The sequence below is a fragment of the Camelus dromedarius genome, unplaced genomic scaffold (assembly GCF_036321535.1).
Source record: "Camelus dromedarius isolate mCamDro1 unplaced genomic scaffold, mCamDro1.pat HAP1_SCAFFOLD_28, whole genome shotgun sequence".
Taxonomy (NCBI): domain Eukaryota; kingdom Metazoa; phylum Chordata; class Mammalia; order Artiodactyla; family Camelidae; genus Camelus; species Camelus dromedarius.
The window spans coordinates 812,568-884,656 of NW_026989775.1; the positions used below are offsets into that span (position 1 = coordinate 812,568).

The 72,089-nt window shown below is 41.7% G+C and overlaps 2 long non-coding RNA genes across 4 annotated transcripts; both read left to right on the top strand.

Annotated features, from left to right (window-relative positions):
• Nucleotides 1–7,009: 7,009 nt before the first annotated feature.
• On the top strand, nucleotides 7,010–11,126 carry LOC135320627 (uncharacterized). 2 transcript variants are annotated; one of them, XR_010379871.1, is made up of 5 exons: nucleotides 7,010–7,141; nucleotides 8,621–8,706; nucleotides 8,991–9,106; nucleotides 9,212–9,293; nucleotides 10,594–11,126. It is a non-coding gene; the product is annotated as an uncharacterized LOC135320627 (long non-coding RNA). The 2 variants fall into 2 exon arrangements; XR_010379870.1 differs by lacking the exon at nucleotides 7,010–7,141 and having other exon boundaries at nucleotides 7,182–8,706; nucleotides 10,594–11,125.
• A 185-nt stretch (nucleotides 11,127–11,311) lies between these two features.
• On the top strand, nucleotides 11,312–58,015 carry LOC135320626 (uncharacterized). 2 transcript variants are annotated; one of them, XR_010379868.1, is made up of 10 exons: nucleotides 11,312–11,532; nucleotides 12,898–12,965; nucleotides 14,922–15,053; nucleotides 16,400–16,507; nucleotides 18,383–18,497; nucleotides 18,878–18,940; nucleotides 21,170–32,273; nucleotides 39,701–39,853; nucleotides 40,603–40,710; nucleotides 57,966–58,015. It is a non-coding gene; the product is annotated as an uncharacterized LOC135320626 (long non-coding RNA). The 2 variants fall into 2 exon arrangements; XR_010379869.1 differs by lacking the exons at nucleotides 11,312–11,532; nucleotides 12,898–12,965 and having other exon boundaries at nucleotides 15,042–15,126.
• Nucleotides 58,016–72,089: the final 14,074 nt, after the last annotated feature.

Sequence of the window (72,089 nt, forward strand, 5' to 3'; positions counted from 1 at the left end):
AACACATCTGAAGGAAAAACAAAAGAAAGTCACACAAAAAAATGAGAATAAATGAACAAAGTTTTATGTGGAAAACAAAATAGACAGTCATAAATAAATTAGTCAATAATACATATGGATAAGCCTAAATTGAGTCAATTTTCCTATTAAAAGACATTAAAATGCATAGATTCTCAGATATTTGGGGGGAATCTCTATGATATTTGCAAGAGGAACACTTAAACATGCTACAAAAATTATTGAAAATAAAATATGGAAAAAGAAACACCAGAAAGAAATACCTATTACTATAAAAAGTAGTTATATCAGTTTTAGATTTAAGCAACATAAAAGAGCAAGGGTAAATATATTGGAAATGTCATGTTTTATTTCTCAGTTTGGGTGGTAGAGTAATGGATATATATTTTATAATCATAACCTGTATGTATCAAATGTTTCATAATTTAGAAATGCAAATAAAAAATATAATCAAATCTTACTGTAATGTAACAAATAATTAAACATTTTTTTGCATGTAATTCCTGGGTATTAGTTATGTGTGTGTATGTTATATATATGAATGCTTTTGTCCTAGAATCAAATTATGCACACAATTTTGCTCTATGAACATTAGACATTCTATATTGAGAATCCCTTATGGTTTTAAAAGACTTTAAATATAATTAATAACAAAGTAAATTTTTATTTGTGAAAACCATAAGAAATATAATTACTCAGCTTTACTGATGCTGTTACATTGTTTTTAATGCTTCACACTGGCATTTTTCTATTAAAATAACCATTCTAATATCTCTTTATTTATGCATTTGAAACGACTTTAACTTTGTAATTAAGTTCTCAAAAATCTTTAGTGAATAATATAGGTTATGAAATTTAGAGACAGAAAAAATATTACTCACAAGCCCATAATTAACTAAATTTAATCTTTGATATAGAGACTTCCAGAACGGAATCATTAAAAATATACTCAATATTGTAATCATAAATCTTGCACAGAAATTTTAAAATATTTTACATATCCAAGAAGTCATTAACTCTGTTTTCCTTTTCTTCTTTTTCCCCACTACTTATACCTGATATGGATCAGTCTTGAAGGGATCATCAAGAGGACATGACTGCTGGAATGTGTTTCACTTGCCTTCTCTGAAGAAGCCCCACCAAGTACTCAGCCTTGTGACAGTAATGTGCTTGTTGCCAAGACTACCTGGACAGTATTTTAAGGCTTCTATATAAACTTTTAAGATTCTGGTGGGGTTGAGAGGAGACTCTTGTGGCTGCTCAAGACAAGTCTCATAAGTAAGTTATCTTGCTGATAAGACCTGCCACCCACTAAACTGCAGTGCTCTGCTTCTTCCTATGGTCTCTCCTTCCCCTCTGTGTTGGACCAGTTCGTGGATCATCAAGCAGACTGGGCTGAAGTACATCCTCCAGCAATTCTCTCTGTGAAGATGTCTGGGTGTAAATTTTTTGGCATCCTTTTTATTTCTAGAAGTATATTTGGTTATCACTCTCACAACTGCTAATTTGTCCAGATGCATAGTTTTAAGCTTAGAGTGATTTATCTTCCATTCATCATGATGAAAATGTCTCTCCTTACACAGATTCATTATCACGGTGGCCCAGTTTTTTTTTTTTTATTTCAATTCGAAATTATATAGGCAGAGGTATCTTTTCATCAATTGTGACATCAATGTTTTGGACAATTTTAATATACATGCTGTTTACTGAAATAAAATTGTATAACGTAAGAGTTGTGGGTTAAGTTTTATTTGGGGCTAAATGAGGACTATAATCTAAGAGACAGCATCTCAGGTGGCTCTGAGGAACTTTTCTGAAGAGGCAGGGGGAAACTCAGTATTATATATGTAATTTTAGTGAAGGGGAGTATGTGCAGTCAAACACACATTGAGTTCTTTTGCCAGTTATGAGGAGCAGACATCACTGTTAATGAATTTAGTGCTCTTCTAGATATAAGGAGATGCAAGAATTGGGGCTCATAAAATTTTCTCCTGAAAACATCTATCTGAATCTCTATTTTGTCAGTTTTCCCACAGCACAAAGTGCCCCATTCCTAATCTCCACCGTGAACTTTCAGGGAGTGTTGGAGGTCAGCGGCTACAGTGGCTCGTGATTGGTTACAGTACCAAGCAGAGGTAGATGGCAAATGGTATAAATGATTATTCTACTTAACATTTTTATTTGAATTATTTTTGATTACTTTTTTCTCCATTATAATTTTATATTTTACTTGAAAATATAAAGACTTATGATTGATAAAAATTCACTGTTAAATCTTTTATTTGTAAATATTAGAAAAGAAAGTTATTTTTGCTATCTCAAGTTTTTTATACATTTTCTTTTAATTGTATCTGTGTTATTAACCATATAATAATCAATAATGCAAATTGATATAAAGTAACATGCATTTACAAAATCAAACAAGTTAGACTGAAATATCATTTTAAGAATTATTTTTATTTATTGGCATTTATTTTGAAATATTTTCAAAATAGACGTGATCCTCACTTTGTCTACCTGTAGATTCAATACCCTTTAACATAGCATTTATATAATCTTGTCTTACTTCTTACATTTTAAAAAATGTATCCTTTTCTTAGTACTTACTATTATTTTTTTAGGATAAATATATAGTTACCATTCCTTCTGATTCTTTGAATGTCTTAGTATTACTTTGGCTTAACTACAAACATAACAACCTTAGTGGTAACACAATTATAGAATTATAATATTTTCCTCAAAGCTTTATAGCTATTTCCATAATATATTGTGGCTAGTCAGTCTTTAATAGAAGAAGACAAGGCTATTCTTTGTTTTCTCTAGAGAAGTAATTTTGTTTATATTTTTTTCTGGTCCACTTTTAAATTTAACATTTTGAAATAGATATAGATAAATATCTATTTTGCATTATAATTAAGCTTTAAACATGGTATATTCTTTTACTTATGTTGATATGCCTATTTCCCTGCCCTGGGAACAGATCTGGGTATCCAACAGTTTGGCACATTTTCTTGGTTGTTCTCTGCTAAGAGTCAGGTCATACCCATACTTTAGCAACTGCACTGGATGACTGAATTTCTAATGTTATTTCCTTCTTTTGAGCTGCAGTTTCATTAAATTTATGTATTATTTATTGTAGAAGCAAATAAAAGCTTATATTTATAGGTAAATGGCATAAGTTTTAGTGGAATGTGGAGGTCACAATACACATGTTTAGTTGATATAGATCTTTACTCTAAATAATGATGAAATTTTTTGATGTTAAGTTGCCTTCCTGCTTTCCTTTTCTCTTTTCTTTCTTTTTGATTGGTATTTTTTGCTCTAAAGTTTATTTTTTTGGCAAAATCTTATTTGAATTGATACAGAGATGAAGGATACACACACACACATAAATGTCTATATAAACTCTACTAAATAAATAATCATAAAATCCCTGTTTCTCAAATCAATTCAAAATATTTTAAGAATGCTGCTTTCCTTGAATTAAACTTAATTCTTCTCCTCACTTATTTATTAAGCAGCATTCCTTTGTCATGCAGTGACTATAGCCTTGTTCTTCCTGTAAGTAATTGTGTTTTATAAATTTGTAAGCAACCAGAGTGATTTCAGAATTTGTTAAAGATTTACAAAAAATTGACATGATCTTAACCACATGCTGCTATTGCCAATATGCCCTTTAGAGTGATGTTTTTACTAAAAGCAATGTCTGACTCCTTCACATTCCTACAATAATGGCCTTATTATACTACAAAAGATGACATCTTCAAACAAAAAATGTCTAACTCTATAACAATATTCCATGAATTCACTTATTACACAATATTAACAAACTGCTTAAAGAATGAATCAAAACCATATAAGATATTATTTCTCATGTATTGGAAAAAAATTATACGATGAAGTAAATTAAATCTAGTAGTGTGAAAACATTCTAAGCCTTTCTAATGATAAAAACTTTAAACATAAAATATTCTACTTCAAAAATGCTTTCAGAGATGTTATAAATGGTGAGAGGATGTATATATCATATATAGTTTTCTGTTTATGAATTTGATTATATTATAGCAATGGAACAGTGTAATATTAAATTTTAAAAAATGCATATCAATTGAAGATATAAATTAACCTCAAATTTGGGTTGTAAATAATTTTATATTTAGCTTTCAGTTTTCTTTATGTGTTTTTATATAATTTCAGGAAAATAATTATCATATATAAATGTACACATCTGAGTCTTTATCTAATATGTCTCAATCTCAAGAGTTCTAAAACCCCTCAATTTCCTTCTTTCCTTCCTTCCTCTTTCCTTCTTTCCTTTCTTCTTTTCTCCCTTCTTTCCTATTCCTTTATTGGTAATTTGGGGTATAAAAGTTAATTGTTGGCAATATTTTATCAGAACTTTTAATGTGAATGAAGGATGAGAGATATATACATATATACACACACACATATAGTGATGATCCAACTTGGAATAAATATTCCCATATTTCTATGAAAAATTATGAATGCACTTAACTATAGTATGTTATTCCTTAACATTTTTCATAATATACAGTATATGTACTTACAACTTTATACTGTGAACTTAATTGTTTAATATCTACCTTCATGCATGGAAGAGTTTTTATGTTATTATAACGTATACTTTAATAATGTGATAAAGGAGAATGACATGGTGTTAAGAAATTATGTTAATGTAATGGGCTTTATGAATTCACAAATTAGCTGAGCACTGAGAGTGATTGGAATTAGATAGGCAAATCTCTTGAGGGGAGTAGGGCATTGATGTGTAAAAGATTATTTCTGAGAGTGAGAATAGCATGTGTATGGCCCTGTAGCATGAGGGAACATAGTAAGTACGAGGATTGTAAGACGTATATCTATGGTAATGATCATGAAGGTGAACAAGGAGTGATTTGAGGCAACTAACAAGGGTAAGGCCAAATATATAACAGTCAGCATATTACAGCAGGCTGTCCGGCGAGCCGGCCCTCCGCCCGCGCCGCGGGGTGGGCTAGCGCCCCGCGGGGGTCTCGGGCTCCCAGCCCACTGCCCCGCCTCCCCGCCACCCGCTAGGCGTCGTCCGGGGACGCCCCTCGCCGAGAGAGACCCTCAATCACAAGTCACCCCGCCCTCCCCACCCTCCTCGCCGTGCCACGCAACCCCGCCCCCGAACCGCCCTCCCGATCTCCCTGCAGTACCCCTCGCCCCTCGCCGGGAAGAAGTGACTCCAGCAGCCGTGGCGGCTCTTTGGGCCCAAGGGGCGGGCGCGGCAGCCATTGGCGGAGGCCGCTGCCTCCGGCTGTCAATCCCGCGGCCCGGCCCCGCCCCACCGGCGGAGCGTGGCAGGACGCAGGGCCGCGGGGGCTGTCGGGACGGCTCCAAGATGGCCGCGCGCTTGGGGTCCGCACCTGCTGGCGGCCCCGAGCACCGTTAACTGCCACCGCTGCTGACCAGAGCCGCCGGTCGGCCTGGCGACTCCGTGGGCTGTCCCCGCGGGGCGGGAGGCCGCCATGGCGACCCTGGAAAAGCTGGCGAAGGCCTTCGAGTCCCTCAAGTCCTTCCAGCGGCCGCCGCCTCAGCCCCCTCAGCCGGCACCGCAGCCGCCGCCGCCTCACCCGGTGCCGCCGCCGCTTCAGCCCCGTCAGCCGGCACCGCAGCCGCCGCCGCCGCCGCCTCAGCCGGCACCGCAGCCTCAACCGCCGCCGCCGCCGCCTCAGCCCCCTCAGCCGGCACCGCCGCCGCCGCCGCCGCCTCACCCGGTGCCGCCGCCGCTTCAGCCCCCTCAGCCGGCACCGCAGCCGCCGCCGCCGCCGCCTCAGCCGGCACCGCAGCCTCAACCGCCGCCGCCGCCGCCTCAGCCCCCTCAGCCGGCACCGCAGCCGCCGCCGCCTCAGCCCCCTCAGCCAGCACCGCAGCCGCCGCCGCCTCAGCCCCCTCAGCCAGCACCGCAGCCGCCGCCGCCGCCGCCTCAGCCCCCTCAGCCAGCACCGCAGCCGCCGCCGCCTCAGCCCCCTCAGCCGGCACCGCAGCCGCCGCCGCCTCAGCCCCCTCAGCCGGCACCGCAGCCGCCGCCGCCTCAGCCCCCTCAGCCAGCACCGCAGCCGCCGCCGCTTCAGCCCCCTCAGCCAGCACCGCAGCCGCCGCCGCCGCCGCCGCTTCAGCCCCCTCAGCCAGCACCGCAGCCGCCGCCGCCGCCGCCGCCTCAGCAGGCACCGCAGCCTCAACCGCCGCCGCCGCCTCAGCCCCCTCAGCCGGCACCGCAGCCGCCGCCTCAGCCGGCACCGCCGCCGCTTCAGCCCCTTCAGCCAGCACCGCAGCCGCCGCCGCCGCCGCCGCCTCAGCAGGCACCGCAGCCTCAACCGCCGCCGCCGCCTCAGCCCCCTCAGCCGGCACCGCAGCTGCCGCCGCCTCAGCCCCCTCAGCCGGCACCGCAGCCTCAACCGCCGCCGCCGCCGCCGCCGCCTCAGCCGGCACCGCAGCCTCAACCCCCGCCGCCGCCGCCTCAGCCGGTACCGCCGCCGCCTCAGCCCCTTCAGCCAGCACCGCAGCCGCCGCCGCCGCCGCCTCAGCCCCCTCAGCCGGCACCGCAACCGCCGCCGCCTCAGCCGGTACCGCCGCCGCCTCAGCTCCCTCAGCCGGTACCGCCGCCGCCGCCGCCTCAGCCCCCTCAGCCGGCACCGCAGCCGCCGCCGCTTCAGCCGGACCCGCAGCCGCCGCCGCCTCAGCCCCCTCAGCCGGCACCGCAGCCGCCGCCGCCTCAGCCGGTACCGCCGCCGCCTCAGCCCCCTCAGCCAGCACCGCAGCCGCCGCCGCCGCCGCCGCCGCCTCAGCCCCCTCAGCCGGTACCGCCGCCGCCTCAGCCGGCACCGCAGCCTCAACCCCCGCCGCCTCAGCCGGTACCGCCGCCGCTTCAGCCCCCTCAGCCAGCACCGCAGCCGCCGCCGCCGCCGCCTCAGCCCCCTCAGCCGCACCGCAGCCGCCGCCGCCTCAGCCTGTACCGCCGCCGCCTCAGCCCCCTCAGCCGGTACCGCCGCCGCCGCCGCCGCCGCCTCAGCCGGCACCGCAGATTCAACCGCCACCGCCGCCCGTCCACCGTGGGTCAGGAGCCGCTGCACAGACGGTGAGTCCCTGCGGGTCCCTCCCCAGCCCTGCGCGGGTCTCCGTCCCTCCCTCGGCCTCCCCCGAAGGCCCCGAGGCGGTCCGGGCCCCAGGCCTCTGCTTTCCCGGCTGCGAAACTCGGGAAGGAACGGGGCTGTGTTGTGATCCGAGGCCGCGCGTCCCGTTCGGCTTCCTCTGGGCCACTCCCCACCCCTCTCCTTCTCCGGGCCAGGTGTAACATTTTGTCTTCCCTTTTCAACTGAGGGTTTAAAACAGTGTTTCAGATAACTGTCAAAACGCTATGCATGCAAAACCCTAGGTTAACTTAAGGGAAGGAGTAGGAGAGAAGAGGGGAAGGAGCGAAGTTCACTGGTCACTTCTGTGGGGGTGGGTTAGATGGTCACAGTGGTGAACGCTTAACTGCTACATGGCCCCGTGCGCTTACCAGCATAGTCGTTACTGTTACTAACCCCGGACAGCACTGGTGTTAAGGAGGCATGACCACGGACCGTGTGCTCATTGAGCTTAATTTTACACAAACTAAGATTTCCACAGAATCAAGACAGGCAGTAAACGCCAGCTGCGGAGGACAGCTTGTGCAGGGTTGGGGAACAGCATGGCATGATCAGAACTTTAGTTTGACTGGCTTGAAATGTAGAGGGAAAGGGAAATTTCACACTGATGAATCAGAGAGGAGATAGCTGTTTTTATTAAACTAAAATGGTTAAATGAGCCTTGTTGGTTAATGATTTGCCTTAGCAATGTGAATTTGGATTCTGCAAGTATTTTATAAGTTCTGTAAGAAGCTTGTTTTAAAATTTCAAAACTCTTAAGATATTAGAAGTTCAGTTTTATTTTATAAGAATTTTTTAAAAAGTGTTTATTTAACTCAATTAGAACTGAGTTCCTTTAACATAGACTTTATTATCTCATGTATTAATACCCTCTAGAGGTACACAATGAAAAATGTGATTTATAAACAGACACATACAGACACAAGGAAAACAGAGTATATAGCTTCAGTAACAGTTTAAGAGAAAAGTCAGAAACAGAAATTTTCCCTGGTCAAAATATCAAAAAAAGCATCTGGGGCTTATATCCTTTAATTGATTTGAGCTCTAAATGGACAAATACACATTTTTTTTTTTTAAATTGCTAAGAACAAGATCCTTTTTCACGTTGAATAATGATTTTGAAGTTTAAATAAATACCAACAATAGAGCTATGAGGGAGGAAAAATATAAAATACTGATTTTTTTTTTAATCTCACTGTAAGGTGCATTCTTAAATACATAGGAGAGAACTGTCATGATTTGCGCAACTCGCTTGCAAATAGTTCAACAGTATTAACAATGATTGAATTTAGATGGTGGGCATATGGGAATTTATCATCCTATTAAACAGTTTTCTGTACTTCTGAGACTTAGAATAAAACATTGGAAGGAACCTGTTAGACATAATGCTCTATGTGAAGTAATTTGTTCCCTTTGTGAAATTCTAGGAAGGTTAAAATGCATGTTCATAACATCAAGAAAATCACAAGCATTTACGATGTAATCAGAACTACCTGAGGATCTGTGAAACTTGGTGAGTTGGTGAATTTTTTAAAATGTCTTAAAACATTTTGTTTTTACAAAGATTACAGGAATAAGAGAAGATAAATTTTAATCAACTCTTAATATTTTTTTCCTGGTTGATGTGATATAATTAAATGTGGGGAAAAAAGGTAAATTCTAAAAGGAGACACTACCTTGATGGTTTTCTATGGAGGAAACTCAAGCAGGAGGAAGTTTAATTTAAAAACATAAATTACTGCTCTTTATAATACATTCTAAGTTGTCATTCTTTTAAATGCCTTCCTTTCCAAACAGATGTGTTATTCTGGGAGATCATCAGGACTTCTGGGTATTTGGAGGTACTGACCTAACCAGTGGAACTGCTGATTTATAAGAAGTTGTCCAGAATTTTGGAAAACTGATTAGTAGAGGTAAATAATGTTTCCTTGGCAAGTGATGACAGAAAGTGACTTGAGTGAATTTTCCTTTGTTTTTAGGCAGATGTACCTAACCATGTATGTTAACAATGATTACAGGCTGGAGACCGAGAAGAACTACCATTTTTGCCAGCTGGGATGCAGAAAAATTTGGACTTCTGGGTTCCATAAATGGGCTGAGGTAACTAAGACAGAAAACGTATCTTCTTGGTCAACATGTATCTCAGGGTAATCACAGATGTGTTCCATTACCTGATATTGTTTTAATTTGGATAAATACTCAAGAAAATTTAAGAAATAGAGTTTGCTTTTGCTTTTACATCAGTTTGGTAAAACAGAACAACCTCTTAATTACTAAGTACAAACCAAGTTTTTCATTATTTTAAAAATATTTTAGTTTCTATTTGTATTTGTTTTGTGATAATTAAGTAAAATCTGTAAGCTCAGAAAATAGTCAAACCTAGGAAGCTGCTTCTGACAAGTGAATTAGCTTATTGAAAATCTGATATAGATCCTTGGCATTAATTTTCAAGTTTTTACAGTTTCCTTGGATTTCTTCTATCTAGGAAAACAACATGCTCTTTTAAGATGACTATACTCTGATTATAGTCTCTCCTTTATGGATTCCGTACTAAATTGTAACCATAGGTATATTTTACCATTTACAAAAGTGCCTGATTGGGAAGTATAATACAATGATTTTGTAAATTGAATTACTCTAAAATTTCAAAGATTTATTTTTAATTCAATTATGATTAATTTTCATTTGTCACTGGCTCTTAATGCTTTATTTTAAAGTGTCTTTCATAGGCCCCCTTCTTTCGTCTTCTTCCCTTAGGCTCTCTGTCCAGTAACTCTAAGTTCTTACATGTTCATGGTAGGCTTGTGTGTTTTTTTTAAAGGCAGGTGCACCAAAAAGCACTTTCCTGTGACTATCCTCTGTTTTGTTCATCATTTATGAGTCCAAATTTTATAGAATTGATTTGAAGAATGTCATATCTTTCTTATCATTGTGTCTGGTTTTTAAAATGCTTTCCTTCTGACTCATTTCTGCATACTTTAAAATAATAATACGAATCAAATAAGTATGGGAATAAAATCACAGTTACTTGTATCACATTTGATTCCATGTATATTGCAAAGTCTTATTATTATGTTGGTGTTATGAACATGCATTTCATAATACAGTTATTTACATGAATCAGATCTTATTCATTAAGGTCATTTACTTTTAGAAATATGTAATTTCTTGTGAATACATGTATATAGAAATACATGTGTCTTTCTATAATTTAAGCAGCTTAGAATACAGATAAAATAAATCCAAGATACAAGATAATATGCCTTACATTAATTTAAATTCATGTGAGTTAAAAGACAATTTGAATATTGTTTCCCATTTTCTACTAGCTTCTTGATCATATTCAGCAGCACATTTACCTTTACATATATTTAAGGAATCTTTTTTATTTCTACTGTAGCTCTGTCATAATGGAAACTCTGCAGCAGAATCAGCTGTCATCTATCCCGTGTGGCCAAGTGCAGAGGTGAGAATTCTCATTTGTGGGATGACCACTCACAGCTTTAAATGTTTTTACTGTAACTGCTCTTATAAGGTAGCAAGCTAGAGAGAGAGAGAGAGAGAAACAGAGAGAAGAAAAGAGTTCTCTCTGCATATTCCCATGTGTGTGATGGCATTAGTCTTCTTCTGCTGTATTTTTCTAGAATGTGTGTGCGTGTGTGCATGTATGTGTGAGAGAGAAATGTCTTGTCTTTGTCCTAATAGCCACTCTTCTCTCCCTCTAGTTTTTTCTCTATCCTCCCCTCCTTTCTTTTTCTTTTTCATCAATATCTTCTCTTTCAAAAAATTCTTGATAAATCAAATTTCCAACTTCCTCACTTTTAATATGGTAAAGTTACTTGGATCCCCAACGTCAAGGGATCTCATACTTTAATGTCTGTAAGGATTGCCAGGGACACCATTTAAAAGTACAGATTTCCAGGCCTTACTTTGAGCAGTTCTCTTCCAGTAGATCCAGGGTGAGGCTGAGCATCTCTGAGCCTTCCCCCTTCATATTATGGTGCAGGGGATCAGGGGCAGTTTTCCTCTGGGTCTCTGTGCTGTTGCTATGAAAAGTGGCTACAGCATCACTAATATTTTTCTTTCTTGTTTTAATTGCATTAATATTATCAAGCAGTTAATAGCATTTTCATAAAATTATGGTCAAAGGCATAGGCGTTTGATTTATAATGGTACCTGCAAACCACTCTTTTACTGAATTAATTTGTTTGTTTTGCTTGTATTTCCACAATTGTAAATGCTGTGAGTTAAGTGACTGCTTTGCTTCAACTACAGGAGAATGTGAAAACACTCCAGGAGAGAGAGGTTGCATATATCAATGCAGACTCATACACAGAAGGTAAATTTTATTTCAGATTGTCATTAAATAGTATACCAGTATTTAAGTCTATCAACTCCAACTCATAAACTAGGATTATCCTCTTTCTATGAGATGCCTCAATAATACCTCCACTTCTCCATTTTACCAGAGAGAACATTATTATGATTCAAATGAATCAATATGATTCATAACTAAGCTATTGATCCTAATTTCTTTAGAATATTTACCATTTGCCTATCTTGGATTACTACTTAAAACTTTAGTACTTTTGACATTCTTCCTGTGGAGCTATTTTTAAAAGTTGGGGTAAAATATTTCATACAGAAATAGTTCCTGTATGTATTGGACCAACTCTGAAATAAGCACCCACTACAGACTTCCTTTTGACCCTGACATGTGGCATGTGCATCTGTAGGCTTTCATCATATTATGGTTATTTCTAGGTAAGTGTCACAGGACACATGTTAGTTACTGACATGCTCTAGTCTAAAGTCTTGATATTGAATTGAATGAATGAATAAAAACATGAACATTATGGCCTTACCACTTCCTTTGCCAAAGACCCCTAGGTACTGCTGCCGTAATGAGCAATGGCCCTTAGTGTTACTGCAGGAGCTGCGGCCTTAGCAGCAGAGTCCGCCTCTGCAGCCTCCTATCCTGAGTGTGTGCTGCAGCCTCTCTGGCTCCTGAAGAGTTATTTCCACCTTGTGTTTTAGTTTTAGCCAGACTGTTTGTCTGTCTGTCTATTTATCTACCTACCTATCTATCTATTCTAAAATCTTATTTATTTGTTTTTACTGAAGTACATTTGATTTATAATATTAGTTTCAGGTGTACAGCAAAGTTACACAGTTATATACATATACATATACATATACATATACATATACATATACATATACATATACATATACATTTTTAGATTCTTTTCCATTATAGGTTATAATAAGATACTGAATATAATTCCCTGTGCTATACAGTAGGTCCTTGTTGTTTATCTTTTTCATATATAATAGTGTATATCTGTTAATCCTGAACTCCTAACATCTCTCTTCCCTTCCCCCTTTCTCCTTGGGTAACCATAGTTTCTTTTCTATGTCGTGAATCTATTTCTGGTTTGTAAATAAGTTCATTTGTATCATTTTTTTGTTTGTTTATATTCCACATATAAGTGATATAATTTGATATTTGCCTTTCTCTGTCTGACATACTTCACTGAATATGATAATCTGTAGGGTCCACCCTATTTTTAATTCTCCAGGAATGATGCCTTCAATTTGAAATCTGTTATATCTTGTTTATAATTAGAAAATAAAGTTAGAATTAAATACAGGTTTGAAGTCCATTTGGAGGTATTAAAATACTCTCTTATTTATTTTGCAGGCAATTATACCCTCAGAGTTGACTGTACACCTCTTCTTTTCCAGTTGGTATATAAACTGACAGAAGAGGTATGTAAATAGATTTGTCATAATGTTTTCTGATGAGTAGATAAGTCAATAACTTTTGTTTTCTAAATTACTAATATTTAAACTGGTGACAGACATAGCTGATTTGTATAAATAACAAATCAGAACGAGCTTTAATACACTTTTTATGTGACATAACTATGAGAACAGTAGTGCTAGTCTCTGTTCTAATAATAGTTCCTAATAATTGTATACATTTGTTAAAATGTGCAGGGTCTGTTGTTTCATGGGGCAGAGTCTCTTTGATGTAACAGAAAGAATACTGAGCTGGGATGGGGAAGCCTTGGCTGTGAAGATTGCCTTGGCTATTCATTCATTCATTCAGCAAGTATTTACTGTGTGGTTACTATGTATCAGGTCCTATGAAATGAATTCTAGCAGCAACAGTGATAAAAGGACAAGGTTACTGAATCCAAATACTTTGTAATCTAGAGAGGCCACAGACCTGTAAATGAGGACTCATACTTCACTTGAATATTGGATACTATGTACAGTGGAGGACAGTTGCGGAAGAGAGAAGCTAAGACCCTGGGGTAGCTGGTGAGGTTGGAAAGCATTAGAAGGTGTTCACAGAAGGATTAGTGGTTAGGCTGTAAAATGGAAGGATGTGAAAGTGGGGAGGTTTCTCCTCAGAGGACACAAGACCAAATAAAGACATGGATGTGTGAAAGAACATTTCCTGACCTCTGGGTAATGCAATATAACCTAATTGTAAGGTGTTGGTGAAAAAGCTGGTAAGAAACGGGGCCTGACACATAGGCCTAAATGTTCATAAATCTGGTGATGGAGAAATTAAAGAATCTTTAACAAGTTTGTACATTATCATTTTTATTCATTAGAAAAATTACTCTGTATCAGTGCAGTGAATAGGTTAAGCTGTAGTAAGTCTAAAAGCAAAATGGAAATAATTCCACATACTTATTTAGCACACAGGAATTTATAAATACTAGTTATTGATGTAAAAAGTACTCTGAAAATGCTAATGCACTCTAAATCTCTAAAAATTAGGTGATCTACTCATTGAGAATATGTGTGCTTCATTTAAATAACCCCCTATTATAGAATTTAACTGTAGAAATGTTTCTTTCAAGTAGGTATCACTTAGATGACAGTGGGAAGTAGATGTCACATCTCTGTGGTCCTGTTTCCCAATCGCCCTTCATCTTGCCCTGTCCTTTTCACTGTTAGTGTCTTTAACATCTCATCCTCCCAAGTGAGCATCCTCCCATGCCCATCACAACTCCCACCATACTGGGAAGCTTAGGTCCTTGATCCTTTTATTGAAATGTCCCATAAAAACATCTTATCTAAAAGCACGCTGTAAAGACAGCCCTTGTTGTGGAATCCTTCTCAGGAGATACATTTACACTCTGTCCTACAGAGGAGGCTCCTGCCTTTATAGGAGGGGTAGTAAGAATTTTAGGACCAAGAAGGAGAAGCTTAGGTCTATCCCCTTTGTACATTTATTTAATAAGTATTAAATGTGTAAGTGGTTACCATAATGACAGGATAAATCAAACAGAGATTCTGCTATTAGTGTGTTACCTGTGTAGCCAGGAGAGACTATGATCAAGAATTTTCAAATCCAAGATAGAGATTAAAATCACCAAAGTGAATACAGATAAAAGTGTGGGAAGCAAAAAATAAATATCTTAGTTTATTATTTTACATGTTGGAATTAAACAGCCTGCTTAATGGGAAATTGCAAATTTTTTTCCAATTTTAAAGCCTCTTTTATGTTAATTTGAATTTAATTTGTATGCCACTTGTATTAGATACAATATATTTGTCTTTCAGAGTTTTTGTTTTAGGTAGTTTTTTAACAGTTTAACTGGGAAATTAAAATGTATCTTTTGAAGTTACATTATCAGGATGAACTAATTAATTGTCCAGAAGAGAAGAGTGAGATTTTATAATCTTTTTTGATTTGATTGTCAGTGGAGGAATCAGACATCATTCATCTGGAGAAATGCTGTTGGTTGCTGAGGGCTCAATCCCGAACTGGATGATTTGATTTAGAGACATTTGGCCCATTGGCTTCACCACCAATTCGTCCATCTCTGAGTGAAGGTGGGAATCCTTCTATTTTCTACAAATGTTCTTTGGTAAACACGTGAGCCTTGTTCCACCTTTGGAGCCTTGTGTAAGTCGGTTTACCTTTCTGCACCTGAATATTCTCATATATAAAATCAGTTTGACCAAGACAATCATTATGAAACTGTGCTCCAGTGCGGTGCCTCAGCATCTGGTGCAAGGTCAGGGTGGTGGACACTAAATAGGCAAAGCTCTAGCTTCCACACGTGACCTCACCTCTTCCTCAGCTGAGTAGTGTCTATTGTATTTCTTTTATATAGAAGAAGGTTCCACTGCTGTATCCTTCCCCCACCCTTAAAAAATTAAGAAACCACTGGACTAGACCATCTCTAAGGTCCTCACTTAGCTCTAAACTTTTCACTACTATATATATATATATATTAAATGAGGTTTACAAGGAGTAGTTGTGGCTGATAATCATAAAAACTGTATTTGAAATCTGAAAGCTTGGGTTCTGCTTCTGATTCAGACATTTTTAAAAAAATTTCTTACTTTTAGCAAGTCATTTAACTACTTCTTAGCTTCAATTTTCTGCTCTTTGAGGGCACAGAATTAGATTCTTGAAATAGTCTGTATTCTTCAGGTTTCTAGTGTGTTTTAGAAATATTTGTTAGGGGAGCTAGAACAGACAGGGCTTCCACTTCAGCAGTGCAGTTATGTTTTTACCTTTTTAGAATTAGAGATTGAGAAATCATTTCATTTGAAAACAAAATGATTCCATTTATTTTTTATGAAAAGTTTAAAATCCACAGGATTAGATTATAAATTGCCCTTTATTTCTGAAATTTAATATATTTATATATACAGATTAAGTAGTACAATGAAGACTGCAGTACAGAATTTCTTTCTCTTATAATATAGTGTGTTAGTTTTCTTTGCTTCATGAAGGAGTTGTATGAAGCTTGTTAATAACAACACAGTATATCTTTGATAGAGTTCAACTTTTCTTCTTTTTTCTTTTTTCTTCTTAGTCTTTCCAAATTAGGATAATTGTGGTCTCTGACTTTTTTCCAGTTAAATTTTTAAAATATATTTTTATTTTTTACATTCTACAATCACTTTTGACTTTTGGAATTAATATAAGATAGAGACAGGTAGGCAGACAAAACCAAACACTAAATGATAGTATTTTCTTCTAGAAAGTTAAATTTTGGTTATAATTATTACAGGGGGGAAAAAAAAAAACTTCCTAAGACAGTGGAAACTACTGATAACTTTTAAAAACTAAGTCAGTTTATGCGAGTCATGCCTCCTTTCATAAGCATGTCATTATTAACAGGAAGTTTGTTGGCTGTGATTTATTCTGTGTTCCTATTTTACAGGTTTATTTAATGCTTTTGGTGAAAATCATGACAGCCACATAGATTTTAAGGAGATATCCTGTGGGTTATCAGCTTGTTGCAGAGGACCTCTGGCTGAAAGACAGAAATGTAAGTGTGTTAAACATCACAAAATTTGGAAGCTATGCAGAGAAAAAAATTAGCATCCATTCATGTAAAAAGTCATCTGATTAAGGCTTGAATTTTCATCCCTTTGGCAAATAGCAATCTCTTGCTGAGGTTTTACTGAGGTCAGTGTAAAGGTTCAATCATCTATTCTTTTTTACTGTGGAGTAACTTAAGATCTTTGTTATTAATAATGGTTGATTTTCTAGATGAATGTACAATTCATGATAAATGAACTACATCATTCATGATGTGTTTGAAAATGTTAAGCATATAGAAAATATTTTCTGGTAGTCTATATAGAAAATTTGTCTTGCTTAACTTGAATTCCAACTTATTTTCTAGCACTGTGTATATTGATATTAGCAAAATTAAATTTATGATAAAACAATTTTATTAAATACTAAATTTATCTTTTAAACCTAGCTAAAATATTATAGCGTAATTTATAAGCATATTACATTAATAAATCTTAACCATATTTGGTTAGGAAAATGCAGCAGTTTACATTTAATTGGAACCTAATTCTTATATATTCACTAGGGTCATTATCTCTGCATATTTCTAAAATACAGCTTCACAAATACTGCGTATTTTGGGTATGATACTTATTAGTTCAATATTCTTTAGTAATGTTGTACTGTGATGTACTCAGTTAATTTAATAGCATAATTAATACATAATTATTACACACACAGGTGTGTGAAGTAGATAATTATTTAATCTTAAAAATTTAGATTTCTTTTATCTTCCCTGATAGTATACCATTACTCTAACCTGGCTTTGTGATAGATTATTTGTTCACATTAAAGTTCTGGTATTAAAGAGGCTGAAGTCTTTGTTTCTCAATTGAGGTTAATTATTGTCTTAAATTTTTTTTTAATTTATTTTTTGCCAGTGGACTAGTGGAAGTTAACTAACTAGACTAACGAGCAATTTTGCTGATATTGATGTTAATTAGCAAAGTGCTGATATTTCGGATTTTTAGCTTGTTGTATATAAACTTCATTGAAGATTTGAGATTGTTCTTAGGCAAAAATATTGGGTGCACATTAATTACACTGGAGAGGCAAAATCTTTATACAGTCATCTCTCATTATCTGCTGAGGATTGGTTCTGAGACCCCCTGAGATACCAAATCCATGGATGCTCAAGTCCTTATGTAAAATGGCATAGTATTTGCATATAACCTATGCACATCCTCCTGTATACTTTCAATCATCTCTAGGTTACTTGTAATACCTAATACAATGTAATTATTTGTAAATACAATGTAAATGATATGTAAATAGTTGTCAGTGAATAGCAAATTCAAGTTTTGCTTTTGAGAACTTTCTGGGAAAATTTATATATATATATATATGTATATATATATAATTTTTGATCTATTGTCTATACCTGTGAATGCAGAACCAATGGATACAGGGGGCTGACTGTACCAGCTTTTTGTTGATTCTTAATGTAGATGGAATATTTTCAACATTGTAAGAATCAACTCTGAAGTGATCAGTTTTAAATATTAGAAATTAATTTAAAAGCTTGAATTACCTTCTCAAAATCTGTGAGATATTGTATAGTAACTTGGCCCTTCTTTTTCAGTTTGCAAGAAATTTAACTTTAGATTTAGGTGAAGGATACAGTTCTCTAAGCTGGCTAATGATATAAGGAGAGAGACTTGTGAAGTGTACAGGAATTCCTACAAGTACAAAGGACTTTAATGACACAATCTCCTCCAAATAAGAACTTAATCCAGAATGTAATTGAGGAACTAAGTAATTTTACTAGGGCAGCTTGTAATAAAATGTATTATACTTCAGAATATGAAAGTAATTTCCCTCCATAAGAATTTCTTTTCTTTAGTTTGCTTCAAGGTATTTGATGTTGACGGTGATGGAGTTCTCTCTAGGGTTGAACTGAGAGACACGTGGTTGCACATTTAGAGGTCTGGAAGGACAACTGCACCGATGATACCCTGGTAAAGTCTGATTGTATACATCTTCTTGAATGTAAACTTCCAACAGGAACATAGAGTGAAGAACTTTTTAAAACAGGTTGAGAAAAAGATTTCTTACTACTTCTAGGTTCTATATTATGCTACTCAAAATATTCATAGCCAAAGATGCAAAATTGGGAAGAGAATTTGCCTTAGAAAATTTAATAAGCTGAATGTATTATATTAAAAAAATGAAACCACTGGAAAATTGTCATAAATTTTTAAGGCAAACAAGCAACCTATTTCTGTAATTAAAAAAAGAAAAAAAAAGTTGACCGAAAATACTTTATACTTCAGCTACTGGCTAATAAAAATGATACCTTCTCTATCCTAACTACTGATTTGGGTTTCTGGTTTTAAAGGAATTACATGTGGATGTATCCAACATTGTAGAAGACACATAGAATGCACATGACACCACAAAGGTGAGTCTAGCAGAGACTAATTTATTCTTTTCTAAAAATACATTATATTCTGAATTGGTATACATACCTTACATATACATACTTGAATCTCTTCTACATCATCCCTGCTAAATGCTTATTTGGACCTGTGGTTACAATTCCTCCAAGTTGTCCCTAAGGAAAGCCCATTCCACCTTTAAACAACTCCATTAAGTGTTATTTACATAAAAACATTATATTTTATAAGCTAGGCATTTTATAAAAATTAAGTAGAGACAGCCCTTGACATCTGTAGTTTATAATCTTTACTTCTCCCATTTTAATACATTATGGCAAGACAAAGCTTATATTGAGCAAAAGAAGCCACAGAATAAAAGAACACATTGTACAATTCAATTTATACGAAGTTCTAGAACAGAGACAACTCATGTTAATAATTGTTACAATAGTGATTTTGGAGATGGGTCATTTAACTGGGAAGGACCATAGGATATCTGGGATGATGGAAATTATTTTTTATCTCAGTCTGGGTGGTGTATATAGTTTTAAAATTTTTTTTCAATAATATTGGTGAGGGTCTGTTCTAAGTTTTTTAATAGCAGCCAGAATAAGTGTATAATAGCGGAAACAAGCATGTACTTTACAAAGAATAAAGCCTTGAATTTTTTTTAGTTTCACAACATTTATTAAAGATATTATAATAGGTTTGCCTTAATGTCTATGTATCCCTGTGAAACTGAAGATAATCCATATATGTGAGACACATATGAGTTAATTTGACCCTTTCTATTCAAATGTTGACATGTACCAAGTAGCAGATGGTAGGATGTAGACCATAGTGGTCTTCTACAGGCTTAGAAAAATAAGTAACTTTTTTTTTCAATCACAAATCCAGAAGAAATCATCATAGTCTTATTAACTGACACTCAACAGAAATAAATAATAGAAATGAATTTTTCAGGGCTTGATCTTTGTTTGGCAACTCAGATAACCGTCTTCATTTACTTTTCTGCCCAAAACTAAGGTAGCCATTTCTATTTGGTATATATGAAAACAGAAACATAGGAAAGTTTCTGTTAGGAAATACCTTATGTAGAGATACAATTTCCATTGCCTTTTTTCTGGGTGTTTGATAAGTATGGAGGTTATCATCGCTGTCTATTTTTATGTAAGACCGTGTTTCTTCTTATGGCTGTACTTTTGAACATTAAAAAAAAAAGATCATTTAGCTGCTCCATCTCCGTGTAACCATAATAATGAAATGGTAAAAATTTAGAATAGAATTTGGACCTTTCAACCAAACCTATTACCCATATTCACTGGTGACTAGACTGTGACAATATTACCCATTATTTTGTACCATTACATTGGTGTTAATATACTTTTATGGAAGTTGCATCATGAAAGCCAATAATTACCATCATAGTGCTTTAAAGTCTTTTCTTATAATACATGGTATTATATATTGAATGAATACATGAATATCATTAATAATAAATATTAAATATAATTAAATAATAAATCATTAGATAATAAAAATATAATTAAGTAATAAAAGCTAAGAACATTATTATTCATCTAGGATTGTTAAGGTGATTGTTCAAAACATGAAGTAAGAAGCATTTGGTTATATTTTTGCCTGCCAAGAAATATTGTCTACTGTATATAAATGTAATTTTTGGTACACTTTGACACCAAAAAAAAAAAAAAATACTGCTTTATTCAACTTGTGAAAGTAATGTTAAATTTTATTTTGAGGAAATGTTAATATAGATACTCATTTATTATATATATTTAGTTTTTTTAAATCTCTTAAGAAGTCTAATAATATTGCCAGATGTTTTAAAGAAGATCTTAGAAAATTGTTAGGGTCAAAGGGCATAATCCAGAGAGTTTGGAAAGATGCTTTCAAAGTTAGTAAATAGTCCTTTTTCTCTAACCAGAACCTTTTGTGGGTTCTGTTAGTAAACTTCACCTTGAACCAGAAGATACTGTGAGTTATTTCCCAGGTCTTACTGGAGGAAGAAGATTTTTGGTGATAAATTGCCCACGTTGTGACTGACTACTTCAGAGTTTGGTTACTTTTGAACTTATTCTTGCTGGCCTACTTTCAGATGAACACATAGCATCTACGTTAAATCATTAGTTTTCTTTCAGACAAATGACCATTGCAAGTTTAATAAAACAGATTTTATTCAAATATAAGAAGATGAAGATTTAAGATATTCTTAAATATTGTTTCTCTTTCAGAATGGCCATCTTAACTCTAGAGGAATATCATCTCTGGAGTGTGAAAAATGTTCTTGCCAATGAGTTTTTGAATCTACTTTTCCAGGTATGTTTAAGGTAAATGACAGAGACCGAGGGCAGTGGTATCAGTAGTTCTACATCTTTTCCATTATGTAGTAGTTAGACAACTAGACTACAAAACCATATATTGTCAAAAGAACTGCATTAACCTGTACACCACCTGCAGATGGTAAGTTAGAGCGTGCGTGCTTCTCAGAGTCACAATGTGCATGATAGGAAAATAGAGTATAGCTGATAATGTTTATCTTAATAACTCATGATAGAGCAGATTGTAGACACATAGAAAAGAATTTAAAATGTAAAAGCCATTATAATTTGCTATTTTTCTTTACTTTTTTTTTTTTAAGACCCTTCCTAACAAGTAAGGTAGTGTGGACAGAGACAAAGATCATAAGTCGGCAGCTGTAAATTTTTCACAAAGTATACAATCTTTCCAGTTAGGAGGTTATTTTAGATGCAAATCTGTTTCTTAATTTTCTTTTATTCTTTCTTTCTTTCTTTTTTTTTTTTTCTTTTTTTAATTTAGTTCTTTAGAAGGTCCAAAAAAGATTGAAGGAGAAAGGAGGAAAAAAAGCTGTCAGGGGTGAACATGAAATCATAAAACTTGCCAGATTTTAACTATTTTCCAGTTAAAGTAGTTCTCTTTGCTCCAATTTAAAGAAACAACTTATAGTTTCCCATTTTTCATAGTTCTTCATAAATGTATGTTGATTTAATAGTATTTTACAGGGTGTGAGTAGGGACAGACTGGAAGTTCAAGATTTGTAAATACTGACAGGTATCTATAGAATAGATAAACAAGTTTATACTGTATAGCACAGGGAAATATATTGAAAATTTTGTAGTAGCTCATGGGGAAAATATATGAAAACAAATATACGTATATTCGTAAAGTACTGAAAAATTGTGCTGTACACCAGAAATTGACACAACATTGTAAACGGACTATAACTCAGTAAAAAAATAAAAACAAGATAAAACTGTTAGAACACTATAAAAAAGGTAGTATTTTAGATTTTTCTTATTTTATTCTCCTTTTCTTATAAAAGCACCCCTATGAAGATCAATAAGGCTTGATATCTTTATATCTATCATGATCCTCCATTGTAAATACAGAGTAACCTGCCTGTGACACAGCTATGTTAGAATAAATGAAAATTGAACTCTTCCTGACAGCTAATAATTAATGTATATTTAAAGCATATGAAATCTGATAAGTCTATGATACCCATTTAAATCAATCAGTTGCTCCACTGTCAGTTATCAGCCAGGATCTAAGTTGATGTTTTTATAAAATATAAATACATATAAAAATAATATAAACCTACTATAAACAGAAATGACTTGCTTAGTAATATGAAAATTGAGCAGCTATTTTTATCTCATTTAAAATGATGTCCTCAATTACTTTAAGTTATCATTAATTATATAAACATTTTGACCACTTAAGTTTGTGTCTGAGTCACCTTGCAGCTCTTACATAGCAAAGCATTTTGAACTTTTATATTGCCTTTCCTATTTTCTCATGTTTATCAGGGACTTGCATAGGCACTATTTTTTCTAGGACTCTATAAACAGATGTATGCCTGAGATTTTCTTTTGTGTCTGTGTTTCTAGCATATTACTGACAGATTTTTTTGTTGGTTATCAATCTAATTTTTTTTCTTGGTATATATAGTCCTTTCAGCCCTTTCAAGTATATATATATGTAGTCAGTTTACAATGTGTCAATTTCTGGTGTACAGCACAATGCTTCAGTCATACATGAACATACATATATTAATTTTCATACTTTTTCACCATAAGTTACTACAAAACAGTATTGGATATAGTTCCCTGTGCTATACAGTATGAACTTATTTATAAATTGGGAGTTTGAGATTTGCAGGTACTAAATATTAACATTACATTTTATGATGCTTACTTTATCCCATATTCAGACATGCTTTTAAAACTTAATTTTCACTTAATATATAAGTAATCAGACTTACTCTAAATTGTTTTATTTTCTGTCTGTTTCTAAAATAGAATTAGCTAGTAAATTCAGTGATAAAAGCTTGAATTATACTTTTATTTTATTTGCCAAGATCCCACTCCTGGCTGACCATTTTGGGTATTTAAGTATAAAGTAAGTAAATGTCAGTAGAATTAGGAAACCATTCCTGTGGTAATATTATTTTCAGTCCTTTCAAATAAACTCAGTGCTCAATATTTTGCAGAGGAAGCATTCTAAACATGATCAGGATCTTCTATCTTGTACGTTTGTCAGAAAGCGTCAAATGTTAAACAGTTTGATAAACAGAATAGTGCACCACACTGACCCCTACCTATATCCATGCTCTAATCCTGAAATCTGTGAATATGTTATTTTACATGGCAAAGGGGATTTTGCAGATGTATCAGGTTAAGGACTCTGAGACAGGGAGATTAGCCTGGATTATCTACATGGGCCTAGTCTAACAACAGGAGTCCTTAAAAATTGAAAATCTTTCCCAGCTGTGGTCAGAAAGATAAGACTTTGGAAGAAGGATTAGAAAGCTGTAAAGCTGTTAGCTTTGAAGATAGAGGAAGGGCCATGGGTAAAGAAATGTGGGTGAACTCTAGAAGCTGGAAAAGACAAGGAAATATATTCTTCCTTTGACCTACAGGGCATACAGCCCTGCTGACATCTTGATTTTTAGCCAAATGATACCTGTTCCTGACTTGAACTACAGAACCATAAAATAATAAGTTTGTGTTGCTTTAAGCTGCAAAATTTGTGATAATTTGTTACAGCAGTGATAAAAATAAATATAGGGGAGGTAATCCAACTTTATGGATTGGAGGGCTCAGCATTTTAAAGATGTCAGTTCCCCTTCAACTGATTCAAAGATTTATATGTGCACATCAAAATCCCCAACAGTTAATTGTTGTTACTGTTTTTTTGTAGAACTTGACAAGCTGATTCTAAATACATAGAGAAGCGTGAAGGGCCAACAATAGCCAAGATGATATTAAAGAACAATGTTAAAGGACTTATAAAACAATATTAAGTCTATGTGATAACTACCTAAAGTTAGACATATAGACCAATGGAACAGCGTTGAATTAAACCCTGTACCATACATGAACAGTAACTTTAGATAGATTATAAATCTAATATATTTGAAACATAAAGCAAAGCATCTGGGGGAGGGTAAAGCTCAGGTGGAATGTGTGCTTAGCATGCATAAGGTCTTGGGTTCAACTCCCAGTACCTCCATTAAAATAAATAACCTAATCCCCCACCAAAATAAAGCATCTAGAAAATAGTGTAGGAGATATTTTAATGACTTTGAAGTGGCAAAGAGTTCTTAAACCAGACAAAGCATGAAACATAAAAGAAGAGTTTTAAGTTGGACTTCAGTAAAATTAAGAATTATTTTTATCAAGAGATACCATTAAGAAAGTGAAAAGCTAAGCCACACGGTGGGAAAATATATTTGCTATACCTATATCCAACAAAAGACTTGTATCTAGGGCATATAAAGAACAAAAACCAGCGGAGAAAAAGGCAGAACCTCAATATAAAGATATGCAAAATAATTGAACAGGTGCTTCACACACACACAAAAAAATCCACATAAGCTATGAAAAGGGGCTGACCTCTTTAGTAATAATGGAAATATGTACTAAAACCACACTTGGAACACCATTAGACATCCACTAGAATAGTTAGTTGTTAAGTGATATGAAGCATTGGTGAGGGCAGCAAGCAATGGGGACTCTTACACATGGCCAGCGGGAATATAAATTCTTACAAATACTTTGGAAATAGGCTTTTTGAATGAAAGTTATATATGTGTGTGTGTGTGTGTGTATATGTACACACACACACATACACATACACACACACACACACCCACACCCTATTACCAAGGGTAACCCATGTGTGTACCCTTCAGAAACTTCTACATATGAGCACCAAAGGACATCCAGAAAATTCTCATAATCAGTATTTGTTATACCCCCAAATAGAAAATGACCCAAACACTTGTCAATAATAAATACATAACCATAAGTGGTGGCACATGCATACAAATTGTATACTTTAAAGCAATAAAAAATATACTAGTTTACAGAAAACACTAGTGGATGAATCTTACATAATGTTGAGTGGAAAGTATGGGACCAAAAATTTCAAAAGCAAAAAAACCAATCCATGGTGGCTGAATTTAGGATGGTGAATCCATCAAAGGGGTGCCGTAGTAACTGGGAAGAAACCCAAAGTGGAACAGCAATGTCCTGTTTCTTGACTGGATGAAGGTTACATAGATGTGTTTACTTTGTGAAAAATCACTGAGCTGTATACTTAAGATGTGTTCACATTTAAGCATGTATATTATATTTGCATTCTTTAAAAAAAAAGTTTGCTTGCAAAAAAAGATATCCAAAGCCCAAGTATTTATCAGTAGGAGAATGGATAAAACAAATGATAGTATATTCAAACAATGGAATACTACTCAACAATAAAAAAGAATCAACTACTGATACAAGGATGAACCTCAAAAGCCTAATTTATACATTTCATTGTCAGGTAAATTTTAACTCAGAAGGTAAACAAAACTAAACAGGCATGTGCCCTGGGGGGAGGGGTGCTGTAGCCTTTGTCTCCTCAGACCTGTGCCATTACTGGCACATCTCGCAAGAAGAGAGGCAGGGCTCAGCCACAGCTACCATCTCCTCCTGTGCATAGTGCCTGGGCAGGGGCGGGGCTGAGGCCTGAATCTGCACGTGGGGGCTCCACAACCTCCTAGGCAGGGCTGAGACTTGTTTATAGCCTGAGGCAGAGAGGATCTTTCTACCCTGACACCTCAGAGAACTTGTGCTGCCAAGAGAAACAAGGAGCTAAGATTTGGCACAGAGCATAGGTGGGGCTGTTCCGCAGTCTTCCCCGAGCCCACCTACAGACCGCCTACCCGAGGCAGAGCAGGCAGCTGCACAGAGCAGCAGAGTGACCAGCACGAGGAGAGGGCAGGTGGGCAGCCACCCACCTTCCTGGCAGGAACACAGCTCCTGACCACGGTGCTGGGACTGGGTGTGATCTGCCCACCTGCCTCCCCCTGATCACAGCATCTGACTGTGGCATCAGGAGGGGGAGTGACCTGCCCGCCCACCGGGTAAGAGCTCAGCTCCTGACCTAGTGTTAGGGGACACAATCTGCTACCCAACAGCCACTGAGAGCAGCACAGATGAGGGCGCCAACAGAAGACCTATGAAACAGCAAGCTGAGTTCACGAAGCAGGGGGAAGATACAAAGACCTGTCAATCAAATCATTAAGGGCACACCATCTCCAGGTTAAGTAGGTAACTGATACTCCTTAAGCCACGGTGCCAGAGAGATATGAGCAATGTGAAGAAGCAGAGAAACCACTCCCAATTAAAAGATCAAGAGAAATCCCCTGAAAGCATGATCAAGGAAAAAGACATTGATGGCCTACTAGATCAAGGTTTCAAAAAAAGAGTGATCAAAGTACTGAAGGAACTAAAAAAAATAGTGTTTAGGGATATAAAATATGTCAAAAATGAAATAGAAACTATAGAGAAGAACCAAGTAGAAGTAGTAAACTCATTGTCTGAGATGAGAGCTGACCTAAAGGCTGTGCAAAGCAGACTAGAAAATACAGAAGAACAAGTATGTGATCTAGAAGACAGGACAACAGGAAGCACCCAATCAGAACAGCTGAGAGAAAAACAAATAAAAAACAATGGAAACAATATACGGGACCTACGGGGTAATATAAAGTGTGCCAATCTATGCATAATAGCAGTTCCAGAAGGGAAAAAAGAACAAAGGGGATTGAAAAGGTATGGGAAGGACTCATGACTGAAAACTTCCCAAACCTAAAGAAGGAATCATATCCAAGCACAGGAGGCTCAGAGGGTCCCAAACAGGAAGAACCCAAACATACCCACACCAAGGCATATCCTAATCAAGATAGCCAGAGTCAAGGATAAAGAAATGATCCTAAAGGAAGCAAGAGAAAAACAGAGTGAGTTACAAGGGAACCCCCATAAGGTTTTCAGCTGATTTCTCTACACTGTTTACAACAGCTAAGACATGGAAACAGCCTAAAATGTCCATCAACAGATGACTGGATAAAGATGTGGGATATTTATATGATGGGATACTATTCAGCCACAAAAACAACATAACGCCATTTGCAGAGACATGGATGCTCCTGGAGAATGTTATTCTAGGTGGAGCAGAACAGAAAGAGAAAGAGGAATACCATATGAGATCACTCATGTGTGGAATGTTAAATATATGCAATGTCTTGTGGTAACTCACAGCAAAAAAAAAAAGTGACAATGAATGTATGTACGTTCATGTATAACTGAAAAATTGTGCTCTACACTGGAATTTGTCATAACATTGTAAAATGACTATTACTCAATAAAAAATGTTTAAAAATAAGTAAAATAAAATATAACCTTTAAAATGCTGTATAATGAGAGGTGTGATGTTCTAGTATCTGTTCTAAGAAGTACGTTAGACACACATAAGAATAACCAATGGTCAGAAAGATCACATGTTACCAGCTACCACCCCATGCAAATTAATGGCATTTAGGAGATATTCATATATGTATGTACATATGTAAAATATGTATTATATATATGTAAATCAAATAAAATATTATAATCTAATGTAAAATCATATCAGCAAAAGCACTGTGCTGACATAAGTATCTTGGTGTAAATAGATTACAATTTTTTATTGAGTTGTCATAATGGGAATATTGTGAACCAAGTGGAAGTTGTAAAAAAAAAGTCATCCAAAAAAAAAAAAAAATCCTGACTACATGAAAAGATGCACAGTTACTATAAGGCCTCTCCCCTTATTTACTATCAGTGTGAGAAAGTCTCTTGGAATAAGTTAGGAGAATTAAAAACTCTTAACAAGACACAAAAATGCACTCTCTGTTAAAGAAAATAAACCAAAAGAAAAAACAAATGAATGGACAATTAAGATCCTACAGATAAAAATACCAATTTTTATGGGAAATATAGCCTTAAAATAAAAAATGAGATTATATTCTAATTTCACCTTTTGAATAAAGATATACAAAATTTAGCTGAATACCTTCGTATTTTGCACTTACGAAGAAAAAATGTATTTGCAATGAAAAAACAGCCATTATCCTGCCTTTTGAGTATTCTAAAGTTTTAGGTTTGAATATATTTCATCTTAAATGGTCTTACGCACTATGCAGTGGTTGGTGTTTTAAAAATACCACTGTGTGTGGAACTTCTAAAAGTGATTCAAAAAATTTATATTTTTGTAATAATTTAGTAATGACCCGGATATTATTTTTAACAAGACTACTCACCATGGAATGGTGCAAGATTTTTTCGATGAGTTTATATTCACACATGTTGAAGATTGTCACTATATTACGAGAAAATGTCAACCATGGCAGTATTTTGACTTGAAAACGAGATAAGCTGAGAAGCACATTTTAAGTATAAAATAAATGATTGCATGCCTTTAAAGACAAGAAAGTAAAAGCATGATAAACTCTGACTTTGACACACTTAAAATATAAAAATTAACATAATGTGATTTACACACTTCTCTTTAAATCTTTCAGTACTTTTTCAGCCCCTTTCCCATTACACCTGCGTCCCCGCTCCTGGCCCGCGGTGTACACACCCCCGATCACACGGGGGAGGGGGACCCGGGCGGTGAGGACCAGGGGCTCGGACACTCACCCGCTCCCTGCGGGCGAGGAGAATAGTCGAAGCGGGCCCGCCAGCGCACCAGTCCCCTCCTGCCCAGCCGGCCGGGGCCCCAGCTCGGTCAGGTCCACACACACCCCGGCAGGAAGCGGGCGCAGGCAGTGGGAAACCGGCGTAACTTCAGACAGCGGGCGGGGAGCGTCCTCCTCCCGCGGACACGCAGGCAGCCCTGTCCTGGAGCCTCCATGGCGCCGCCCGCTCAGTCCTGAGGAAAACAAGCTCCGCCTCCAGGGAAGATGCTGGCTGCTGACGCGGACTGCGTATGCGCACCGCCACCTAAGACACGCTGGCTTCGCGCGCCCCCTGCAGGTCCTCGAGGGCGGTGCAGTATACTCAGAACTCACTGTAGAACACATGACCCCTCCCAGCCAGGATGCTAAATCACTGGAAATCTCAGTGCCCTGGCCTCTTTGTTGATGGCACTGGCGATGCGCTCATCCAGCCATGCCTGCTCTCTTGCCTGGCACATGCCTCAGTCCTTGGAATCCCGCCTGAATCAGATTCTGTTCTGGAGGAAGGACAGGTGCAGAAGAATCTCAAAATTCCAAACTTAGAAGATGATCAGGAACCCAAACTCAACTCTGTCAACTCCCTGGGGTCCCCTGAGGAGTGTGGTTTTCTCAGACCATCTGCCCTGTGTCAGGAGCAGACCAAGCCTCAGGTAGCTTAGAGAGACTATCATGCAGCACATGCTTTGGACGGTTCTCAGTTCTGACCTGCATGATCTTGAGACCATTTTGTAACTCCTAACACTGTTTTCTCATACCTATAGTGATGGTTATTGATGACTGAGTTAATCCTCTTACAATGCTGAGGTGCTGTTGTTCCTTGGATAACCGAATATTTTGAAGGGATCAACTGTTTATCACTTCCCCCTAATTAAGTATGTTTTTAAAACTAGAAATGTTTCAGGGGGCACTCAGGTCCTCCTCTTGCACCAGTTCCTGGTGTTGGCAGTTTCTGCTCTGAGCTCCAGATCCTGATCCTGCCGGTGGTCTATGGTGATGCCAGTGTGTACATGCTCTTCCTTGTGCACCGGTGTGGAAAGGAGGCAGCCCTTCCCCTACATGAGGCTGCAACTTGCTGACACTCAAAGCAGGCACAATGAAGAATCAGCTAGAGTTCCCGGTACCAGCTGTCCCAGGTAGAAACATCACCTTCACCACAGTGTTCCTGTGCTCCTATCAGGCCTTCACTACTCCCAGCAGGCCATGCATGAGCAATGTGACAGGTGACTGCCTGTCCCAGCACAGCATGGTGGTGATGATCCCACCTTATCTGTTTGTCTTTGGAGTGTCCCCACACCTCTCTGAGCTTCACTTTGCTCTTCTCACAGGCAGGCTTGTACAGGCATGAACCTGACAGGATTATGGTAGGTAGTCATGGTAGCTGCTCACCCAGTGGCAGGCTCTGCCGAGAGGGCTACTGGGAGTGCTGTGTGTCTTCACACGTCCTTCACTCTCCCCAATGAAAACACTCTTGGCCTTATCCTTCCCTGGCCTGTGGCCTTTCTGTGTTTGCAAAAGAACATGGAAACAATCTGTTTGCAAAGAAGTTTTGAGGTTCTGTCCATCTGGTCCAGGAAATGCTGACTCTGCTAGATGTGCTGTTGGGTGGGCTCTCATGGGAGAGGCTTGGGCAGGACTTCCCTTGGCAATAAGCTGCCCCACCCAGGCCTTTCCATGATCCAGACTCCTGGGACCAGGGTGCAAATCCCCAGCTCCCCACTTGTAAACAATGTGACCTGGGCAACTTTCTCAAACCCAAGCTTTGTCCACCCAAGGTCATCAGAGATGGGGGATAACAGGATGTCCTGCACAGAGTGTCTGTGCAGATTAAGTGAGGTAGAACAGACAGAACAGTGGTGGGGCCTGGCCCATTGGTTGGCAGAAGGGAGCTCACCATGTGCAGCAATTTCCGCGGGTCACCCAGCAATCTGCCCAGAGGCTTAGCTACTCCATCACTATCATGTATCTGAAGTCCACTTAACCACATGGGAGAGAAACAAACACATATTCTGAGTGTAGCTGCCAGAGGAAAAAGTGCATCTGAGCAGGGAGTAATACCAGAGGGTGATCAGGATGGTGGAAGATGCCCCGTTGGGTTGAGCAGAGTGGAGCTGCCCTCTGGAGCCTGGGGTTAGTGATGATGGGCTTGTAGAAATGCCCCTCCTTTACCCATCAATGCTGGGTCCTGCGGGTACTGAGTCCCACAATCGGTGTGCTGCTAGTGCCCTCAGCACAGAGAAAAACCCAGGGGTTCCCACAAGGCTTCGGCCACGTCCTCTGCTTCCTGAACTCCCATTCTGGTGACCCCACCTGGGATGCAGAGATGAGGTGAGGCAGGGGCTTGTGCTGTCAACACCACTGCTCTACCCTGGGAATCTGACACACAGTAGGTGCTCGGTAAGTCATTGTTGAATGAACAGCAGTACTGGGTCAAGTTTCTGTGGGTGTCTGTGCCCCTAGATCAGGGACCCCTCAGGGCCCACCTCACAAGTGACATGAAAATAATAATGCCACCAGGAGCAATAACATTTCCTCAGAATAAGTGGGCTTTTCCAAGCACTCTCCACCTGTTGCAAAGGCCTCCCAGCAGGGAAGTGGGCTGTCAGGGGCAACACTGCACTCTCCACTGTAATAAGGAGAAAGCCAAGGGCCACAGAGAGGAGTGCCTTTCCAGTGTCACTGCTCACTTTCCCACCTTTTGGGAGACTGGGGGGCTTTTCTACTACATTCTGGCTCTGAAGCCCCAATATTGTTTGGACATGTCTCCCTCCCTGGAGCAGGGAACCACTAAGTGACCTGTCACTTGTCACCAAGCAGACAGGCTCATTTCAGCTCATTGTGCCACCTGCAGTTTGTGCTAGTAGCAGGATCCTCTGGGAGACATCACACTCTCCCAACCTGAAAACAGGTGAACAGCTCACAGGTTTCCTGGAGAGGATGGTCACATGGCCTTGATCTGGCCAATCAGCATTTTCCATCCTCCCTGGCCACTGTGATTGGCTCAGGGCTGGGCACCAGCCCAATCAGGCTCCACGGAGGTCAGGCCTAGTTGCTGGAATCCTGGGAGCAGAGAAGTTCTATTTCAGTTGGGAGTTGAGGGGTGGTGATGTCAGCCTGTGGCAGTTGGTGACTATCTTGCTCTCGTAAAGGCAGAGCCATGTGAAGATGACACCAGTGGCAGAGCCCAGAGGTGGGGAAAGATGACTTCTGCTGATGTCACTGAGCACCAGGTACAGCTCTGCCTGAAGCTATCTCCCTGTGGATGTCTCAGTTAGGTAAGTCATTCTCTCCTGCCCTGTTTGCTTCTTTAAGCCACTTTGGTTTTCTGTCACTGGTTTTAAGAAAAAGTTTGACTATTCCTTCAAGCTGGCTAAATGGAGACCCTGGAACTGCAACAGTGTGGTGACAGGCAACAATGTGGCTAATAGACTCCAGAGGCCTCTGTTCAAACAGGGGATTGTAAATGACAAGGGAGAGTACACATGGCCTCAGTGAACAGACTTGCTAGTGGTAGCTCGCAGTTCCTGGATATTAGAGTGCATGCACTCAGCCAAGTCTCAGCCCTGCTCTCACACCTGCTAACCCATACATCTCCTCTCCCACCTGCCTGGCCTAGGGGCCTGGACACCCCCAGGCACCTGAAACAGCCCAGGGCTTTGTGTTGTAATTTACACAGGCTGCCCCTACTTCTGAGGGTGAGGGTGACTGGGTTCCAGTTTACATAGAAAACAGACTAGACGGTCTCACTAGTGAGCTGTGGGGGTGGGACCCCAATCTACCATCTGACCTATGACTTCAGAGTGGACAGCCTCCCCACCCTCAGCCAGGATGCTTGCTAAGCCTAGGGGCTCAGGAGTCCTGCTCCCTCCAGCACCCCTCCTGGAGGTGAGAGTGGGGGGGCTCTGCCCTATACAACATTCACCCCTGCAGGGGCACACGTGTGACCTTACAGTCTGTCATCCCTTCCTTATGACCTGGACCTCCTTGGCAGGGCATGAGAGGTGCCTTGATGTGTGAGAACTGCAGTTCATGGGTGCACATGTGGGCAGGTGCACCATGACTGAGAGGACAGCACCCCAATTTAAGCCCCCTCCATGCTCAGATGATTACATTCTGGAATTGAGGGGTTCCCAGGGGTCAGGTGGCCAATTCTGGTCTTAGGGGCAAATTCTTATCACCCAGGAGGCTAATTTTTAAATTAAATTAGACATTTACAATTCAATAGTCAAGCCCCTTTCTCAGCAGCCTTGTAGCCTCTCAGCTTTTACCTCTCGCTGTGACCATGTTCTTAGCTTCAAATTGAGTGCCATTATGGACATGAACATGTCCCTGTCATGTGTCACCTTCAGAGTAAGGGGCCACCCAAAACTCCCCTCCCTTCCCCTTGTCGATACCTCCACACAGGGAGTAGGGCCCTTTCGATGCAGTTGTGCAAATGTGTGAGCTAAGGGTTTAGAATGACCAGGCTAGGAGGGGTCTGCCCCACATGGCAGGGCAGGTGGGCTGGCAGGGGTTGATGGTTCACTTGTAAAACTCAGCTGGTGTCAGGCAGCGACAACAGACTGGCAGCCAAGGGCTCAGCTGGTGCAGAGTAAGCGGATTAAATGTGTTCACCCAGACGCCTCGGGGATGGCAGCCCTGGAGTAAGACTACAAGTGAGGAAGGTGGAGGGTCCCCAGTGCCTGGACCTCCACCTTGTAAAAATCAGGACTGAGATGTGGCTTTGAAATCAGAACACTGGAGTTCAAAGCTTCCCCCACCACTTGGTCAAAAATTCAAAGCAAATGAGCCTCAGTTTTCTCATGTGTAAAATCGGAACATTGAAGCCTCTCCCTCTGAGGGTGTGGAGTTAAGTAAATGCGGTGACAGCAGAGCACAGGAGCTGTCTGGTCTGAGCCTGCACACAGGCAGGCCATTGTTGCTGACATGACCACCATCTTCCAGGGCAGGGTCTGCACACTCTCCCTGTGAAGGTCCAGACAGTAAACATTCTAGGCTTTGAGGGACCTACAGTCCCTGTCACAACTACCACCCTCTGCTGTTGGGGGGCAAAGGCAGCTCCTGCAGTAGGTAGTCCAGGCTCGCACCCCCGCTTCCTGGGATAAGTATTCCTGAGATACAATTGTCACATAACTTTGTTGGCTTTAGGTGTGCAGCATAATGGCTTGTTACATGTGCATATTGTGAAATGATCACTGCATTAAGTTTACTTGACGTCTGTCATCACCCATAGTCACACACTATTTTCCTTGTGATCAGAAATTTTAAGAGGTACTCTCTTAACAACTATCAAATGCACAGTGCAGTGTTGTTAACTACAGTCACCTTGCAGTACATTATGTCCCCAGGACTTGTTTATCTTCTAACTGGAAGTTTGTACATTTTGATTATCTTCCCGTATTTCAATCACCCCCTGACTCACCTCTGGCAACCACCAACCTGATCTCTGTTTCTATGGGTTTCGGTTTATTTTATAGATTCCACATATAAATGAGATCATAGGTATTTGTCTTTCTCTGTCTTATTTATTTCACTTAGCATAATACCCTGAAGGTCCATCCAAGTTGTCACAAATGGCAGGATTTCATTTTTTTAATGTCTGAATAAGATTCCATTATATATACATATATATGCGTCACGTTTTCTGTATCCATTCATCTGTTGATGGACACTTAGGTTGTTTACATATCTTGGTTATTGTAAATAATGATACAGTGAACGTGAGGGTGCAGTTGTCTCATTGACATAGTGATTTCATTTCCTTTGGATATATTCCCAGCAGTGGATTTGCTGGATCATATGGAAGTTCTAATTTTAAATTTTGGGGGAGTCTTCTTACTCTTTTCCAGAGTGATGGCACCAATTTACATTCCCACCAACATTGCAGAAGTTTCCCTTTTCTTCACACCACCACCATCACTTGTTATCTCTTGTATTTTGATGACACCCACCCTGACAGGTGTGAGGGGATATCTCATTGTGGTTTTGATTTACATTTCCCTGATGGTGAGTGATGTTGAGCACCTTTTCATGTACCTGTTAGACATCTGTGTGCCTTCTTTGGAAAAATGTCTATTCAGTTCCTCTGCCCACTTTTTAAATCAGATTGCTTGTTTTTTTGCTGTTGAATTGTAAGAGTTATTTATATGTTTTGGGTGTTAACCCCTTATCAGATACATAGTATGAAAGTACTTTCTCCCCTTCTGTCTGTTACTCTAACCTCTGCTTTCTGGATGACAGGGGTCCAGGCACTTGGGAATCTCTGCTTCTCACATGTTTCCAATGGTGGGTGGGTGAGGGCTGTGTTGTGATAAAACTGTGCACAACTGTGGGTCACTACCCCTTCTTTTAGAAGGTGGGCTCTGAAGAGTGCAGTGTGGGCAGGGATGTTTCCCTGAAGTCATCATTTGGATGGTCATGTGCCCTGGAACTCACATCTTCTAGCCCGGATGTGATGGGGGAATTTGCAAAGGGAGGACCTTGCAGCTAAGAGACTGACCAGGTGTTCTTGTGTCTTGTTGGAAGCACCTGGAAAAAAAGTTGTGTGGAACAGGGACTCCTCCAGGTCACAAGGCTCAGTTCAGGCTTCTGGGATGCAGAGACCTGCTCTGAGCCACTGTCACTGAGGAGGGAAGGGCCTCAGGCAGGAGGGAGGGGTTGCTGGATTTCACTTGCCCTGTTTGTCAAGTATCAGCTCTGGTGATGTGTGGCACATGGGCTTAGCTTTGGGCATGTAAGAGGAGAGGTTCCTGGGGAAGGGCTGGCTTTTTCCTCTGATTGAGGTCCAACTGTGTGCCAAGCACAGCAGTCCTCTGAGTCAGAGCTGGAAAGCCAGGCACAGAGAGGTCAGGGAGTTTCCAGATCACACAACATTAGGGGCATCATTAGGGTCTGATGCAGACCTGACGCCCAGCCTACATTCTCTCTCCTTTCCCAGGACCATCATGATCCCACATGTCAGCATCACCCAGAGAGGCCCAGGTATGGGCACTGGGACCTTTCCTGCCTAACATGCCAGGAGCCTTAAGAGGGAGGACAAGACACTTCCTGAGTCCATGATGCCCAGAGGCTGCTCTCAGCGAGAGGCCCAGCACACACTATTGGATGAATCCTAGCTCTGTCCTGAGTGACTCTATCCTCCCTGCCTCAGTTCTTCTGCCCACATGGGGCTGGAAACAGCAGCCACTTCACAAGGGTCTAAGGAACCTCCAGGATCCTGGAAGCAGCACCCTCACACAGGGAGCACGGTGGGGTCAGCCTCCATTGTCTCCTTAAGTTTTCCTCACCTCTTTGCTGGATGAGGAGCCCTAGCGGGGCCCTGGCTTGTCCCAATTCTCACCCCAGATCAGGGTCCAGCAGGGGGTGGTGTCCAGGCTGGACTCTGTCCTCTGCCCCTTCTGGGCACCCTCATTCCCCACACCTTGGCTGCCTGGACACTGTCTTCCAGGGGCCACTCTGTGCCTCCCACACCTACCTAGCATCCACCCACCCTGGGTTACTCCATCGCCCTCTGGCCCTTGGACACACACCTACTCCTTGTTGAGTGGAAATGAGGTGACGGACATGCTGGGCCTCCTGAACAGTCTGGGGGAGCCCGATATCCCCATCCTGCCCACCGCCCCAAGAGCCCAAGTTGGGGAGAGGGTGTGCCTCCATTCATACTCTGATTTGCTCAGATTCTCAGCACCTACTTTGCTGGGTGGATATGGGGGCAGAGGGATGATGTAAAAGCAGGAGACCTGGACAGCAGAGCATGAGAAGGGGGCTAGCCCAGGCTGGTCTCATAACCCCCTTAGCCTTGGCTTTCTCATCTTTAAAGTGGGACAGACTATTTTGAGGTGAGCAGTATCCTGACCCATAGCCAGGCACTGTCCTACATGCATAAGAGATCACTGACTCCTCATGAAAATCTGTGGGGCAGGGACAGGCGTTATCACCCATTTCTGCAGAAGTAACTGAGGCACAGAGAGAACAGGGGAGGTGACCACTCCAGATTACAGAGCCCAGGCCATCTGGTTCCAGTGTCCAGGCTCATGGTCAGTGCCCACTCTGGGTTTCCTTCCTCCCTTCACCCTCCACTGGGACCCATGGCTGCAGCCTCATCTCAGTGTGATTGTTCATGGGGAGCAGGATGAGGGCTCTGAGGGCCCGTTTCTCCGAGCACTGCTTTCCCAGAAGGCTTAAGGGGTTGACTGTATTCACTACTGGACACCCAGGCCTGGGCCCAGGCCAGCCACACTGCAAGGCCTGAATCAATGATTGTTGAGTGAATACCTGAACCTCTGCATGTACCTGCATGTTGCTCCCATTTCCTCATCTCCACAGCTGGCTACCCGGCCAACACCTTATGTCATCAGGCCTCTGCCAGGGACAGTCAAGGGGACCAGAGCTGCTCATCTGGGGACAGGGAGCCTCAGGGGCCCTGTGTCTGTCCCAAGCATCTCCTGGGCCAATTCACAGGGAAGCCCAGGCAGCTTCCAGGAACAGCAATCAGGTCCCAATCCCAGGGGTGTAGAGTAGGTCTTGAGGGGTGTTTTCTGAGACTGACTTTGTGTATGAAGGGGTCCTGGGGGTCAGGCTGCTTTCAACCTCCATTCCAGGCCCACACCCCTGCTGGCAGCATTGAGCTAGTAATAAAGGACACAGGCCGTGGGGCCAAGGCTATAGCAGGGCTCTGCTCCCTCTCTGTGGTTCAGTGTCCTCATCTGTAACAGAGAACTAGTAACAGGGCCAAGGGAGGGCTCACTGAGACCCTCCTCTGTAGCTTTGGTTGGACACTGCCCTCTCTCTGCTCAGTGCCCTTCTCTGTAATAGAGAACTAATAACATTTTTCTTAGCCCCTTTTGGCCCCGTTTTTCTGAGTCTCTTTCCACATTGGGCCCATTGCTTTCACAGAGATCACAGACTTGGGAGGTAATCAGAGTGTGGTCTCAGCCCTAGTGGTCCCAACTGAGGCCAGAGGAACTTCAGGAGGGGTGGGAATCCAGAAGTGCTTCATGGAGGAGGTGAGATCTGAGCTGTGTCCCCAAGGATGAGCTGTCATCCAGCTGAGGCCTGGCACTGAGCAGGACCCATGTACATGGTGAATGAGGGTGTGAATGAATGAATGGGCACCCCTCTAACAGAGAGTGAGGGGGGAAGTCCCCCAGGCCAAAGCAGGAAACACAGGGCACCCTGGGGGAGCAGAGGGCGGGGCTGCAGTGTGATGCCTGCCTCACCCTTTATGGGTGTCTTGCCCCCACTTTAGCCTGTGTTCTGGTGGATTGGGAGCCCTTGCCTCTCCTCTGCTCCAGGATCCTGCTCTTCATTCCCAGCAACACCCACCTGTGTCACCTCAGTGTCCCCTAGTGGACCTGGACCTGTCTTGTGGGAGATTGTGAAGAGGGATTTGGTGTGCAGCCCAAGACTGAAGTGGGAGGGAGAGGATAATAGGGACCTCCAGAGGGGATCATGGGCTGGGGGAAATCGGAGGGGTGGGGAAGGCAGAGACTCAGGGCTGAAGGATCCTGCTAGTGGTGGCTCCTTCACAAGGGGCTTCACAGGGAGGAAGCATTCATGGGGTAAAGGCAGAGCTCAGTTTGGGGCTCACTGACATGGAACAGCTCATCACAGAGACGTCCAGAGGAGCTGGATATAGGGAACAAAGGTGCCACTGATATCAGGGTCAGAGCCTGAGACCCAGATGAGGTGGGGTGGTGGTGCAGGGGAAGGGGCTTGAGGATGTCAAGATGTTCATTCATTGGGGTCCTCAGGGTGGGGACCTTCATGTTCATTTCACAGCCACCTGGTGCCTGACAGAGCTAGGCTTAGGGAGGTCACTGAGTAGACACGTGCTGACAACCTAGATTCTCCTGTTTTCACATAAAGTCCCTGGTGTGAAGCCAGGTGGCACTCTTTAGAGTCATACACCCTCACCCCTGGGCTCTCTGTGTGCCTAGAGCCCAGTGGCACCTTACCTCCCACTCCCCACTGCAGGACCCTTTGCACACCTGCATTTCCACAAGCTATAAAACATCTTCTCTTGCTGTGTGTTTACCCTATGAAAACTCATTGCCCCAGGAAGAGAGGCCTCACATCCTGCCCTTATTAAAGTGGTAAAGCCTGTTGTTCAGAGAAGCCCCTGACAGATCTCACAACCAACCAGGTACCTGTGCATGAATTGATCATGCAGCCCCCTCCTCCTTGTGTGAACAGCACCCCCCCCAATAACAGACCCCACACACTCAACCTTGGCGCTCGTGTAGGCACCTCTTGCCTGTGTGGCCTGATGTTGCCTATAGCAGTGTCCCTATTAAACTTTCCTAGACCCTTCTCAGACGCTGGTAATTCTTTACCAACCCAAGTAACTAGCCCGCCATTGTGCCCACAACACCTGAAACAGAATTGGCTAAATTATGCAGATTGATGATGCAGTTTAATTTGCTTTAAAGGTGAAATCAAGGTTTACAAATAAAAGCAACATACGTACTCAAGGCAGGACTAAGAACTCACACGGATAACTAAGACCCTCCACGCGCATCCCACTGTGGCCTCAGGGCCTTTGCGCTGGCTGCTCTTTCAGCCAGGATCTCTCTCCGCCTGCTTCTTGAACACCTCCAGGAATCTGCTCAAATGTCCTCCCTGACCTTATTTTTCTCCATGGAACATATCACCTCCGGACATTGTGTATATTATACTTAATTTTCTCTGTGTCCCCCACCAGGCTGTCTGCTGCATGAGAATGGAGACCTGCCTGCTTCACTCCCTGCTGTGCCCGGTATATGGAACCCGCCCAACACACAGTAGGACCTCAGCGAATGTGTGACGGGTGTGTGATCACTGTAGGCCACAGACAAAGGTCTTCCCAGCAGTGATGGTAAGAGTCATTCATTCTCTACTTACTGAGCCCTACTGTGCACTGGATACTGACCTGGGTGGGAGGCATGCAGTGGATGAGACACAGTGAGCACACACAGCATGTTAGGAGGGATACGTGTTCTGGAGAGCACACAGGGCTGGGGGAGTGCAGGAGTGGAGGAGAAGAGGGTCAGGTGGAGACATTGGTGGCAGAAGAGACAGAGAGGTGGGGCCCAGGTCGTGCAGGGCTTGATGGCTCCTGTGAGGGCTTTTCCTCAGGGCAGTGGAACCATGGCTGGGCGTGGAGCAGGGGCCCGGTTCCTGAATGCTATGCAGGAGATGGAGCAGGTGTCTGCTTTGGAGATGTGCGTGGAGGAGGCTGTCCCTGTAGACTGTGCAGGCAAGGAAGGCTCCTCTGAGGGGGTGACATCTGAGCTGAGCCCTTGTATGGACCATGTTTACACCTTCTGTAGACTGGATGCTTTCGTCTGCCCTGCAGGCCTATGCAGGACACACCCTGTTCTCAGTCACCTGGACTTGGCCTCCTGCCTCCCTTGTGGGCCCTCCCACCCCAGAAGGAGTCCTTCTAGATCTAACGCACTACCCCCTCCACTGGACTTGGACTCACACTGAGCCACTGTCCACCTGCCCAACTCACCCAGAGTCAAGTCCAGACACTTGGGGGAGCCCCTCCACCCCAGAGCCCATGAACTTACTCAAATGGCTAGTCCTCAGCCTGCTCACATGCCTCACCCTCCCCTCCTGCAGAAACCCTGTGACAGATCCTGTCCACAGCACCCTGCTCCTCCGATCCTGACCCCAGGCTTTCCCATGGGGTGTGACCCCGCATGGGGTGCAGTCCCCTCCTCCAGTCTGGTGAGTAGAAACTACCTTTTCTTTTTTCTTTTGTTAATATATTTATTTTTTAATTTTTATTTTATTGAGTTATAGTCAGTTTGCATTGTTGTGTCAATTTCCAGCATAGAGCATAATTTTGTCAATTGTGTTTACTCTTTCAAGAAACCATCTCTTGGCTTGATTTTTTCAAATGTTTCTAATATCTCTATTTTATTTATTTCCTCCCTTATCTTTATTATTTCCTTCCTTCTGCTTACTTTTGTTATTTTTTGCTCTTCTTTTTCTAATTCTTTTAGGTGGTAATTTTGATTGTTTATTGCAGTTTTTCCTCTTTTTTGAGGTAGACCTGATTCTCTCGCTATAAACTTCCCTCTAAGCACTGCCTTTTCTGGATCCCATAGGTTCTGTGTGGTTGTGTTTTCATCATCATTTGTCTCACTGTGTTTTTTTATTTCTTATTTGATTTCATCATCCACCCATTTTTTTTTAAAGTAGTATGTTGTTTAATCTCCATGCTGTCATTTATTTCTCCTTTATTTTTCTGTAGTTAATTTCTAGTTTTATGGTATTGTGTTCAGAAAAAGTTGCTTCAAATATTTTCTATCTTCTTCAAATTGTTAATGCTTCTTTTGTGCCAAAGTATATGATCTATCCTAGAAAATGTGGTACGTGCGCTTGGGAAGAATGTATATTCTATTTTAGGGAAATATAATGTTCTGAAAATATTAACCAAGACAAATTGTTCTAATTTATCATTTAATTTCTATGTTGTCTTATTAATTTTATGTATGGAAGATCTGTCCAGTGATGTTAGTGGATAGTTAAAGTCTTCTACCATGACTGTATTCCGATCAAATTTTCCCTTTTTATCTGTTATGTATTTAGGTGCTCCTATGTTGGGTTCATATATGTTAATGAGTGTAATATCTTCATCTATGACTCCTTTAATCATTATAAAATGTCCTTCTTAATCTTTCTTTATAATCTTTGTTTTAAAGTCTATTTTATTTGAGATCACTGTTGATATTCCTGCTTTCTTGTCATTTCCATTTTTGTGGAATATCTTTTTCAATCCTCTCACTTTCAATCTATGTGTGTCCTTCTCCCTAACGTGGGTCTCTTGTATACAGTGTATTGTAGATACTTGCTTTATTATCCACTCTGCACTCTATATCCTTTGATTAAAGCATTTAGTCCATTGACATTTTTAATAATTATTGATAGATATGTGTTTATTATATTTTGAATTTTGTTTTGCAGTTGATTTTGTATTTCCTCTTTGTTCCTTTCATTTTCTTTTTGTGGTTTGATAATTTTCCTTTTTATTATCTTGGTGTCTTCTTAGTTTTGTGACTCTATTGTAACTTTTTGGCTTGTGGTTACCCTACTTTGTACGTATATTAACCCATTACTATATCTGTTTGTTTTAAACAGATAGTAATATAAGCTCAAACTCATCCTACCAAGAACAAAAGAGAGAGAGAGAGAGAGAGAGAAACCTGTACATTTTCTTGTTCCCCTCCCCCACCCTTAATGATTTAAATGTCCTCTTTTATGATTTCATGTTTATTCTGTTGTAATTCATTGTAGCAATCACCTTTCCAATCATGGTTTTCTCCTTTTTGTAGCATCCTGCTTCTTTTCTGTTTAGAGTAGGTCTTTCAATATTTCCTTTAGCATAGGTTTAGTGTTGCTAAATTCTTTTAGTTTTTGCTTGTCTGTGAAGTTCTTTATCTCTCCTTCTATTCTAAAGGATAGCCTTGCTGGATAAAGTATCGTAGGCTGCATCATTTTTTCATTCAGGACTTTGAATATTCCTTGCCCCTCCCTTCTGGCCTGTACTGTTTGTGTAGAGAAATCAGCTGAAAATCTTATGGGGGTTCCCTTGTATCTCATTCTTTGTTTTTCTCTTGCTGCCTTTAGAATCATTTCCTATTCTCAACACTGGTCATCCTAATTGTAATATGTCTTGGTGTGGGTCTGTTTGGGACCTCCTTGTTTGGGACGCTCTGTGCTTCCTGTACTTGGATATCTGATTCCTTCTTTAGGTTTAGGAAGTTTTCAGTCATGATTTCTTCAAATACCTTTTCAATCCCCTTTGTTCTTTCTTCTCCTTCTGGGACCCCCATTATGAGTAGGTTGGCATGCTTTATGTTATTCCATAGGTCCCTTATATTGCTTTCATTGGTTTTTATTTGTTTTCTCTCAGCTGTTCTGTTGTCCTGTCTTCTAAGTCACATATTCATTCCTCTCAATTATCTAGCCTACATTTTACAGCCTTTAGCTCAACTCTCATCTCAGCAAATGAGTTTTCCAATTTTCACTGGCTCCTCTTTAGAGTTTCAATTTCGTTTTTTGACATATTCTCTGTCTCTATAGACAATCTCTTTTAGTTTCTTCAGTACTTTGATCACTCCTTTCTTGAAATCATCTAGTAGACTATCAATGTCTATTTCATTTATTGTTCTTTCAGGGGATTTATCTTGTTCTTTTAATTGAGAGAGGTGGCTCTGCTTCTTCATCTTGCTTATATCTCTCTGGCACTATGGCTTATGGAGTATCAGTTATCTACTGTCGTCCTTTAGGAGTTTATTTATTTATATAAAGTGGATGCAGAAATAAAACTAAGCACAAAGAAATTAGTTTTAAAAGCAGTATAATCAATAACAGAAGAACATATTGAAACAAGATAACAATTGAGTTGGGATGAATTTTTAAAACATTAAAGGAAGAAAAATATTTGAGAACAGAGTATAATCATAACAGAAGAACAAAACAAAGATAAAAATGAAATTGGACAAATTGAAAGATAATAATATTAGTATTTTAAAAGAAAATTTTAAAAGGGATTAAAAATAGAAATATAAAAATTATTTAAGAAGTAACATTTAAAAAGTAAAAGAAAATGGAACAGAAAAAGAAGAGAGGATGTTCCCGTGGAGATTGTGTGCCCTTAATAATTTTATCAAGAGGTCTTTCTTAAATAAGTGTGGTTGCCAAGTCTTACTTCTGTGCCTTTTGTCTGTTATCCCTTTGGTTACGGATGTGGCCGTTAACCTGTTAACCAGAGCCTACCCTGACTATTGAATGGGGACTCCTATTTGTTTTGTGGTTGTCACAGCTCCTGCCCCTGCCTTGTTTCATGAACTCAGCTCATTGTTTCCAGAGACCCTCTGGTCACACCCTTGGTCTGTGCTGCTCCCAGTGCCTGTAGGTAGACATGTCACATCTCCTCCCAATGCTGCATCTTGGTGCTGCTCTCCTGCATGGTAGGTGGGCAGGGTGTGCCCCTTCCCAATGCCGTGTCCAGGTGCAGCAGTCCTGCACAGTAGTTGGGTTGGTTGCTCCCCTGTTCAGTGCTACTCCCCACTCCACATCTGTTCCACACTCTGTAGGTGGGCTTGAGGCAAATGGCCACACCAGCCCTAGTCCCTGCTCTTTGCCAGAACTCTGCTCCTTGTTCATTTGTCTTAGAGGTGCGAGTTCATAGACGCACCAGGACAGAACCTTCCTATATGTCTGGGGATGTAAACAAGTCTCAGTCCCACCTATGAGGCTGCAAAACTGCCAGGTACATATTCAGGTTTCAACCCTGCCTCTGCCTGGGTGGGTATGATGGCTGTGGCTGAGCCTCATCTCTCTTCTTCTGAGAAATCACCAGTTATGTTGCTGTGGGTCAGCAGAGACAAAGGACAAATCTCCCCTTCCCTCAGGCAAGCCAGCAGTGTTGCTTTGCTTTATTTTTTTTCTTATTTTATGGGGGGCCCAGGCTGTTCTGATCTGTATACAATCCAAGCAGTTGTCCACAGCACACTGTAGTCCCCCAGGGTTACCTCTGTACAGTCAACCAGAGTCTGCCTGGATCCAGCAGCCTGTCCCTTCCCATCCCTGATTCACTTCTAGGTTTGGGGGTTGTTGACACACTTTTTGCCCATATAACTTAATTCTGTCAGTCAAGGGCGGTTCTGTAAACATCTGAGCCTCAGAGGTTCCCTGTCCATCCTGCTGACCTCTCCGTTGGAAAGGGGGAGACCCAGTCAACCAGCACTATCCTTCCTTTGCTGCTCCCTCTTCAAAGGACCAACCCCAAGCCATTTTGCATTTTCTTCCTTCTTTTTTCCGTTTCTCCTACCAGATTGGTGGCACATTTCGTCTTTTGAAGATGGCAATGTTTTATCAAAGTTCAGCAGATGTTCTGAGTGGATGGGTGTGTCTGTGAATGTCAGTCTTGGTGTATTTATTGGAGAGGATAAAATACAAGTATCCTTCTACTCCACTATCTTGGCCTTTCTCCAAGAATATGCACTCTTAATAATTTTGTCATAAGGTTGTTTTTAATTATGGGTGGTTGCCAAGTCTTCCTTCCATGCCTTTTGCCTGTTATTCCCTTTGTTGGTGGTGTGGCTGGTGTTCTGGTGGCCTGAGTCTGCCCTGGCTATTGAGCAGGAGCTCCGTTTTTTCCTGTGGTTGTCACACTCCTGCCCATATCCTGCTGTGAAAACTCCACTTGCTGGTTCCAGAGGCCCTCCAGTCGTGCTCCTGGTCTGTGTCCCAGCATCAGTTTGTGGGTGGTCTGCACCCCCACCAGATGCCTGGTCCCAGCACCACACTTGTGCAAGGTAGTTGGCAGGTAGCTCCCCTGCCGCATTAGGTCCATGCTTCATAGGTGGACTCAGAGAAAACAGCTGCACTAGCCGTCACCCCTGCTCTGTTCCAGAACACTGCTTCTTGTCCATTTGTCTTAGAAAAGCAAATTCAGAGAGGCATCGGTGTGTAATGGTCCCCTCTGCTTGGGACTGTAAACAAATCTCAGTCCCACCTATGAGGTTGTGGAGCCCCTAGGTAGGGATTCGGCTTTTGACCCCTCCTTCACCTGGGAACCATTAACCAGAAAATATGGTGGCTATGGCTGAGCCTTGACTCTCTTCTCCCAAGAAGTCTCCAATAATGGCACTGTGGGTCTGTGGACACAAAGGCTACGGATCCCCTTCCCCCCAGGGCACAGCAGCAGTGTTGCTTTGCCTTTTTTTTTTTTTTTTTTGGATTTTATGGGGGACCCAGGCTGTTCTAATCTGTATACTCTCCCAGCCATGGCACACAGAACATTGCAGTCCCCCAAGGTTTCCTCTGTACAGTCAGCCCGAATCCTCTGCTCGACTCAGACAGCCTGTCCCATCCCACCTCTGCTGGTTCACGTCTAGGGCTGGGGATCATTGGGACTCTTTGTGCCCAATTAACTTAGTTCTGTCAGTCAAAGGCTATTCTGTACAGATCCGAGCCACAGATGTTCCCTCTCCATCTTGCTGAACTCGCCATTGGAGTTGGGTAGACCCAGTGTATTAATGCTATTACTCCTTTGCAGCTCCCTCCTCATTGGAATGGTCCTGAACTATTTTCCTTTTTCTTCTTTTCTCCTACCAGATTTGTGGAAAATTTTATCTTTTGAAGAAGGCAATATTCTGTCAAAGTTCAGCAGGTGTTCTGGGTGGTGGGTGTGTCTGTGGATGTCACTCTTGGTGAATTTGTGGGAGAGGGTGAGCTCTGAGCATCTTTTTTACTCCACCATCTTTCCTCCTCCTTCACTTTTTCTTTTGATTGGAACACTTAGTCCATTGACATTTATAGTAGTTATTTTATAGATGTGGTTTTATTGCCATTTTGAAATTTGTTTTCCAGTTGATTTGGTATTTCTTATTTGTTTCTTTCTTTTAATTTTTTTTTCATTTTTGTCATATGATAAATTTCTTTTCTATAAGCTTGGTTTCTTTTTGGGTTTTATGACTCTTTATATATTTCTGATTTATGGTTATCTTGTCTTTCAAGTATGGTAACCCCTTACTTCATCTGTTTGGTTTTAGTTGATAGTCATGTAGGCTCAAGTGCATCCTAAAAAGAAAGAAGACAAAAAGAAAGAAGAAAAAAAAAAAGGGAACAAAATCTATATTCTCTTGCTCTCCTCTTTCACCTTTTATGATTTTGCTATTCTCTCTTTCTTTCTTGCTTTCTTTATTGACTTACTGACTTATTTATATCTTCATGTTTTCCCTTGCAATTCACTGTATTTATTGCATTTCCAATTATGGTTTCCTAATTTCTATAGCTTCCTGTTTATGTTTTATTTAGATTAGAACTTTCAATTTTTTTTTTAGCATAAATTTAGTACTGCTGAATTCTTTTAGTTTTGCTTGTCTGTGAAATTCTTTCTCTCTCTTTCTGTTCTAAAGGAGAGTCTTTCTAGATAGAATATCCTAGTTTGCAGCCTTTTCTCATTCAGGACTTTGAATATATCTTGCCACTCCCTTCTGGCCAGAAGTTTTTATGTAGAGAAATCTGCTGAATGCTTATGGGGCTCCCTTGTAACTAACATTTTGTTTTTCTCTCACTGCCTTTAGAATATTTTCTTTATCTTTAACTTTAACCATTTCAATTATAATATATCTTGGTGTAGGTCTGTTTGGTTTCTTCTTGTTTGGGACCCTCTGTGCCTCCTGTACTTGGATAATTCTTTCCTTCTTAAGGTTTGGAAAGTTTTCAGTCATGATTTCTTTAACTATATTTTCAATCCCCTTTTCTCTTTCTTCTCCTTCTGGGACCCACTATTATGCATAGGCTGGCGCACTTTATATTATCTTGCTTTAATTGGTTTTTATTGGCTTTTATGTCTGCTGTATTGGGTTATTTCTTTTATCTTGTCTCCTAAGTCATTTATTCATTCCTCTGCATTATCTAGTCTGTTTTTGATTGCCTGTAGTTGAATTTTCTATTTTTAACTAGCTCTTCTTTATAGTTTAAATTTTCTTTTCAAAGTTTTCTGTCTCTATTGATAGTCTCTTTTAGTTCTTTCAGTGTGTTGATCATTCCCTTTTTGAAGTCTAGTAGACTATCAGTCTATTTTACTGTTTGTTCTTTCAGGGGATTTCTCTTGTTCTTTTAATTGAAAGTGGTTCCTCGGCTTCTTTATTTACTCATATTTCTCTGGCTCTATGTATTTCTTCTAGACCCGTTTCTGAGCTGTGGTGTGTAGTAGGCAGGGTGGGAGCACTTCAGTTGTGAAGAAAAATAAGCAGGAGATTTCCACTGGGGAGTTCCCTCTGTGGTGTTGTCTGTCACTTGTTATGCAGACTTACAAAGTACTATTTGTTGATGTTGGCTTTATCCCTGCTTTAGCTATGGGAATGTCAGCCACCTACTCTGGTGCCCCTCAGGTTCTGAGCCCCAGGAAACATCAGTGCAGATCCAGCAGTGTCAGTCACTTGGACCTGCCTTAGCAAGTGTGTAGTCACACACATGAATTTGTGGTCCACTACAGGTTCAGCTCAAACCCCAATCCTGCATCCACATATGGAACCATACACCACCCTGTTGTAAATACCCTCACTGGCCACCCTTCTTGAGTCAGAACTGCACTCACTGCCTGTAAGTCCCAGAGGTGTGGATCCACAAAGTGACCAGAGAGAGCAAATCCACCCTCTCTGCCTGGGGCTGTAAACAAATCTCAGTCCCGCCTGTGAAGTTGCAATGGCACAGGATATAGATTCAACATTCAGCTCTGCCTTTGTGCAGCAGTGTTGGCTATGACCAAGCCCCATTTCTCTTCTCATGAGAACACACCAACAATGGAGCCAAGTGGAGAAAGTGACTTTGGCACAGCCATGCATCATTCCTCCCCCATTATACCAACATTGGTGCTTTTTTATGAGAGTTTCAGTCTGTTCTGTTCCACACACACACACACACACACAGCCAGAGCTCACACTGCCCTTTAGTTTCCTGATGCTGCCTCTCTGCAGTGTGACCCAGCCCTCTGCCTGGGCTCTTCACTGAATCCAGTAGCCAGTCCTGGCTCATCCCTGCTAGTTCATGTCTAGGGCTGGTCATCACAGGGACCCTCTGTGTCAGTATTCCCCAGTTCTGCCTGCCATGCAGTTGCCACTGTGTCCTCCCTACCTTGGAAGCTCTGCTTCTTTCCTAGCTGATCTCCCAGCTAGAGAGGTTGTGTCCCAGTGTGAGGGTGCCTTTCTTCCCATGCTACTTTTTCCCTGCAGGATCAGTCCTGCACTGAATTTGTCTTTCTTCTTTTTATTCCTTACCATATCTTGTGAGAATCTTCCTGTATTTCAAAATGAGAGACACTGTGCCAGAGTTCAGGAGGTTTCTGTGCAATTCAATGTTTTTGTAGATGTAATTCTTTGTGTATTTGTGGGAGAGGTCAAGCTGTGTGTCTGTCTACTCTGTCACTTTGACTCCTTCAAATTTTAAAATAGGGCTAGGTCTTTCTTAATTACTCTCAACAAGCTGTTGTAGTTTCCAGCGTACATGTCTTGTAATTTTTCCTTGCCTCTATTGGATGCTGATTCAGAACATACACAACCTTCTAGAGAAACCTGTCCCACCCTGCAATTTGCTGCCAACTAGCTGGCCTGTGTCTGAGTCACCAAAAGGTTTTGTTCTTTATCTGATTCTTAATTCTTTAGAATTTATCATTTTACTCTCATAAATGCTGATTGTACTTGTAACAAATACTTTAAAATAAAAATAATAAACTTTATGCTGTGGATTCAATATGAATGAATCTCAAGTAACATATGCTTTAAATACCTTAGAATTAGTAAAGCAATATAGATACATTATGAACACTTGAAATGTTGCCTAAAGGAAAAGTGCAGAGATTTGCAAATCCCACCCCCAGAAGTGACCGTCATGAATGGCTTGGTGAACATCTCTCAGTCTCTATCTCTCTTATTCTCTCTGCCTCTGTCTCTCACACACCACAAGATTCATTTACATCTATGATGATTTGACACATATGTGGTCATAGATGGCAACTGGGATGTAGATGATGGATTAACAAGCATCCAAACTGAGGGCTTCCTTGACATCAGGTAAAGACCTAGCAGTCATTTTTCCAGCTGCACAACAATCATTCCTCCATGTGAACCAGAACTGATGAATCCCACCCCCTCTCCATGAACATTAGTGTTGCTTCCAATCTCCTACTAGTTAAACCAGAACTGTGATGAACATCCTTGAAAAGACATCTTTGAAAAATTGTGCAAGAATTTTAGTATGATCAACAATAAGCATCAGCACTACTCGGAAAGGGGTGAACTTGTGGAACTGTAATTTATCCTGCATACTGTTCTCCCAGAGAGGAGTGTCTGCTCACTCTTCCCTCCAGGGGATCTACTGTGGCCTCTGCCTCCTCATGTTGTCACTAGAGCTGGTTGTCACCAGGCTAAAGTCCTGCCAGTGTGATGGTGACCAATGCTGTCTCCAAAGTGTGTACATCTGTGTGCATCCTCACTTGAGAGGTCAAGCACCTCTAATATACACTGGCCACCTGCATTTCCTCTTGTTGGAATTGCATGTGTTTGTTCTGTTTCTGTTTAGAACACAGTGTTTCAAGAAGTTTTTGGACCACAGGGATGTGAAACCTTTCTCTGACTTTAGGTTATGAAAAATGATTTTTCCAGGTTGTGGTTTGACTTTCATGGCTTTTGAATATTATTATTTTTTATTTTTTAGGTTATGTTTTGCCACAGGAAGAGCTAAGCATCTCCCTTCTGGCTCTGGTATCACACATAGAATAGCAGTGCCTATCTCGAGATTATGCACATAGTTACTAAAAATTTTCATTTTGTACATCTCATGTTTAATCCACCTGGGTTTCCCTTTCGAATAACCAAAATACTACTTCAAGTTAAAAAAAAAAAACACCAGTCCCTTGTTAAAATATGAGAGCGGACACAAACAGCCACCTTTTGTATGATTTCATTGATAGGGAACATCCAGGGTAGGGAAAGACACACAGAGAGAAAGAGGATTAGGGCTTGTCAGGGGCTAGGGGAGGGAGAAAAGAGAATGTGTGCTTTGGATACAGGGTTTTATTATGAGGAAAGAAACAGTCTGAAACTAGACAGTGATGATGGTTACACAGCATTGTGAATGCACTTAATACTCCTGAATTGCACAATTTAAAATGGAAAAACATCTAAATTTTATTATTGTAAACTTAAAACATAAAAATAGGTGATACTCTAAATGACATGAAAGAAAACAAGGAAATTACAGAAAAAAAAAAAACAAAAATTATTCCAGGAGAAGGGAAGTAAAGTTCGGGTCTGGGAGTGGGTTGATTCTGAGAATTAGATGACAGTGTTGGTGTTTGCAGAGGCATCTCAGCCCGTAGTGGTGGTGATGCCTGAATTGGCTCTGGGTCTCATAGAAGTGTGTGTGTAGGTGCAGGAGGAGCTACAAGATCAGGCTCAGGGTCTCCCTGCAGGACTGGTAATGTAACCTGGCTCTAGGTCTCCTGTAGGGCTAGTCTTACAGTCTCCCTGCAGAGCTGGTGGGATGTGAAATGGTTCTGTGTTTTTTGCAGGTGCAGGTTCGGGTTCCCCTGCAGGGTTGGTAGAATGGGACCCAGTCCTGTGTCTCCTGCAGGATCCAGCTCAGGATCTCATGCAATACCAGGCTCAGGGTCTCCTTGTAAGGCTTGTGGAATGAGACCCCATCCTTTTTCTCCTGCAGCAGCAGATTCATGGTGTCCCTGCAAGGTTTTGCAATTTCACCCTACTCTGTATCACCTGCAGGAGCAGGCTCAGACTGTCCCTGCTGGGTTGTTGGAATATGACCCATCTCTGATTCTCTTGCAGAAGCAGGCTCAGGGTCCCTCTACAGGGCTAGTCAATTTTGTTCCAGTCCTAGGTCCCTTGCAGGTGCAGGATTGGGGTCTTCTTTCAGGGCTGGTGAAATGTGACTCAGCTGTTGGTCTCCTGCAGAAACAGGCAGAGTTTCTCCCTGCAAGCCTTGTGGAATGAGACCCAGTGCTGGGTCTCCTACAGGAGCATGCTCGGGGTCTCTAGGCAGGGCTAGTGGAATTGGACCTGGCTAATGGTCTCCCTGCAGTGCTGTTGGAATTGGTCCAATTCTTGGGTGTCTTGAAGGTGCAGGCTCTAAGTCTCCCTGCATTGCTGGTGAAATATGACCCAGTTGTGGTTCTCCTGAAGGAACAGTCTCAGGGTTTCCCTGCAGGGCTGGTGGATGGGACATAGTCCTGGGTCTCCTGGAGGAGCAGGCTCTGGGTCATTCTAGAGCTGTTGCAATATGACCAATCTCAGGTTCTCCTGTAGGAGTAGGCTCGGGGCCTTCCTGCAGGGCTAGTGGAATTGGACACGGCTCATGGTCTCCGTGCAGTGCCATTGGAATTGGTCCAAATCTTGAATCTTTTGAAGGTGTAGGTTCTAAATTTCCCTGCATTGCTCATGGAATGTGACCTGGCTCTGGTTCTTCTGCAGGAGCAGGCTGATAAATTACCTGTAGGGCTGGTGGAATGTGACATGGCTCTTAGTCTCCTGCCAGAGCTGATTCAGGGTCTTTCCACAGGGCTGGTAGAATTGGTCCCAGGCCTGGGTCTCCTGCATGTGAAGGCTCAGGTATCCCTGCAGGGCTTGTGGAATGTGACTAGGTTTCTGTTTCCTGCAGGGGCAGGTTCAGAGTCTCCTTGCAGTGTTGCTGGAATGGCACATGGCTCTGAGTTTCCTGTAACAGCAGTCTTATGTTCTTCCTACAGGGCTAGTGGAATATGACTCAGACCTTGGTCACTTGCAGGAGCAGGCTAGTTTTCTCCCTGCTGGGATGGTGGAATCAGACCCTGTCCTGGGTCTTCTGCAGAAGCAGGCTCCAGGTCTTCCTGCAGGGCTGTTGGAACATGACCCCATCACTGGTTCTGCTTCAGAAGTAGGCACAGGGTCTCCTTGCAAGGATAGTGTAATTGGACCCAGCTCAGGGGTCACTACAGGGCTGATGGAATGTGACCTGGCTCTGTGGTTCCTGCAAGTGTAGGTTCTGTGTCTCCCTTCAGGGTTGGTTTAATGGGACCCATTCCTGGGTCTCCTGTAGAAGTAGGCTCAGAGTCTCCCTGCAGGGCTGGTGGAATGTGACCCATCTCTGGGTCACCTGCCAGAACAGATTTGGACACTACCTTCAGGCTGGAGGAATTGGGCCTGTTCTTGCATTTCCTGCAGGAACAGGCCTTGGGTCTTCCTGGAAGAATACTGTAATATGACCCATCTCTGGTTCTCTTGCAGGAGAGGCTCATGGTCTCCCTAGAAGGTTAGCAGAATTTGTCCCATTCCTTGGTCCAAGGCTCAGGGTATCCCTGCAAGGTTGGTGGAATGGGACCTAGTCCTGTGTCTCCTGCAGCAGCAGGTTCTGTTCTCTTTGCAGGGCTGGTGGAATGTGACTCCACTCTGTAGTATTTTTTGCAGATGCAGGCTTAGGGACCTCACCAGAACTGATGGCTCTTAGTCTCCTATGGGAGCAGGTGAGGGATTCCCTGCAGAGCTGGTGGAATTCATCCCAGTCCTCAGTCTCTTGCAATTGCAGACTCAGTGTCTCCCTGCAGGGTTTGTGGAATATGACTTGGCTGTGGGTATCCTGCAGGAGCAAGCTCAGTGTTTCCGTGCAGGGTTGGTGGAATGAGATCTAGTTCTGGCTCTCCTACAAGAGGAATCTGGGATTCTCCCTGGAAAGGCTGATGGAATTGGACTGGGATGTCTGTCTCCTGCAGGAGCAAGCCTAGGGATTACCTGCAGAGCTGGTAGAATGTCACACAACTCTTGTTCTTCTGCAGGAGCTGGCTCATGTTCTCTTTGAAGGGCTTGGTCTCCCCCAGGAGCAGGTTTGTAGTCTCACTACAGGGCTGGTGTTATGTGACCCACTCTGTTTTCTGCAGATGCAGTCTCCGTGTTTGACTGCAGGTTTGGTGGAATGGGACGAAGTCCTGGGTTTCCTGGAGTAGCAGGCTTACAGTCTCCCTTCTGGGATATTGGAATGTGACCCAGTCATGTGTTTCCTGCTGAAGTGGCCTCAGGATATCCCTGCAGGGCTGTTGGAATTGTACCTCGCTCTGTATCACCTGCAGGATCAGGTTTGTGCTCTCCCAGCAAGGCTGGTGGATTTGGACCTATTCCTGGGTCTCCTGCAGGAGCAGGTTTTCAGTCTTCCTGCAGGGCTTCTGGAATATGACATATCTCTAATTTTCCTGCAGGATCAGGCTTGTGGGTCACCCAGCAAGGCTAGTGGAATTGGACCCACTTCAAGGTCTTAGTGCAGAGTTGATGGAATGGGACCCAGTCCTGGGTCTCCTGCAGGAATTGGCTCAGAGTCTCCCTGCAGGACTGGTGAAATTGGACCCATTCCTGAGTCTCCTGCAGGAGGAGGCCCTGCATCTTCCTGGAGGGATTGTGGAATATGACAGAGATCTGGTTCTCCTGCAGGAATAGGCTCAAGGTCTCCCTACAAGGCTAGTGGAATTGGACACATTCCTGGGTCCATTGCAAGTGAAGGCTTGGGGTTCTTCCTACACAGCTGGTGGAATGTGATTTGGCTCTGAGTCTCCTGCAGGAGTAGGCTCAGGGCCTCCTTGAAAGATTGGTGAAATGGGACACAGTGCTGTGTCTCCTGCAGTAGCAGGCTCAGGTTCTCCCTACAGTGTTGGTAAAATTGGACCTGGCTCCAATTCAACTGCAGTAGCAGACTGAAGGTATACCTGCATGGCTGGTTTAGTGTGAAGGAACAGCAAGTCTTAATACATTGGCCCACTCCTGGTAAAAGTATAAACAGGGCTTGGTGCATGGTCTCTTGTATTGTCTGAAAAAGCCCCTTGAGATGTGTTGATTATGATGACCTCTTCCAAGAACTTGAACACTTATAGAATCTCTGCCAACTCATCTTGTTTAGACTGAAGGAATCTGCCTTTCATCAGTTCTTGGAATAGAGATCAACACAAAATGAAAGAGGGAAGAAAAAATTACCAATCTATCTATTAAGAAATCAGCTGAAGACATTAGAAAGTTCTCTTGCAATGCACTTGTTTCTATTTTGGTGCATTTAGAATCATTTCTTTATTATCAACTTTGGCCATTTAAATTAGAATATATATTGTTGTAGGCCTACTGGGGTTCATTATGCTTGGACCCTCTGTGCTTCCTGTGTTGAGATAGTTGGTTCTATCTTTGGTTTAAGAAAATTTCAGTCTGATTTCTTCAAATATCTTTTCAAACCATTTGCCTTTCTTCTTTTCCATGTGGGTTCCCTATGAGTCATAGACTGGTATGTTTTCACTTATCCCAGGTTTCAGTTGCATTGCTTGCATTGGTTTTCACTTGCTTTTCTATGTCGTGTTCTGACTGAGTGATTGTGGTTATCCTGCTTTCGAAGTCACTTATTTGTTCCTCTGCATTATCTAGTCCGATTTGGACTGTCTTTAGCTTAGCTATTCTCACCGTTGAGTTTTCTGATTCTATTTGGCTCATCTAAAGTGTTTCTCTTTCCATTTATACTAGCCTGCATTTGTATTCATAGACTCAAGATTTCCTTCAGTGTTTTTATGTCCTCCCTTTTCAAGTCATGTTCTAGTAAATTTTGGTGGTCTAATACATTGCATGTTCTTTCAGGAGACTCCTGTCTTTTGAAAATTTGGAATGGTTCTTTTAATTTTATTATATCTCTCTATCGCTATGGGTTAAGGATTATCAGTTATCTATTATAGACTTGAACAGCTTTTGTAAGTGAAATCATTTCTGTGCACATTTAGTATTAATGCTGTGAGGATTGTTTTTGGTATGTAATGATGCCATGCATTCCTTCTGTGTCTGTTGCCTGTTATATCTATGATTGCTAGTGTGGTTTTTGTTGTGGTGAATACAACCTATTCTAGTAAAGTTAGCAGAGTGTCATTTTGGTTAAATGCTTATCATAGCTCTGACAGTGCTGGGACTAGTAATTTTTGCTGGAATACAGGCTTCCAAATGGTTTCTGGGCTGCCGGCTGGATATGTGGATAGGGAATGGTTCCAATACACTCTCATGAAAGTGCATTCGTCCTTACTATTGCCACGGAAAAGTCAAAATTTTATAATGGGTTCCCTCAGGTTCTCTGCAAACAAAAACAAAAGTGGAAACAAATCTAATGATGTCACACATTAGAACCTGTTGAAACATGCAGTGCCACAGTTGGGTCCTTAGTGTAGTACTGGGTCAGCACCACAACTATTGTTGCATTAGCATGTGGTAGTCAAGTCTGATGGAAAGGCTTCAAATTCACATATTGTTCAGCAGATCTCTGCTCCAAGAACTCTTGCAATAAGGCATTGGAACTCAAAGGCAAGCATGGGGCATTTCAAAAACCTCTGCTTTGGACAATAAGAAATTTCAATCCTGCCTATGAAAGTTGCAGATCCTTGGGCTATAGAATCTGATTTCAACAATAAATTTCCCTGGATTCTAGAAACTAGATGAAGATGGCTCTGAATGAGACCCATTTCTCCTTTATGGAGAAAATGAGCAATTATACCGTGGATGTGGAAAGACTGTGACTAAGGCCCTGGGTTACTAAGCTAATCCACAACACATATGCCAGCAGATTTAATATTAAGAGAGGACCGAGGCAGATCTGTTCTCTAGATAGTACCAACCACAGCCCAAAACAATCTGCAAACCCCTGGGAATAAATTTGTGACATCAGACACAGCCCTAACACACAGATTCCACAGGCACTCCTAGCTCAAAATTAACAGGTGGAGTATTGGTCTGGGAATGAATTGCAGAGAAATTTTGTGATTATTGCTTTCAGATATGTCAACCAAACGTCCACTATGCACTCTTTTAACCCTCAGCACATTGTCTTCCATCTCAAATGACCTGTCCACTTTAGAGTGTGCATTCCAGTAAAACACAGTTTCCCATTTACTGCTCCCTCACCAAAGGTCAGGTCCTGCACTGATTTCCATTCTCTAATTTGCCTTCTACTCTTTCCAGGTTATGTGAGAATTTTCTGACTTTTGAAGTAAGAGATGTTTGGGCATTTTTCAGCAGGGTTCCTGAGCCAAGGGCTGGGAGAGTGTATGTTTATCTTGCTGTATACATGGGAGAGTGTGAGCGAAGTTTGCACTGGTTCTCTGCCAGTTTGGCATGGATAAATTAACACAATTTAGTCATAACTCACAGACACTTGATTCTTGTTTAGCTATTTTTCTGTATATCAGTTGTGGGAGGATGTGTCCGAAAACTCCAGGTCTGACAATGTGTTCATACCTCATTGCAGACTTTCAAATAATAAACAGAATTAAATTACATACATGGGAAATGTATCAAAATAAATACAGTTTTAGAAACATACTATATCTAACTATAAGACAGAGTTGCCAAACTTAGGTACCAGCTTGAAATATCCAAATAAGAAAAATGCACAGAAAATATAAATTAGCAGCCAAAAGTCATGAAGGAGGCAGGTCAACAGTTTTTTCTTGGTGCCTCCAGCACTAACAGAAACAATGAAATAATTCTTAGAACCATTAACAACCACAACCCTAGGTTTCCATTGTGCATGTGGTGCCCTTTCCTAATAATGACACATACTGGTCAATGTTGGCCATTCAAGGGGAAAAATTATTAATTAGGAAACCACAAAGAAACCCAAACAATGTATTTTTACATAGGCTTGGTTTCAATAGCACTTAGAGATATTATAGATATGAGAACACTGCCGCAGCTTTGCTTGGCTATTGACAATCATGTGCTCTTCTATCAAAGATGAGAATGTTTAATCGACTAATTATGTTGAGAAAAGCAATTTAACCCAAAAAATACAGCAATCACATTATATCCTGCTCCTGGGACTTGACAAAAGGGAAAAGACGGTCCACAAAAGAAGTGTCACTACATATCTATCCCAACAATTACACTTCATTTCAATAACTGAATTATAATAGTTACAAATACTGTTTTGAAAAAATGAGGATAAATAAATATCCAAATTCAGGCAAAAAATGCACTCACTTACAAAACTCCCTTCACACCAAAGTAGACATAAGCCCAGCATTTGCTGAATCTAGGGGAAGATCATCATTTCAAGGTGTGAGCAAAGAATTCAATACCAATCTGTTTTAGTCGAGAGTAGTTGACAATGGAGGAGTTCACTGTTGTGCACAGAATGTGAAGGAGGAGGAACTCTGATACAAGGAGGGGCTTGCTCAGCTCCTACTGGCTTCATTGCAACTCAAGTGCTGATTCTTTGATATGGATACATGAGGGGAGGGGAGGGAAGAGCAAGTGCTTGGTACCAAGGGCCAACCCTGGGAAAAGGCTTACCTGTGCTTCGTGCTTGGTCGTCTGAGTGGTTTATAAATGCCCCTTGGGACGTGTGGATTCTCACGACCTCTTCCAAGAACATGAGCGCTTTTATCATCTCTGCCATCTCTTCTCTTTTAGACGTCAGTAATCTTGGACCCGTTCTTGGAGCAGAGAATTGAGTACCTTCCTAAAGTGCACATTGACACTCCATATGTTTCTGCCAGTATCAGCGAGGTTCAATATGTCTCATGAATGTCTTTTGAGCCTGGTATTCTCAACAGAAGTCTCCATGCCAGTATTCTCCATTGTAGCAGAACAACTCTCATCAATGTGTTCGCATCTCACCTCAATTTGTGCAGCCAGCTTTTCTGCCAACTTCCTTCATGTCTCCTATAAAGTCAAATTCTAAAGGACAGGGCAAGTCTGAAAGTACCTCGGAGCCTCACCTGTAAGCTGATGACAGGCAGATCTTCCACTATCTGCCCTTTCAGATTCTGGAAACTGACCCGTGAACTCAGGCCATTGCGCAGCACGAGTATCTCGAACTTACACAGATTCCAGAAAAAGAGACTTAAGCCAAGCTCCATAGAGGGCGGTACCGCCTCCATGACACTGATCCACCCACAGAATTCTGCCCAGTTACCTTGGATCCACCAGCCACAACAATTCTGGCAGAACACACCAAGATTCCACCTGGAATCCAACTGGTAACTGCCATCCCCAATGGTTGCTGCATCTTGTCAGTGTTGGGGGAGGGGCTGCATCAGACGAGAGGTTCCAAAGGTAAATGTGATTCTCTCCATTAGCGTCCCATGATCAGTTTTTTCTTCCCTCTATCCTTTTGTACAGATCTGTATACACAGTACAAACGGAGGGAATTCTGTCCATGTTAAGTTTATGGTTTCACACGTCTTTAAACTTTCTAACTGTTAACATTACACAAAGACCCACTATAAGAATCTTTTGTTTGTGTAATATCCATTCACCCACAATGCATATCCGTCTGTTGCTTTTCTGCTGAAATACACACTCTCTCAGAACATGGATCCATTTGTTTCATGGGGGCTGAAATTCCTAGAAGTGAAACCAATCCCAATGTGCACTTTCCTGTCTGTCTCTTTTGCTCTTAGTACAGTTTTGCAGAGCTACTTGTCTTTGTTATAGGTGTATGCCATTTATTCTCTACGTAGGGTTGAATATGCCATTCATTGATCCTGTTGGAAGACTTGTAAACCTATATCACGGAATATGACTCCATCTTATTCAAAATCGGCATTTGGGTTAGGTCACGATATGCTCTTTTGAATCAATATTTATGAATATTAATGCACACGTCTGTGTTCTGAATACATGTGTGTTGATTACATGCAAGCCTCGATACTGGGTCAATGCAGGCTGAATCATCCGTGACATCACTTTGAGTAATTTATTTTGAATTATCATGTTTCCTTTGGATGGATGTCAGCCAACCGTACACTTTTTGTGTTTATTTGTTTGATTGTTTGTTTGCTTGTTGTTTGTTTTGCAAACACATTACGCCATGAATCTCTCCGTTTGCTTCAGAGAGTTATGTAAGCTGATTTACTTAGTATAGTGCTGAAAATCAACTATGATTTCCTGCTCCCCACTTCCATCTTCAGGATTTTGATTTCCTCATTGCCTTTTTGTTTATTCTTTGAAACTCATTGCTCTTCTTGCATTTCCAATAATGGTTTTCTTATTTACATTTCTACTTGCTACTTTTCGATTCAGGGTGGAATTCTCAATCTTCCTTTAAGGATAAGTTCCTAACTGCTGAATTCTTCTAAGTTTTGCCGGTCTGTGAAATTATCTAGCTCTGCCTTTAATAGGAATGGCAGTCTTGTAGCATAGGCTACCATAGATTGCAGCTTTTTCTTATTCAGGATTTGGTCTATGTCCTGTCACTCCTTCTATCCTGCAATATTCCTCTCGAAATATAAGCTGAAACCCCTCTGGAGGTAGTGTTGTGACTAAGTTGTTTTCCTCTAGATGCATTTAAAATCACTCGGTTGATCATGAACTTTGTTGATTTGAATAATACTGCTGAATGTAGGTGTATTGGGTTTCCAACTCCTTTGGTATGTGTACTTTCTGATTTCGTATACCTCATTCTTTCTTGTCTTTCAGCAAGTTACAGTCTGATTTTTCTACAAATATCTTTTCAGACTTTTTTTGTTAATCTTGCTTTTCCATCTGGGACTCTTACGAATCTTACTCTTTCATGCTTTGTCTTACCCCAGGCTTCAACAGCAATGTTTGCATTGGGTTGCACTTCTTTTTCTATGTCTTCTTCTGATCGAGGGATTTCTGTTCCCCTGTCTTCACAGTCTTTCACGAGTCCGTCTGCATTATCAAGTCTGCTTTGGACTGACTTTAGCCCTGATATTATCTCATCCTTGAGTTTTCTGATATTATTTGGCTCGTTTTTAGAGTTTCTCTTCCCCTTTCCTGGATAACTGCCTTTTGTGATTCTGAGACACTGTTGTACTTCATGTTTTCCTCACCTCAGTTTTCAATACATGCTCTGGTAGCGTTTTGCAGTCTAGATGTTTGAAAGCTTATTTTTTGGGCCTTCAAACTCTTTGGAACTGAAAATGGTACTTCCTGTTTCTTTTACTATACTTCTTTATCTCTACTGGTCAAGTAATATCAGATATATAATATAGATTTATAGGGCTTTGTTAAGTGAAAATTTTAGACCATTGGGTGTACAAAGTTCCATGATATTTCTGTGAGGACAATTTTCCCTAGGCATTGATGCCATGTCCTTTTCCTGTGTGTGTTGTCTGGTATATCTCTAATTGCTGGTATTGCCTTTGTTGTGATGAACACACCATATTTTTTCAATTAGTAAAACTTCGTTTTATTGCACTTACCTCACAATTCTGAAAGTGCAGAGTACACTTCCTGTTCTGGAAATGAAGCTTAAAGGTTTTCAGCACGGCATTCTGCTGTATGTCATATTGGAGTCTTTCCAAAACAGCAAACTGAGAGTGTGCTTGTGCTTTCTATTGCCATGGGAATGTCCCAACGTTACCAGTTCTTCCCAGAGCTCCTCTGTGTACAGAAACACCAGTGGAAACATATGTATGGATGCCATAAATCAGGGCCTGCTGGAATGATCCCGCAGACCGATCTTTGTGTCCTCTGTGCAGTACCATGTCAGTGCCATCCAAAATGTAGCATCCGCATTTGGGAGATAATGCTGAAGGAAATGCTTCAACTTCTCACGTTGTGGACTTTGACTACTCTTCCTTGATCCCTCATCCTTGGGTCATGGGTGCACGAATGCAACCACAGAGCTGTACCGAATTCTCTTCCTCAAACCAATCCATAATTCCTGTCCAGGTTATGACTGTAGCATATCCTAAAGGTTTTCATACTGATTTCAAACCCAAGGGCCACTGAATCCCTCAGACCAGATGCACGACATCTCTGATTGAGCCCCACACGTGCTCTATTGGCAAAATGCCAAATTGATCCTGGGCCTGCAAAATGCAGTGGATGTGGCCATGGCACATATCGAAAAACTCAACCTCACACGCCAATGTGGTTGCTTTCTTAATGGGGTAACAGGTCGGTTTGCTCTCTTGATAGAACCCACCACAACCCACAATGCACTCCAGATCCCTGAGACTCAGCGTGTGCCATTATCTGTAGCTCTATACCTCATTTTCCGCTGCCTCTGCTGGCTCAAATTTGGCAGATCGGATCTTTGTCTCAGATTCAATTGTGGGGATATTTTGTGCTGATTTCTATGAGTTATGTCAGCCAAGCATCTGCTGTGCACTCTTCTAACACTCAGCGCATTACCTACAATCCCATCTGTGCTGTCCGCTTGAGAGTGTGCGTCCAAGTAAAACAGAGTTTCACCTTTGCTGCTCCATCAGCAGAGGTCAGATCCTGCACAGATTTCCATTCTCTACTTTGCCTTCTCCTGCTTCCAGGTTTTCTGAGGCCTCATCCTGTCTTTGGAAGTAACAGACCACACTTAGGAAAGTGTCCTGTGCCAAGGGCTGGGTGAGTGGATGTTTACATTGCTGTGTACATGGGTGGGAGTGAGCGCAGGTTGCACTGGTTCTCTGCCAACTGGGCATCGATAAATCAACACTTTACAGATATAATTCACAGAATTGTGATGTTTGTTTAGCTCTGTTTAATATGCAGCCATGGTGGGAGGGTTTGTCCGTAGCCTCCAATTTTCACATTGTGTTGATAACTCAGTTGCAGTTTTTAAGAATGTTAATAGAATTGATTTACATGTTTTGGGATTTATAAGAAAATGAAGGTAGATTTTGAAACTTACTAAATCCACCTAGATGCCAGACCTGTCAATTTTGTAACATTATGTCAACTATAAGAAAAATATAGACAGTTATAAAGTAAAATCACTGTCCAATAATTTGAAGGGGATATGTCAACTCTTTACTGTTGAAGCCTCCAACACCAACCGGAACCATTAAGTACCTATTGGAACCACGAAATAACCGAGAACCTGGGTTTCCCTTGTGCATGTGGTTCCCTTTACTCACAATGACACATACTGGCCAATGTTGGCATTTCAAGGGGTAACATTCCTCTTTGGGAAAATACAAGAAAAACCAAACAAAATTATACATTTAGGCTTGATTCCAAAGCACCTAGAGGCATTTTAGCTATGAGAACCCTGCTGCAGCTATGCTAGGCATTTGAGAACCAATTGTTCTTCTATCATTGATGAGAACGCTTAATCATCCGATCATATTGGGTAAATAAATTTCACACAACCAAGTGTGCACCCCCATGATATCGTGCACCCAGGGCTTGTCTGAAGGGAAAGACGCCCCACATAACCTGTGTCTTTAATGTCTTTCACGACTTTTACAGTTCAGTTCACTATCTGACTTATAATATTTGACTATACTGTCTTGAAATACTGAGGCCTAATACATATTTAAGTTCAGTCAAAGATTCCCCTCACCTACCACACTCCCTTCACCCGAAAAAGACTTAACCACAGCATTTGCTGAATCTACGGGAAGGTCATCATTTCTTTGTGTGAGCTGAGTATTAAATTCATATCTATTTTAGTCGAGAGTATTTGACCTTTAAGGAATTCACCATTCTTCACAGAGTGTGAAGTTGGAGGAACTCTGATTCTAGGAGGGGCTTGCTCTTCTCCTACTGGCTTCATTGCAGCTCAGGATCTGATTCTTTAAAATGGATGACTGAGTGGAGGGGTGGGAAGTGCAAGTGCCTGATAGCTATGCCCAAACCTGGGAAAAGGCTAACCTGGGCTTGGTGTATTTTGGTCTGAATGGTTTGTAAATGCCCCTTGGGACCTGTGGATTCTCGTGACTTCTTCCAAGAACATGAGCGCTTTTATCATCTCCGCCATCTCTTCTCTTTTAGACGTCAGGAATCTTGGACCCATTCTTGAAGCAGGGAATTGAGTAACTTTCTCAAGTGCACGTTGACAATCCGTATATTTCTACCAGTATCACCGAGGTTCAGTAGGTCTCATGAAAGAATTTCGAGCCTGGAATTCTCTAGAGAAGCCTCCATGCCGGTATTCTCCATTGTAGCAGAACAACTCTCATCAATATGTTCGCATCTCAGCTCAATCCATCCAGCCAACTTTTCTGCCAGGTTCTCTTCGTGTCTCCCATAAAGTCGACTTCAACAGGACTGGGCAAGTCTGGAAGTAACTCTGAGCCTCAGTAGTATGCTGATGACAGGCAGATCTTCCACTGTCTGCCCTTTCAGATTCTGGAAACTGACCCGTGAACTCAGGTCTTTGGGCAGCAGCAGTAACTCGAACTTGCACAGCTTCCCGAACAAAAGACCTAAGCCAATCTCCACATAGGGCAGCAGACCCTCCATCACACTGATCCACCCACAGAATTCTGCCCAGGTACCTTGGTTCCATCAGCCACAACAAGCCTCGCAGTACACAGCAACATTCCTTCTGGAATTCCATCCGGTAACTGCCATCCCCAATGTTTGCTGCATTATTTCAGTGTTGGGGGAGTGGCTGCATTATACTAGAGGTTCCTAAGGGAAACGTGATTCAATCCACTGGCGTCCAATCGTCCTTTTTTCTTCCCGCTTTCCTTTGGTCCAGACTGTATACACAGTACAAACGGAGGGAAGTGTGTCCATTTTTAGTTTATGTTTTCACACGTCTTGATACTTTCTAACAGTTCACAGTACACGGAGACCCACTAAAGTAAAGTCATGTTTGTGTAATATCCATTCACCCAGAATACATATCCGTCTGTTGCTTTCTGCTGAAACATCCACACTCTCAGAACATGGATCCATTTGTTTCATGGGGGCTGAAATTCCTCGAAGTGAAACCAATCCCAATGTGCCCTTTGTAGTCTGTCTCTTTTGCTCTTAGTACAGTTTGGCAGAGCTACTTGTCTTTGCTATAGGCTTATGCCGTTTCTTCTCTACGTAGGGTAGAATATGACATTCGTTCATCCTGTTGGAAGACTTGTAAGTGTATATATCACGTTCTATGAACCAATCATATTCAAAACCGACATTTGGTTTGTGTCACGATATGCACTTATGAATCAATATTTATGAATATGAATGCACGCATCTGTTTTCTGAATACAAGTGTGTTGAGTACATGCTAGCCGCCATACTGGGTCGATGCGTGCTGAATGATCCTTGACATCACTTTGAGTATTTTGTATCGAATAATCATGGTTCTTTGGTATATGTCAGCCAACTGTAACCTTTTGGTGTTTGTTTGTTTGATTGTTTGTTTGTTTTGCAAACACATTAGGCCATGCATCTCTACTTTTGCTTCAGACAGACAATAATATAAGCTGATTCACTTAAGATAGTGCTTAAAATCAACTATGATTTCCTGCTACCCTCTCCCATCTTTAGGACTTTGATGTCCTCCTTGCCTTCTTCTTGTTTCTTCTTTGCAACTCATGCTCTTCTTGCATTTCCAAAAGTGGTTTTCTTATTTCCATTTCATCTTGCTACATTTCTACTCAGGGAAGGATTCACAACTTGTGTTTTAGGATCAGTTTCAAACTGCTGAATTCTTTTAAGATTTGCTGGTCAGTGAAATTCCCTAGCTCTGCCGTTCTTAGAAACGGCGGTCATTTGGCATTGGTTACCGTAGATTGCAGCTTTTTCTCATTGAAGATATGGCCTATGTCCTGGCACTCCTACCTGTCCAGCAAAATTTCTGCCGAGATATGAGCTGAAACCCCACTGGAGGTTCTATTGTGACTAAGTTGCTTTCCTCGAGGTGCATTTTAGATCACTGGGATGAACATGAACTTTGTTTATTTGAATTCTACAGCTGCTTGTTGGTGTATTGGGATTTCACCTCCTTTGGATGCTGTGTACTTCCTGAATTCGTATAGATGATCCTTTCTTGGCTTTCAGCATGTTTCATTGTGATTCTTCTACAAACACCTTTTCAGAATTTTTTATTTTATCTCTTGATTTTCCTTTTGGGACTCTTATGAATCCTATTCTTTCATGCTTTGTCTTACACCAGGATTCAACAGTGATGTTTGCATTGGTTTGCACTTGCTTTTCTATGTCTTTATCTGATCTAGGGATTTCTGTTCCGCTGTCTTCACAGTCATTCACGAGTCCCTCTGCATTATCTAGTCTGCCTAGGACTGACTTTAGCCCAGTTATTATCTCATCCATTGAGTTTTCTTATATTATTTGGTTCTTCTCTAGAATTTCCCTTCCCCTTTTCTGGTATTCTGCCTTTTGTGATTCTGAGCCTCTGTTGTACTACAGTGTTTTTCTCACCTCCGTTTTCAATGCTTGCTCTGGTAGAGATTTGCATCTAGTTGCTTGAAAGCTTATTGTTTTGGCCTTCAATCTCTTTGGAACTGAAATGGTACTTCCTGTTTCTTTTACTATATTTCTTTTACTATCTTGGTCAAGTAAAATCAGGTATTTAATATAGACTTATAAGGCTTGGTTAAGTGAAAAATTTAGACTCTTTGGTGTACGCAATTCCAAAATATTTCTGTGAGGACAATTTTCCCTAGACATTGAGGCCATGCCCTGTTCCTGTGTGTGTTTTCCTGTATATCTCTAATTGATACTGTTGCATTTGTGGTGATGAACACACCATACTGTTTCAGTGAGTAGAACCTCATTTTTATTACACTAATCTCACAATTCTGAAAGGGCACAGGGCACTTCCTCTAGTGGAAATGAAGCTTCTATAGGTTTTCAGCTCTGCATTCTTCTGTATGTCGTTTTGAAGTGTCTCCAAAACAGCCAACGTAGAGTGAGCTTTTTCTTCCTACTGCCATGGGAATGTCCCAATGTTACCAGTTCTTCCCAGAGCTTCTCTGTCTACAGAAACACCAGTGGAAGAATATGTATGGATGTCATACTTCAGGGCCTCCTGGGATGATCCCGCAGACCGACATATGTGTCCTCGGTGCAGTACCCTGTCAGTGCCATCCAAAATGTAGCATCTGCATTTGGGTGATAATGCTGTAAGAAATGCTTCATCTTCTCATGCTGTGGACTTTGACCACTCTTCCTAGTTCTCTCATTCTTGAGTAATGGGTTCACGAAGGCAACCACAGAGCTGTTCCGCATCCTGTGCCTCAAACCAGAATGTAATCCCAATCCAGGTTATGAATGTAGCAGATCCTAAATATTTTAATACTGATTTCAAACCCAACACCCCCTGGAACCCTCATCCAGATGCATGATACCTCTGATTGAGCCCCACACGTGCTTTATTGACAAAATGTCAAAATGGACCCTGGTCCTGCAGATGCAGTGGATGTGGCCAGAGGACATATCGAAAAACTCAACCTCATGCGCCAGAGCGGTTGCTGTATCACTGAGGTCACAGTTCTCTTTGCTCTCTTGAAAGTACCCACCAAAACCCACAACGCACTCTAGATCCCTGAGTTCTGCGAGAGCCATCATCCATAGCCCTATCCCTCTTTTTCCGCTGCCTCTGCTAGCTCAGATTTGGCAGCTCGGATCTTGGTCTCAGATTCAATTGTGGGGATATTGTGAGCAGATTTCTTTGAGTTCTGTCAGCCAAGCATCTGCTGTGCACTCTTCTAACACTCAGCGCATCACCTTCAATTCTGTGCCTGCTGCCCGCTTGAGAGTGTGCTTCCAAGGAAAACAGAGTTTCACCTTTGATGCTCCATTACCAGAGGTCAGATCCTGCACTGGTTTCCATTCTCTACTTTGCCTTTTCCTGCTTCCGGTTTTTCTGAGGCCTCATCCTGTCTTTGGAAGTAACAGACCACTCTTCGGAAAGTGTCCTTTCCAAGGGCTGGGTGAGTGTGTGTTTACAATGTTTTGTGTATGGTAGCTAGTGAGAGCAGTTTCCACTAGTTCTCTTCCTACTGGGCATCGACAAATCAACACTTTTCACAAATAATTCACAGAAATTGGATATTTGTTTCGCTCCGTTTTTTTACAGCCATCGTCGTAGGGATTTTCCGAAGACTCCAGTTATGACCTTATGTTGACAAGGCAGTTGCAGTCTTTAAGAAAGTTAACAGTATCAATTTACATGTTTTGGGATTTATATGAAAGTGAATTTAGTTTTTGAAATTTACCAAATCAACCTAGAAGACAGACTTGACAATTTCTGTAAGATTTTGTCAGCTTTAAGGAAAAACAGACAGTCTCAATGTAAAATAGCAGTCCAAAAGTTTGAAGGGGACATGCCAACACTTTTCTCTTGAAGCCTCCAACAACAAAAGGAAGAATGAAATACCTATTGGAACCATGAAATAAACCCCATTCTGGGTTTCCTTTGTGCACCTGGTGCCCTTTACTCCCAATGACACATACTAGGCAATGTTGGCATTTCATGGGGTAACATTCCTCTCTAGGAATATACAAGAAAATCTAAACAGAATATATACATTTAGGCTTGATTCCAAAAGCACCTAGAGGCATTTAACTATGAGAAACCTGCTGCAGCTATGCTAGGCTATTGAGAACCAGGTGCTCTTCTATCAGTGCTGAGAAGGCTTAATCATCTGATCATGTTGGGTAAAAGAATTTAACACAACCAAGTCTGCACCTCCAAGATATAGTGCACCCAGGGCTTGACTGAAGTGAATGACTGTCCACATAACCTGTGTCTTTAATGTGTTTGGCGACTTTTACAGTTCAGTTCACTATCTGACTTCTAATATTTTCCTGTACTGTCTTGAAAAACTGAGGCCTAAAACATATTCAAGTTCATTCAAAGATTCCCCTCACTTCCCACACTCCTTTCAGCCCAAAGAATACATAACCCCAGCATTTCCTTAATCTAAGGGAAGGTCATCATTTCTTTGTGTGAGCTAAGTATTCAATTCCTATCTATTTCAGTCGAGAGTATTTGACCTTTAAGGAGTTCACTGTTGTTCACCGAGTGTGAAGGAGGAGGAACTCTGATTCTAGTAGGGGCTTGCTCTCCTCCTACTGGATTCATTGCAGCTCAGGTTCTGATCCTTTGAAATGGATGCCTGAGTGGAGTGGAGGGAAGAGCATGTGATTGATAGCTAGGCACAAACGTGGGAATAGGCTTACCTGGGCTTGGTGCATTTCGGTCTGAATGATTCGTAAATGCCCCTTGGGATGTGTGGATTCACACGACCTCTTCCAAGAACATGAGCGCTTTTATCATCTCTGCCATTTCTTCTCTTTTAGACGTCAGGAATCTTGGACCCGTTCTTGGAGCAGAGAATCGAGTAACTTTCTCAAGGGCACATTGACTCTCCGTATGTTTCTTCCAGTATCACCAAGGTTCAGTAGGTCTCATGAATGTCTTTCAAGCCTGGTATGCTCTAGAGATGTCTCCATGCCGATAATCTCCACTGTAGCTGAACAACTTTCATCAATGTGTTCGCACATCTCCTCAATCCATGCAGCCAGTTTTTCTGCCAGCTTCTCTTCGTGTCTCCCATAAAGTCGATGTAAACAGGACTGGGCATGTCTGAAAATACCTCGGAGCCTAACCAGTAAGCTGATGACAGGCAGATCTTCCACTGTCTGCCCTTTCAGATTCTGGAAAATGACCCGTGAACTCAGGTCTTTGGGCAGCAGCAGTATCTCGAACTTACTCAGCTTCCCGAACAAAAGACCTAAGCCAATCTCCACATAGGGCAGCAGACCCACCATCAAACTGATCCACCCACAGAATTCTGCCCAGTTACCTTGGATCCACCAGCCGCAACAAGCCTCGTGGTACACAGCAACATTCCACCTGGAATCCAACCGGTAACTGTCATCCCCAGTGGTTGATGCATCAAGTCAGTGTTGGGGGTGATGCTGCATTAGACGAGAGTTTCCTAAGGGAAATATGATTCTATCCAGAAGGGTCCCATGGTCCTTTTCTCTTCCCTCTTTCCTTTTGTTCATATCTGTATACACAGTACAAACGGAGGGAAGAGTGACCATGATCAGTTTATGGATTCACACCTATTTAAACTTTCTAACAGTTCACAGTACACAGAGACCCACTCAAGGAAACTCATGTTTGTGTAATATCCATTCACCCAGATTACATATCCGTCTGTTGCTTTCTGCTGAAACACCCACACTCTCAGAACATGGATCCATTTGTTTCATGGGGGCTGAAATTCCTAGAAATGAAACCAATCCCAATGTGCACTTTCCTGTCTGTCTCTTTTGCCCTTAGTACAGTTTTGCAGAGCTACTTGTCTTTGTTATAGGCTTATGCCATTTCTTCTCTACGTAGGGTAGAATTAGGCATCCGTTCCTCCTGTCGGAAGACTTGTAAGTCTATATCCAGTTCTATGATCCACTCTTATTCAAAACCGTCATTTGGGTTGGCTCACGATATGCACTTCTGGATAAGTATCTATGAATAGTAATGCACGTGTCTGTTTGCTGAATACAAGTGTATTGAATACATGCTAACAGCGATAATATGACGATGTGTGCTGAATGATCCTTGACATCACTTTGAGTATTTTGTGTTGAATAATCATGATTGTTTGGTATATTTCAGCCAACTGTAACCTTTTGGTGTTTGTTTGTTTGTCTGATTGTTTGTTTTGCAAACATATTAGGCCATGCATCTCTCGTTTTGCGTCAGACAGACAGTCATGTAAGCTGAATCACTTAAGATAGTGCTTAAAATCACCTATGATTTCCTGCTACCCTCTCCCATCTTTAGGATTTTGATGTCCTCCTTGCCTTCTTCTTCTTACTTCTTTGCAACTCAGGCTCTTCTTGCATTTGCAATAATGGTTTTGTTAATTCCATTTCATCTTGCTACTTTCCTTCTCAAGTTAGGATTCTCAATTTTTGTTTTAGGATCAGTCTCAAGCTGCTGAATTCTTTTAAGGTTTGCCTGTCAGTGAAATTCCCTAGCCCTGCCGTTGTTATAAACGGCGGTCATTTGGCATAGGCTACCCTAGATTGCAGCTTTTTCTCATTCAGGGTATGGTCTATGTCCTGGCACTCCTCCCCGTGCTGCAAAATTTCTGCCGAGATATCAGCTGAAACCCCTGTGGAGGTTCTGTTGTGACTAAGTTGCTTTCCTCGAGGTGCATTTTGCATCACTGGGATGATCATGAAATTTGTTTATTTGAATTCTACAGCTGCTTGTTGGTCTATTGGTATTCCACCTCTTTTGGACGCTGTGTACTTCCTGAATTCGTATAGATGTTACTTTCTTGGCTTTCAGCAAGTTTCATTGTGGTTTTTCTACAAATTCCTTTTCAGAATTTATTATTTTATCACTTGCTTTTCCATTTGGGAATCCTATGATTCCTATGCTTACCTGCCTTGTCTTAACCCAGGATTCAACAGTGATGTTAGCGTTGGTTTGCACTTGCTTTTCTGTGTCTTCTTCTGATCGAGGGATTTCTGTTCCCCTGTCCTCACATTCATTCACGAGTCCCTCTGCATTATGTAGTCTGCTTAGGATTGACATTAGCACAGTTTTTATCTCATCCATTGAGTTTTCTGATACTATTGTGTTCTTGTTTAGAGTTTCTCTTCCCCTTTTCTGGTATTCTGCCTTTTGTGATTCTGAGGCACTGTGGTTCATCAGTGTTTTCCTCACCTCCATTTTCAGAGCTTGCTCTGGTATCGTTTTGCCATCTAGTTGTTTGAAAGCTTATTTTTTGGGCCTTCAATCTCTTTGGAACTGAAAATGGTACTTCCTGTTTCTTTTACTATACTTCTTTTACTCTACAGGTCGGGTACTATCATGTATCTAATATAAACTTATAGGGCTTGGTTAAGTGCAAACTTTAGACTCTTTTGTGTACTCAATTCCATGGTATTTCTGTGAGGACAATTTTCCCTAGACCTTGATGCCATGCCTTGTTCCTGTGTGTGTTGTCTACTATATCACTAAATCCTGGTGTTGCCTTTGTTGTGATGAACACACCATACTTTTTCAGTTATTAGAACGTCATTTATTTTACAATAATCTCACAATTCTGAAAGTGCACCGGGCACTTCCTCTAGTGGAAATGAAGCTTCTATAGGTTTTCTGCTCTGCATTCTTCTGTATGTCATTTTGAAGTGTCTCCAAAACAGCCAACGTTGAGTGAGATTGTTCTTTCTACTGCCACGGGAATGTCCCAATGTTACCAGTACTTCCCAGAGCTTCTCTGTTTACAGCAACACCAGTGGAAGCATATGTATGGATGTCATAGTTCAGGGCCTGCTGGGATGATCCCGCAGACAGACCTATGTGTCCTCGGTGCAGTACCCTGTCAGTGCCGTCCAAAATGTAGCATCTGCATTTGGGTGATAATGCTGTAAGTAATGCTTCATATTCTCATGCTGTGGACTTTGACCACTCTTCCTAGTTCTCTCATTCTTGAGTAATGGGTTCACGAAGGCAACCACAGAGCTGTTCCGCATCCTCTGCCTCAAACCAGAGTGTAATCCCAATCCAGGTTATGAATGTAGCAGATCCTAAATCTTTTAATACTGATTTCAAACCCAACGCCCCCAGGAACACTCAGTCCAGATGCATGATACCTCTGATTGAGCCCCACACGTGCTCTATTTGCAAAAGGTCAAATTGGACCCTGGTCCTGCAGATGCAGTGGATGTGGCCATAGAACATATCGATAAACTCAACCTCACGCGCCAGTGCGGTTGCTGTCTCACTGATGTCACAGTTCTCTTTGCTCTATTGAAAGTACCCACCAAAACCCACAACGCACTCTAGATCCCTGAGTTGAACGAGAGCCATCATACCTAGCCCTATCCCTCTTTTTACGCTGCCTCTGCTAG